Raw genomic sequence first — 72,089 nt, 5'->3', positions numbered from 1 at the left:
GTTTAATTAGGTTTTCACTATTTCTATATTTTTCCCTACTTTATCTACTTTGAGTGAATGTTTGAATGTTAGGCAGTATAAGGGAGTGAATGTCTTCTGTGAGATTTGTATGAAAGCTGTAAATAATTTATGTAAATACAATAGTATTAAATATAGGTTTATTTTATTCCTAAATAATATAATGAAATTAGAAAGGAGAAAATGAGTGCATTGAAGTTATAAAGTTTTGAAGTATATAAATTTCTAAAGTATTAATTTTAATAAATAATTCCTTACTTTGAACAACATATCATTTATTTTACATTTAGAACACCATGTATTACTCAGACATCTAGGCAGGTTATTTTCATACCAGACCTTTGCACCTCATGGGAGGTAAGGTTAATTGTGTGTTGGTAGAAAAATAAATTAGCCGTTACCTTTCAATATTGATGTCTTGCAAAATTATTTTTGAAGTATTTAAACTTAATTTTCTTATTTGTTCAATTCATGTAACTTGAAAGTTTTGCATGAGTGACCGGTTATTGTAAATTTATTTAGTTTGTGTTCATCAGAAACTATGAATGTCATAAGCTTATGTATAGTAAGTTTATGGGAAATATTGTTGTATGAAAGAATTATAGTTATTTTGGTAAATTTTGGTTTTATTTTATTTTCATGACTTCTTTGCTTGTTAAAAATTTGCATGCAAAGTTATTGTTCTTGTATTTATAACTTTTAAACGTATTGCAGGGTCATGAATGAATAAATGAATGTCATGGTAAATCACACCAACACTACAATAAAACCCACTTAACCAGGAATGGATTTTTGTTGTTTCATTTCCACCCCGGTTTCATACACACGCTGTATGTTTTTTTCTTTTGTGTTTCTGTTATATACCTGGCTCTATGTTAAAAAAGAACTATTTGTTTACATGCAACTTCAATTGTATTGGCAATGTTTATTGCACTCTTTTTATTGCGAGTGAGCCAGTGCTGGTGCTCTACAACAGAATCAAAATAGATTATGTCTTTTAATATATCTTGCTTATCTCTAAATGTAAGGGGGTTAGGTTTATCTAGTGAAAGAAGATGTTTGTTTACATGGTTTAAAGAGAAATTTCCCAATCATTTTATTTATTTACAAGAAACACATTCTACTGAACAAGATCAGCAGATGTGGAAAACTGAGTGGGAATCGGATATCATTTTTACTCATGGAGAATCTAATAGCAAAGGGGTAGCAATTTCCACATCATATAGACTATAAAATAATTGAACACACAGGTGATGATATTGGCAGATTTCTGAAAGTATCTATTTTACTGGATGATTCAAAATTTACATTGATAAATATATATGCACCAACAAAAGATAACTTGAACAAGTTAAATTTTTAGATTTTTTGTTGAATCATTTAGAAGAAGAGAGTGATAAGAATTTGATATTAGGTGGTGATTTTAATATTACTTTAAACCCTATTATAGACAAACAAGGCGGAGGCATTGAAGGGAAATTCAAATACAGAGATAATCTAATCGCTGCAATGAATGATCTAAATTTAATAGATATATGGAGAGAGAAAAATCCAGATAGAAAACTTTTCACTTTTTTGCGAAAGAATCCAATTATTTTATCAAGATTAGATTTTTTCCTGATTCCAGCTTTTATGGTACCTTTTGGAACAACAAGTATAAAACCATCAATAAAAACAGATCATAGTGTTATAACCATAATTTTAAAGGGAACAAGATGTGTTTGTGAAACACTGATGCCCCCGTATGACAGCTTATGGCGAAGGTTAAAGTTTCTCAAATGCAAGTCAAAATCCAGGCCAAAAGATAAAAAATGTTAAATTTGAAAGCTCTAGCTGCAACTGTTCAAAAGTTATGGCGAAGGTTAAAGTTTTTTAAAAGTAAGTAAAACATCAATGTCAATGTTGTTGGTATCCAAAGGAAGGTCTTGTTACAAGGATTACATACGTAAAGTATGAAGCCCTAGCACCAACCATTCAAAAGTTATGGTCAAGGTTAAATTTTTTCGAAAGTAGGTCAAACTCCTATGTCAAGGTCAAAGGGTCAAAGTGGTTGATATCCAAAGGAAGGTCTTGTCACAAGGATTACATATGTGAAATATGAAAGCCCTAGCACCAACCATTTAAAAATTATGCCCAAGGATAAAGTTTTTCATAGGTCGGTCAAAGTCCTATGTGAAGGTCAAAGGATCAAAGTGGTTGGTATCCAAAGGAAGGTGATGTCACAAGGATTACATATGTGAAGTATGAAAGCCCTAGCATCAACCATTCAAAAATTATGGCCAAGGTTAAAGTTTTTCAAAAGTAGGTCAAACTCCTTGGTCAAGGTCAAAGGGTCAAAGTGGTTGGTATCCAAAGGAAGGTCTTGTCACAAGGATTACATATGTGAAGTATTAAAGCCCTAGCTCTAACCGTTCAAAAGTTCTGGCCAAGGATAAAGTTTTTCAAAAGTAGGTCAAACTCCTAGGTCAAGGTCAAAGGGTCAAAGAGGTTGATATCCCGAGGAAGGTCTTGTCACAAGGAATACACATGTGAAGTTTGAAACCCCAAACACAAACTGTTCAAAAGTTATGGCCAAGGTTAAAGTTTTTCAAAAGTAGGTCAAACTCCAAGGTCAAGGTCAAAAGGTCAAAGTTGTTGGTATCCAAAGGAAGGCCTTGTCACAAAGAATTAACATGTGAAGTTTTAAACCCCAAGCACCAACTGTTCAGCAGTTATGACCAAGGTTAAAGTCTCATAAAATTTTGCAAAAGTGGGTCAAACTCTAAGGTCAAGGTCAAATATGATGGTACCCAAAGAAAGGTCTTGTCACAAGGAATATACATGTGAGATATGAAAGTCATAGCTCCAACCAATCAAAAGTTATGGGCAATGTTAAAGTTGACAACAGACAGACAGACAAACAGACAAACAGATAAACAGACAAACAGATAAACAGACAAACAGACAGACAGGACAAAAACAATATACCCCCTGGATCTTTCGATCCGGGGGCATAAAAATTTTTGTAGATAGAGGCCCTGGTTTTTGGAAATTTAATGTATCCCTATTACAAGATGAGGTATTTGTAGAGAGAATAAAAAATACAATTGCACAGTAAAAGAAAAATACTTTAAGTTAGAAAATAAACAGTTGAAATGGGATACAATTAAATTTGAACTAAGAGGATTTATTGTAAAGTATTCAAAACTTAAAGCTCGTAGAAATCGAAAGAGTGAAGAAAGTCTTATTAAGAAACTAGAGGAACAAAATGTAAAATTGGAAACAGATCCAACTGAAGAAAAAATTAACATATATAATGATTGATAAAACTTTAGAGATATTTGGATTTGGTGAAAGTTTCAGACATTGGGTTCAAATCCTGTATACAGATATCTCTAGTAGTGTTATAAACAATGGGTATACAACCTCTTTCTTCAAATTAACTAGAGGGGTGAGACAAGGATGCCCTTTATCACCCTACCTGTTCATTTTATGTGTTGAGCTACTTGCAATAGCCATAAGGGCAAATAGAAATATACGTGGAATAAAAATAGGGGAGACAGAATTTAAGATTAGCCAGCTAGCAGATGACACTAAATGTTTTCTAAGTGATGGAAAATCAGGAATTGAAATATTAAATGTTATTCAAAAATTTAAGTACTGTTCTGGTCTGAAAATTAATTTGAATAAAACTGAAGCAATTTGGATAGGAAAGAACAAAAACTTCAAACCGGGAATTTTGCCAGTGAAATGGTCTGAAGGTCAATTTTTTACTCCTGGTATTTGGTTTAGTTCAAGCGGTGAACAAAAAACCCTTGCTAAAAACTTAAATACAAAATAAGATGAACTAAAAGCAACTTTGAATTTATGGAAATGAGGAATTTAACACTTAATGGCAAAATTCTAATTGTAAAAACTTTGGTAATATCAAAAATAGTATACCAAGCACAAGTACTTCCAATTCCCCCACAAATGATAAAGGAGGTGTCTAAAGAACTGAATAAGTTTATATGGAATAATGAAAAGCCAAAAGTTAAAAGTTCAGTATCCTGTCAAAAAATCAATAAGGGTGGATTGAAAGTTCCTAATCTTGAAGCACAAATGAAATCATTAAAACTTGTTTGGATTAGAAGGATATTTATTAATAAAAAAGTAAGATGGAGAAATATAATTCAATCTTACCTGAATGATATAGAATTGAATAATTGTATAATTACTAGAGGTTGTCTAAATAGGCTACATGCATGTTCATCATTACCACAATTTTACAGAGACATTTTTGAAACATGGACACAACTTAGATGTAATGTTATTAATATTGAACCAATAATATTTAAAGAAGCTCTTTGGTCCCCCCTATGTCCCACTATGGTAAAGCAACATTTTCTATTAAGATTGGTGAGTCAGATAGATTTATTGATGCAGTTGTTGCAGATATTTCTGTAAACGGAATTATTGGACTTGATTTTCTGAAGAAATACAATGGGCTGATAGATCTTCAAGAGAGTTTGCTGCGATTAAATAATGAGAAATGCGCATTTTCCTGGGAAGGTACATTAGGTTGTTACAGAGTTACTGTAGCAAGTGACATTAGCATACCACCAAGAAGAAATAATTATTTCAGCCAATGTTACGGGAAATGATAACTATGGAGGAGCGGATTACTTAGTTTAACCAGAACGAAAATTTATTGAGACAGGGCGTGCACAGGTAGGACGCACTCTCGTTAAAGGTAACGATAAGATACCAGTTTGCCTAATGAACGTCACAAATTATGTGCAACAGATTTTTCGAGGAACACTAATTGGAAAAATGACAGCAGTTGAGGAGAGGCCAAAATCGACATACTATGCTCAGCAGTTAACTAAAGAACTGCGAGCTGATCTGATGTGGTGCGCCATAGGATAAATACGGATCAAGCTAAACAAACTTTTAAACATGGTGCTAGGCGAATTCCGAATCATTTGTCTCACGAGGTAGATGCACAGGTAATGGAAACGCTCAAAAAGGATGTGATAGAACCTTCAAACAGCCCCTGGGCATCGCCAGTAGTTCTTGTACGCCAGAAAGACGGCACAATGCGCTTTTGTGTAGACTACCGTCGATTAAATGATGTGACCACAAAGGACGCTTATCCGCTGCCAAAAATTGATGAGGCTTTTGACCATTTGTCAGAACACGAGATGTTTTCTACGCTTGATCTTAACACTGGTTACTGGCAGGTTAGTATGGGGGAGAGCGATAAGCCAAAAACTGCATTTGTAACGCGACAAGGGTTATTCCAATTCAAGGTAATGCCTTTTGGCTTATGCTGTGCGCCTGTGACGTTTGAGAGACTTATGGAAACCGTTCTTGCAGGACTCCAGTGGGATAAATGTTTAGTATACCTTGACGACATTATTGTTGTGTGCAAATCATTTGATGATATGCTTGAAAACCTACACGTTTTTCAGAGATTGCATCAGGCAGGCCTAAAGTTAAAGGCCAAGAAATGCAATTTATTTGCTACCAAGGTATCCTATCTGGGACACATCATTTCCAAAGATGGGATTGCGACCAACCCAGAGAAAGTGAAAGCGGTAGCTGAGTGGCCAGTTCCAAGTACTGTGACTGAATTAAGATCTTTCTAGGTCATTGCAGTTATTACAGGTGTTTTATTATGAATTTTGCCTCAGTTTTCAAACCACTATATCGAAGCGTTCGAAGTGCTGCGCAACAAATTGATTACTGCGCCAGTATTAGCCTTACCTGATATAACAGAGCAATTTTTTTTGGATACCGACGCTAGCAACGAAGCGATTGGTGCGTTATCATCTCAAAATATTGACGGTGAAGAACGTGTTATAACATATTCTAGCCGTACATTGTCAAAGTCAGAGAGAAGGTATTGTGTGACACGGAAAGAACTTTTGGCCGTTGTCCATTTTATAAAGCATTACCGCCACTATCTCTATGGTAAACAGTTTCTACTTAGAATGGACCATGGGTCATTGAGATGGCTTTTAAGGTTCAAAAACCCAGAGGGCCAGTTGGCTAGGTGGCTGGAAGTGATCAGTAGCTATGATATGAAAATAGAACACAGACCCGGTAAAAAGCATGGTAATGCGGACGCGCTAAGCAGAATACCATGCGCTCAGTGTGGTTTTGATACAATATCATTGGAAAATGATCCGAAAGTTGAATCAGCTGTAAGAATTTTGCAGCCATCGGAGATAAAAAGTGACGACATGGATTGTAGTCTTCAAGAGGCCCAAGAGCAGAGAAGACACTAAACTTGTAAAAACCTGGATTGAGAAAGAAGAGCGACCAAGTTTTAGCGATATTTCTATGCATGGCTACGTAGTGAAATCTTTGTGGAAACAGTTCCCCAGACTTACTATAGCGAACGGACTACTAATGCGCAGATGGTCTCTGCTTCTTCCGAACAAAGAAGTACATCAAGCTATCATACCTGACCAAGAGCGCAGACGCGTCTTAGAAATGTGTCATAAAAATCAGACGTCGGGACACTTGGGGGTGAACAAAACGATAGCTAAGATACGACAAAGATATTACTGGCCTGGATTTCAAAAAGATGTTTATCAGTATGTTACAGGTTGTGACAAATGTACGAGACGTAAAAATCCAAATCCTAAACATAAAGCCCCAATACAGATAACTGGATCAGGTATGCCCATGGAAAGGATTGCAACAGATATACTATGTGAGCTACGTGAAACTGATAGAGGAAATCGCCACATCTTGGTTGTGTCAGACTATTTCACCAAGTGGACAGAGACATTTGCTCTGCAAAATATGGAGGCTGAGACGATTGGACATACTATGGTGGAACAGATATTTGTCAGATTTGGTATCCCTTTCACCATTCATTCGGACCAATGTCGGCAATATGAGAGCAAGCTCTTCCAAGAGACGTGTCGGTTACTTGGAATTAAAAAGACCCGTACAACACCCTATCACCCGAAATCAGACGGGATGGTAGAGCGTTTTAACCACACATTGCTCTCTATGTTAAGCACTTACGTACAGGAAAACCAACGTGACTGGGATTTGCATCTTCCATATATACTAATGGCATATCGTTCTATAGAACATGACACCACCAATTTCTCGCCAAACATGCTAATGCTTGGACGCGAAGCGACTACACCATTAGAGTTGATATATGAAATGCCTCCAGATATTAAAGATATTCCAACAAGTCAATGGGTTTGAGTGTTACGCGAACGATTAGAGTCAGCACATAAATTGGTCAGAGAAAATATGCAAGGTGAAATGCAGCGCCAGAAGAGATACCATGATACCAAACTAGCATGGTCATCCTTTAGACCAGGAGAAAGAGTTTATGTATTTTTCCCTACAAGAAAGAGCGGTTGTTCTCCGAAGTTAACATCTTTTTGGAGAGGGTCTTTCTTAATAGAAGACAAGTTATCGGATGTTTTATATAGGGTTGCATGCGGAACAAAAAGCAAAAAGCACTATTATCCACTGTGATCGCTTGCGGAAGTGTAAACCACAGATACTTCAAAGAGAGAATGATATCAGTAATTACGAGAATCCAAACAATGCTGAAGATGATACTCAAGAGAGTTTTGTAGAAGACAATGAAGATCATCAGTATGATATTGGTGAAAACTCAAGCAATTGTGCTTTAGATAGGCCAAGGCGCATTAGAAATGCACCTGCGTGGCATGATGACTTTATTGATGAATACAAATTATAAGCTGTCAGCACCACCACAGATTAGCGTAGAGCATAATTTCATTATTTGTTTAGTTTATAAAATACTAGTAGTGATTATACTCAGAATTTTTTTAAAGTTTTTGCAGATCATGGCAAACACCAAGACCACTAAAGAAAAGAGGGTCACCTTTGTCCTATGTGTTCCCAGAGAATTAGTGAAAAATCAGAGTGGGAGAAACATATACTTGAGTGTGAGAGAAAGCGCAGGCAGAAACGGTTTGAATGCAGTCATTGTGACTATGCTACAAATAAGAAGAGCGACATGGACAGACATTGTAGAACGCGCCATGGTGGATTCGCTAAGGTTGACAGCGAGAGTGAGGACGATTGGGAGCAGTTGGATCCCGGAAATCTCTCGGATGTTGTTGGTGAAGTACTTGCGGCTGGGACATCCCTTCCTTCTTCCGAAGTGACCTAGAGGAAAGCAACAAGACCGGCTCCAGTACACACTCCAAAAGTCAAGAGCTTGTTGAGCAAGCGTTCTTTAATTCCTGTTGCACCTGCTATATTTCAGCATCCTATGACGACTCTGAAAGAACATACAGCTCCTACGGCAACAGTATCAGCGGCTGTCGACTGATGTCCAGGATTGCAGTGTTCAGGTTTCCATCCATTCAGTTGGAGTGGACAAATGTACTCAGACTCTTCCTTCCGAACAAGTAACAGAGGCAACTCAGACTGAAGTTACTAAGAGGAGGCGCCTGGATCGGATTCAGGAAACTTATCAAAAGGATGGAAAGACTGTTGTAGAGATTCATGAGGACGAACTTTGGTTTTAGTGATTAAACATGTAGTTATGGTGAAATATATGGAGATAACGAACAGTATTCAAGCTCAAAAGTCCATTATACAATACAAAATAGGAGCAGAGCAAACACGGACCTCCAAACATCAGAGGTGGGATCAGGTGCCATGGAGGAGTGAGCATCCCCTGCCGACCGGTCACACCCGCTGTGTGCTCGTTGTCATGATCGGGAAGTAACGGAAAAATCCGTCGACAATTCAGTGTGTAAATAATGGCCTAACAATTAGTATGAAAAACGTCAGTCAGCATTTGACTCAATGATAAATTGTATTTGCTGACAAGGTCATTGTATCGACCATAGAACTTACGAAATGATGACTTTAAACGAGACAGCTGATATTCTTGTTTCATCAACTTATTTGTCAATAATTTACCTCGTTTTAGAAATTGTACATACGTAGAGCATGCTCTTGCGTATCGAATCAACTGAGAGATACATACCCCGTATGCAGGTGATGAAGGTATATTGCTGCATAAGTAAGGGAAGTTGACGATTGAAAAGTTAAAATCATCACGTTTATCATAAAGCTTGGTTGTTAGATTACCATTAACGTCTTTTTCAAGTAAAATATCCAAATATGAAACAGATGTGTCAGACTCTGTGGTATCTTTTACCTCAAGTTCACCAGGATATATCGTATCGACATAAGAATGAAAATAGCCATTGTTAATTGACAATACGTCGTCGATATATCTAAATGTCGAGTTGAACGCCACAGCAAGTGTTTTCTTCTTTTCACGTACAAGACTTTGGACAAATTCTGCTTCATATGAATACAAAAAAAAAGGTCTGCTAACAACGGGGCGCAATTGGTATCCATAGGAATTCCAATAGATTGTTGGAAGACCTGGTCTCCAAAAACCACATAGATATTGTCAATCAGAAACTCAAGCATCTTTTAAATGTCAACCTCAGAGTACTTGTGTGTACAATCAGAATGTTTTTTAACAAAATAATTTTGCAAATGACCAATGACAAGGTAAGTATATTTACGAGTTCCATTTTTATTGAAAAAGCAGCTGTCAATGATATCAAAAAGCCTGGACTTTAATTTATCGTGAGGAATGGTTGTGTATAAAGTTGAAAAGTCATAAGTTTTTAAGCTGTTGATTTTGGTAAAATCTTGTGATTTCAAATTTTCCAAAAGTTCCTTGGAATTTTTAAGTATCCACATCTGATTTACACCACTTCTCGAATATATTGTTGCACAGTACTCTTGAAGTTTCTCCTTCACCACTGTTAATATCTTAGTAAGGAGTAAAGATAGAGGCTTGGTTGAACATTTACTGGAACCCGCTATGTATCTTTGTTTGTAAGGATTTTTATGAAGTTTCGGAATCCAATATAAATATGGTAATTCGAATTCATTTTGGTTGTTTGGAATATTAAAAATATTCAAAACTGACATATGATTTTGAAGAATTTCTTCCTTAGAAAGGGAACTATGAGTATAAGTTGGATTACCACTTGTAGAATTAAATCCAAGTTCCTCTAAAATACATTTAATATAATGAGCCTTACAAACAAAAACAATGCTGTTACCTGCTTTGTCAGCAGGGACCAGTACGTACTGATCACGTAATCTATCTAATTCTTTTTTCACTTCTGGATTATTGAATACAGAAGGATAGATGGTTTTCATATTGCCTCTCAATCTTTTAATGCGCGAATAGCATTGTAAATTTAAGCAGAGGGCTTAAATGCTTATGGGACACGCACAGAGTTAGTCAGGAAGACTATTGCATGATGTAAATAATAATGATCATGTGCAATTATTGTTTGCCTCTAGTTTTTCTTTATTGAGGAATGCGAGACGCATTTCCTGTAGGCGTGGGTAATGAAGCAAAACTGTAATCAAGATCAAATTATCCCTTCGTTTCTCGATATTTACATTGTGATGACTTCCAATTTCTTTGTTCCCTTCGGTTCTCAGCAGGTCACGTGACCTGAAGTGTGTATATATATACGGAGACAGTCGGGTTGTTTGTGGCAGTCTGTTGCTGAGGCTTTTGGGGCTTTGGTTGGTTCTATATATTTATATAAGGTACCTTTAAACATTTGTTTGGCTGAGCAAGAAGCGAATGGGCTTCAGTCCTTGGAAGGCACGTGCGCTCCCGAGAAACGAGAGGGATAGTGTACATATTTCTAATTTAAAATTTGTGATTGAGAAAATTGATTAATTCTTAAATTGTTCAGATAGAACAACCGAATCCCATAAAAGAACCCGGAAACGTTATAAAAGTATTTCCACTATTTTTGCTAGGCCTGCCAACGGAATACATTTTGCAATCATAATAAGATTTCTATGGCATATAGAATTTTATAAATATGCGTATTTATATATGTATCGAATTCAATCAAGCCTGAGAAAAATAAAATCTAAATAAAATCGAAACATGGCATATACAATAAAATTTATCAATTACTCAGGATCTACCGGGAATTGGTGCTTGGTGGATACAGATTTTTCAATATAATATGCTTTCGTGATTGTGCCGCTATCCCTATGATCATTGTACTTTAAACATACAATTTAAAGGTCAAACCCAAATAGCATGACCACTTTGGGCCAACGTTGGTTTTTGGTTGGATGGTTGGTAGAGTGTTGGTGTTGGGGAACAAATGTAGTCCCAACGTTGGTCCTACGTTGATTTACGCTGGCATGAAAGCTAAACCAACGGTGTTGGGTATGCGATTTTGGCCCAATGTTGGCCCATTGTAGTAACATGCTGACAAGAAACATGGCGACTATATGTTGGACATTAAAATGGTGGCCCAACGTAGGTCCAACCGAGTAGATCAAGACCATTGTTGTTGGGTACGAAATGTTGGCCCAACGTAGGTCTAACCGAGTACATGTTGACACGAAACGTGGCCACTTAGTGTTGGACATTCAATGTTGGTCCAACGTTGGTCCAGCTTAGTAAATGTTGACAATATTATGAGACACCGCTCTGTGTTGGGCTTGTAACACTGGGCTGGAGTTGGTCCAATAGAGGGATTATTGGGATTACATGTACCGATGCCCTGTAATGTTGGAGATGAAATGCTGGTTCCACGTTGGCCCAATATTGTGAAGTGTCATTCATCAATTTAGGTTTATATATTGTAAATCGATGCTAATGTAATAAGCAACTCATTATAAACATTGATCTATATTATATTAAATGGAAAATTATGAAACAAACTTTATACGTCTGTCAATTACATAGAGTAATGTTGTATCTTGGTAGATTCTATAATTAGCATCATTGAATTAAATTTATTCTATATTTAGCATCATTGAATTAAATATAAAGTGATGTGTTTTAGAGCTCCAAGTAAATAGGTCAGTGGTGAAATTCACTGGCTCGGCACGATCATGTGTATCACTTGTGACAAGAACTTCCCTTGGGCACCATTTGACCTTGACCTTGCTATTTTACTTACTTTAAAAAAATATTTAACCTTCGACATAACTTTTCAACGGTTTGTACTAGGTCTTTCATATTTCACAAGTATATTCCTTGAGACAAGACCTTTCTTTGGGTACCAACATTTCTGACTTCTTGACCTGGAGTTTGACTTGCATTTAAGAAACTTTAACCTTTGCCATTAACTGCCATACAGGGGCATCAGTGTTTCACAAACACATCTTGCTGTATTTGTTATTGATAATTATTAATGTGAAATTCAAACTAAAGAATTGCTTTAAAAATATATGTGTTTCAAAATTATAATGGCCTGTAAACATTTAAATTATCAGTACCTGGGTGCTGATTAAACATTTGAAAATATTATTTAAATCAATGACGTTCTTAACGTTTATAGAAATCGGCGGGCTTAAACTAAGCATATGTGTCCGGATCTGTTAGTGAACGCAAGAATTTTAACCTTTGAAATGTAAGTATAGTTTTTGTATTTGTTATTGATAATTAGTGATGTGAAATTCAAACTAAAGGACTGCTTTAAAAATATATACATGTATATATGTTTCAAAATTATAATGGCCTGTAAGCTTTTAAATTATCAGTACCTGGGTGCTGAGTAAACATTTGAAAATATTATTTAAATTGATGACGTTCTTAACGTTTATAGGAATTGGCGGAATGAAAAAGCCTTCTATATTATGAGACTATTGATGTGGCATTTTCTGCATATGAAAGGGACTGATTAATATGTGTGGGAGATATGGATTCAAGGAACAGATAAACAACAGAAAAAGGAATGAATGATTCAAATGTGACCTTCCAAAACTTTACAAATTAGAAGTTGAAAATTCTTATATCAAAGCGATATTTTATAGTGGGCATAGTGATGTGGAATATACTTGAGAAACATTGAACTTTCTACCTCTTCCTACTTTTAGTTACATTCCACGAGATACTTTAATGAAAGTGACAAAGAATATACTAATACATTTTTAGGTGGAACAAGATGTGTTTGTGAAACACTGATGCCCCCGAATGGCAGCTTATGGCAAAGGTTAAAGTTTCTTAAATACAAGTCACACTCCAGGTCAAGATGTCAGAAATGTTGGTACCCAAAGAAAGGTCTTGTCTCAAGGAATATACTTGTGAAATATGAAAGCCCTAGTACAAACCGTTGAAAAGTTATGGCGAAGGTTTAAGTTTTTTTTTAAGTAAGTAAAATGGTAAGGTCAAGGACAAATTCTGTCCAAGGGAAGTACTTGTCACAAGTGATACACATGATCGTGAATTGTGAAAGCCCTAGAACCAAACGTTCAAATGTTATGGCCAATGTTAATTATTTTTAAAAGTAGGTCAAACTCAAAGGTCAAGGTCAATGCCAAAATTGTTGGTATCCAAAGGAAGGTCTTATCAAAAGGAATATACATGTGAAGTATGAAAGCCCCAACACCAACTGTTTAAAAATTATGGCCAATGTTAAAGTTTTTTACAAGAAATACACTAGTGAAGTTTGAAAGCCCACGCTTTAAGTGTTCAAAAGTTATGGCCAAGGTTAAAGTCTCATAAACGTCTGTATAATATCCGAGGCAAATGCCTTACAGGCATGAAGTATCAGAGGAGGGGGGGGGGGGGCTACCCTGACTTTTTTCCTAGAATTAATTTCTTGCTTTTAATGCTTACTTTTTTCTAGAAGTAAAATCTTACTTTTAATTTAAGATATTTACATTTGCTGTGTTTTTCTACTAAGCCAACTGTGAAATTGATTTGAAAGTCATTTTTGTGTACACTCACGCATAGAAATATACACGGTGAAACTCGCGCTAAATTGACGTCACAATGAGGCTACGGAGACGTAAATAAAAATGTAACGATATAGGGCGCTTCATGAAATATGCCTACGTGACAAGTCTGTGTGATTTACACACCAATAATTAACTCACACAAAACTTAAAACATTCCTTAAATGGAAATTTTCGTGAAAGACTGGTAACAAACTCCCTCCTGGTTTTGTTACTGTACATTCAATCTCGCACACCTTAATATATCCATTTTTTTAGTCAGAAAGACTATTTCCACACACCCCCTTTTAGGTCTTTAGAGTTTGGATTTTTTGGGGGGGAGGGGGGCTTGTCAAAATTTTATAAAGCATTGTTTTGGCCTGTCAATTATCTCCCCCATATTCACCCCCCCCCCCGGATATTGATTCTTTCACCATGCTAAGCTTTTTTTTTTATTTAAAAAAAAACCCATTTATGTACAAAATGAAAAAAGCATGCAGATGGTATTTCCTTTCTCATTCTCTACAGACATCTCGCTTATCACAGTTTGTCGGATGGGTATCAACGCCTTGGAAAGAAGAACAGATTACTTATATTGACCAAAAAAATTTTAAAAAACCCCAAAACAAAACAAACAAACAAACAACTCCCCCCCCCCCAAAAAAAAAATACAAAAACGAAAACAGACAATCATCGGTATGTAGACTTTGTCTACATTATCTGTAATATTGTTCATGAGTGGACAGATTCTAAGTGAAGGGTCATCGAAAACATTAAAGCTACTGTAATTTCATATGTGCTCTTGGAAGTTGAGAAAGGGGGGGGGGGTATTCAAAAACTAATGTTTGATTGATTAAGATGTTTTATATCCGTATAACAAACTAACAAAGATGTAAAATTATACAATATCTATATAGTTTCTAAACTGTTTACAGAGCAAAACTTCCAATTAATGTACCATTTCAATCTAGTGGAAACTCCAACATTGACCAGTTCTAAGACCTGTCTGTATTTTGTATCCTTGTGCAATTATTTCGTCAAGCACTGTTTTGAAAATATCAAACAAGTATCTTTCAGCATGATCTTTTTTTCTATTCTATGTATGTAAGGTAGAAGAAAATCAAGGTCGTTGTCATATTTTAATTTACCTGGTGGGAGTAAATACAAAGTTTAGAACATAACTTTTGTCATGTTCTAAAATTTGTATTTACTCCCACCCGGTAAATTCAAAATTTTGAACATGACATTGTATATTTATCATAACCGGGTCAACCTCATTCTGGACTCCAGTCTTAAAAGCTTTTAAATCTCAAACACTGAATTTTGAGTATGACATAGTCCCGAATAACATTGGGCCGATTATGGATCTTGTTTGTATAACCCGGGATCTTTTGCTATGCAAGTGAGAGGACAAATCAAACATAACAACTCTTTAAATCCTTGAGCTTGGTCGGTGTGACCCAAGTCAAATTTCTATTTTGCTAAAGGACGCTTAGCTAGTCAAATTCCTCCTCCAATAAATGAGGACCCTTCCTGACCAGAGCGGCTCACAGGTGTTGGGGAGTGGAGATGTTACCCAACCTGTATAACATGCAACCAAGACAGCCACAATTCAGCTTTCCACTCTTTTTTAAAATAAACAATCCGTTTTTAATATTTATAATTACAATAAATAATTTCACACCCTATACTAAACATTCTAATAAATATCACTACTTATAATATGAAATATTTTAACCTGTAAATAAAAAGAGCCATCTGAAAATACAAGAGGCCCAAGGGCCTTGAATCGCTCTTCTGATAAATTGTACAACCAGTATCACTTCTATTTGAAGCCTCTAAGTATCCTGTATATTAAAATAGTCTTGAAATTCCAAAAGTAGGTCATAATGACCTACATTTTAGACAAAACACTCTGAGAACCCAAGATGATTCTAAGCCAATAATTACCTGAGAGTAGGTCATGATGACCTACTTAACACTTGTCATTCTCCGAGGACACAAGATGCATCAACAAACTTAATTTGATAATTTTCAGCCAAATAGTACCTGAAATATTTATATAAAGACATACAAATTCAAAAGTAGTTCATGTTGACCTAGCGCTACTTTTCAAGATGCAACAAAGTTTGATGATTCTAAGCCAATTAGTACCCAAAATATTTAATAATAACCATAAAAGTTAAAAAATAAGTCACAGTGACCTACTTTTCAATTGACATACTTTGAGGACCCAAGATGCATCAACTGACAAAGTTTGATGATTCTAAGCCAATAAGTACCTGAAAAATATTTGATCAGGTCACAGTGACCTACTTTTCATTCGACATACTCCAAGCACCCAAGATGCATCAACCAACAAAGTTTGATGACTCAAGCAAATAAGTACCCGAAAATATTTAAATATACCCATAAAATTCCAAAAGTAGGTCAGAGTGACCTACATGTAAGTCGACATACTCCAAGAACCATAAATGCATCAACTGACAAAGTTTGATGATTCTAAGACAATTAGTACCTGATATATATAAATAAAGCCATAAAATTTTAAAAGCAGGTCCCGATGACCCACTTTTCAGTCAACTTACTCCGAGGACCCAAGATGCATCAACTGTCAAAGTTTGATAATTCTAAGCCAATTAGTGCCTGAAATATTTGAATAAAGCCATAACATTTCAAAAGTAGGTCAAGGTGACCTACTTTTTAGCCAACTTACTCCGAGGACCCGAGATACATCAACTGACAAAGTTTGATGATTCTAAGCCAATTAGTACCCGAAAAATTTAATTAAAGCCATATAAATCGAAAAGTAGGTCACAGTGACCTACTTTATAGTCAACTTATTCCAAGGACCCAAGATGCATCAACTGACAAAGTTTGATGATTCTAAGCCAATTAGTACCCAAAAATACTTAAATATAGCCATAAATTTCAAAAGTAGGTCACAGTGACCATCATTTCAGTTCTTGTACTCCGAGGACCCAAGATACAGCAACTGACAAAGTTTGATGTTTCTAAGCCAATTAGTACCCTTAATATTTAACTATAGCCATATAAATTGAAAAGTAGCTCACAGTGGCCTACTTTTAAGTTGATCTACTTTGAGGACCCAAGATACATCAACTGACAAAGTTTGATGTCTCTAACCCAAATAGTACCCTAAATATTTAAATATAGCCATAGAATTTTAAAAGTAGGTTAAAATGACCTAATTTCAGTTGACGTTTTTCGAGGACTCAAGATGCAGCAACTTACAAAGTTTATGATCATAAGCCTTTAAATGCCCAAATTATGCTTCTAAAACACTTTGAAGTCGAATTCCTGCAAAGTTTAAAAAGTAGGTCACTGTGACCTACTTTTTTAATAAATATGTTTAATGGCCCCAAAATGCTTCATTTTACAAGATTTAATGATTCTAAATCTCTCAGTACTCGAATTAATGACTTTAAATGTTTTGAAAAAAGATTAGCCATAAAATTCAAAAGGGAGGTCAAAGTGACCTACTTTTTAGTCGACGTACTCCGGGAACCCAAGATGCATCAACTGACAAAGTTTGATGATCATAAGCCTTAAATTGTTCAAAATATGTCTCCTAATCATTTTGAAAAAGAATAACCGCAAAATTTAAGAAGTAGGTCACCATGACCTACTTTTGAGTCAAAAAGATATGAGGTCCTTAGATGCATCAATTGACAAGATTTGATAATCCTAGTCATAAGGATATTTTGCTAACTATAAGAGTTAGCAAAATATCAACATTTTAATGAAATATAATTTTTGGTCAACTTTGAAGTGACCATGAGACCACGTCCTTTGCCCCATGGTGATGCCTTGATCGATTTTTAATCTTCGAGATATCCTTATTCTTTTGTATAATTTTGGTGATAATCTGCCCAGTGGTTCTTGGGAAGATTTTTTAGCAACCAGTATTTTTGGTTTTATCTACCTTATTATGTTTAAGGGTCCCAACCCTAGTTTTAGTATAAACGGGAGTCCTGTGACAAATTTGAAAATAATTGGCCAAGGGGTTCTTGAGGTATGGCCCATATTCTAAAAAGTTTACGCAACCGCAAAAATATACATAGCATTAGCTCTTCGAGCCTTTGGCTAAGAAAGCTAATAATAGTTTTACAAAAAACGGGGCAAGTCTACAAAATAATGTCACCTGTATCACATGCAACCAAGACAATCACAATTCAGCTTTCCACTGAAATCGTGTCTGTCCCGGAAAGAGTTGATGAAATGTATGGAGATAACGCACAGTATTCAAGCTCAAAATTCCATTAAACAATACAAATTTTGGAGCAGAGCAAACACGGACCTAGATTAAACATCAGAGGTGGGATCAGGTGCCATGGAGGAATGAGCATCCCCTGCCGACCTGAGTGCACCTTTGTCATGATCGGGTAATAACGGAAAATTCCGTCGACAATTCAGTTTGTAAATAATGGCTTAACAATTAGTATGAAAACGTCAGTCAGCATTTGATAATGATAAATTGTATCTGCTGACAAGGTCATTGTATCGACCATAGAACTTATATTATGAAATGACGACTGATGTATTGCCAAAAACATCTGATATACAATGTAATGGCAGTGAAAACTGGAATGTGTTTAAGCAGAAGTTCATGTGTTACGCACAAGTCATGAATTGGAAATAAAGAAAGGAAAGTTTGTTGTTGGAAATAAGGAGAGCAAAAAACAAAGCAAAAAAAAAAACAAAACAAAACAAAACAAAACAAAACAAAAAAACAACAACAAGAAAAAACAACGTTTTCCAGATAACAGAAGCAGACAGACAAGTCCTGATCGAAGATTTAGAGGTCGCTTTCCTTCACCATCACGAGGAGACCTTGTTATCATTGTGGAGGTCAACGTCATTTCCGAATAGATTGTGTGTTAAGGTGTCCTTTAAGGCTTTTATTAGCCTGTATATAACATGACAATGGCGTCGCTTCCATTCTTTTTTATTGTCTTCTTCCACATTTATTGATGACATCATACACAGGAATATAAAGGGGTCGTTTCAAAACATATAAATGATACATCTTTCCTCTTTTAAAATTGAGTCAAATGAGCTACAATAGCTTTCATATGATAGTGAAACATGTGAAACCTTGCATTAACTATTCTTAGGTAAAGGCATTAAATTCTGTTGTAAATTATGATTTGGTATGTTACGATGTTATAATTATGGAACATGGTATATTAACAGTTTTGTTTTGTTTTTCCAACATAAACAAATTACAACACAGAAACTATAATGTAACAATGAAACTATAAACTACTTGTGCAATATAACTAAATAGTATTTCAAAATAATTAAAAAAAAAGTACAACTTATTCAAAATTTGCAACAAATGACATGGACGTTCATGTCCTTCCTCTCATACCCCATTTTCATGGTACTGATCTTACCCACAAACGGCAAATTAAATCTCTTCAATTAATCTCTGTGGTTTCTTAACTGACCTACCAGACCTTGTGATCCCTGACATATTTTGTGTTGGCATATGATTGGTGCTAATAGACATATCATGACTAAGTGATTGAGTATTTCCATCATCATATGGATTATGACCAGAATGATAAACATTATCATTGTGTTGACAATCATATTGCTCATATGGTGTAAACTGTTCATTTGATTGCAAAATATATCTGCGATTCCTGCGGTACATATGTCCATTTTCAGTTTGAACCAAGTATGACCTCGGAGCAACTTGGTCTAGCACCTTGCCACAGTTACCCTAATCACTGTCATTATGATTCTGAAGTCGGACGGTTCGTCCTGGACTCAACGGCGATAGTTCTTTCGTGTTTCTGTCATGATACTGTTTTCGTTTGAGTTTCTGTTGCATCTTTGCTCTTTCATAAGACTCGGTTAAATGGTTTCCACGGCAACTATCAGCCATTGGTAAGTTCGAACGCAGGTTACGTCCATTGTTCAGTATTTCTGCTGGTGATTTTCCATCGAGTATAGGAGTTGCACGGTAGATGAGTAGACTCATCTGATCCATCATCCGCAGATTTTTTCAAAAGGCCTACGGTTTTCTCGACTAACCCATTCGATTTTGGGTTTAATGGACTTGATGTATGATGCTGAAAATCATACGACTTTGCAAATTCACTGAATTCAGCTGATTTGAATTGTGACCCGTTATCACTGAACACTATTTTAGGTATGCCTTGGCCCGAAAACACATATTTCATTGCATTAATGAACTGATTGACTTGACACACTTCTGGATACCGGTAATTGGTGTAATAATCACATAACACAAGATAACTTTCTCCATTGAATACACACAAATCTGCTCCCACTTTTTCCCATGGATAATTGCATACACCATGTGATTTAAGCGGTGCGGACGGTTGTTTTGGACGGAATTTGTGCATACATTCCAGGCCAATACATCACTTGTTTGGCTCGATTTCGACATTTTTCGATACCAAGGTGACCTGTGTGGATTTTGATAAGCATCTCCTTTCGCAATATGACAGGAATGACAATGCGGTCTGTTTTCGCATGTGAGTTAAGGCTAGGTATAGGCGTTTCTATGCAAATGAGCTAATAAAAACGCATAAGAGGTATATTTATTACTCAGAGAAAGTGATAAGTTATTTTCTAATGCATACTTAGTACCCATGATACGTTATAGCCAGTACACATTATGACGTGATATTATGACGTCACTTATCCTACCTACTGGAGGTAATAAAACACATCAACAAAACAGCTTCGGCGCAAGGGATTACCCTATTTATTTTTACATAAAAATTGTTTAATACTAAGAAGAATATTCCATGGATTAATAAAACTGCTGCACAAATCCTAGGCATATTCTCATTTGATCGGAATTTGAGGAAACTTATACCGGACTGTACATTTTTACCCTTATTCAACTTAAAATTTTACAAATAGAAATTATAAAACTGAGCTGTTGGTATTTGTGCAGCAATACCAGCAAACTTTGGAATATTTTGCTTCTAAATATACTTTGTTTCAGTTAAATAAAACAAAGCATGCCCTTGCGTCGAAGCATTTTTGTCGGTATATATATTATAATCTTGTGTAGTAAAGAACAATGACGTCATAATATGACGTCAAAATGTGTGCTGGCTATCTCATGTCGTGGATAGCAAGTATGTATTAGACAATAAGTTTTAACTTTCTCGGTATATTAGATATAGTCCTTTGACATTTTAATTACATTATTTGCATAGAAATACCTATACCTGATATTTCCTTAGGGCATTCAGTGCGCGTTTCTGGAAATCCTATTACAATTACTTCTGCTAGTAACTGCAATTTCGGGTCATGCTGAGTTTCCTCACGAATCATCTGTAACTTACGATCTGATATGGGTAGGCTCTTAATGAGAGAGTCTACATACACTTTGAGATCCTCCTCCTGTGCTGATTTGGTCAGTTTCGTTGACATATAGACCGTTCACGGTAGCTCAGTCGGTAGAGCGCTCGCTCCGTGATCGGGAGGTCGTGAGTTCGAATCTCGGCCGCGACAGACCTACGTCGATAAAAAATAGGTAGCAACTGTTCCTTCGCCATGCGCTCGGCACTTTGAAGTGAAAGTTGCGGGTTTTTCGGATGAGACCTTTAAAACCGAGGCCCCGTGTCACGGCAGGCGTTGGCACGATAAAGATCCCTAACCGCTCAATGGCCCTGAGTGCCGAGTAAAGGTCAGAATTTGAAGCCCTTCACCGGTATATGGTGACGTCTCTCTATGAGTGAAAAAATCTCGAATGGGACGTAAAACAATATACAATCAATCAATCGTTGACATATCCTTTCCTCTGGACAACGCATCAGCGGTATGCATAAATTTTCCTGGTGTGTAGCCAATATGCAGATCGTATTTCTGTACCCTCAACAGGAGTCTTTGTAATCGTAGTGGACAGTAATTCAGAGACTTCTTAAAGATGCTCACAAGGGGTTTATGATCGGTTTCCACTTCTACAACCTGTCCAAATATGTATTGGTGGAAGTGTTCACATGCAACTGATATGGCTAGCATTACTTTCTCGATCTGAGCATATCTTGTTTCTGCATCCGACATAACTCGCGAAGCATAAGCCACCGGCATCCACTCGTTGTCATGCCTCTGTAAGAGCACTGCTCCAAGTCCAAAACTAGAGGCATCTGAAGAGATTTTAATCTCTTTGTTCGGGTCAAAGAATTTAAGTATTGATGTACTTGTTAATATGGCCTTTAGCTCATCAAATGATTTTTGCTCAACTGCAGTCCACTGAAATTGTTTTTTTTTCCTCTGTGAGATTTCGCAAAACTTGTGTTTTCGACGACAAGTCTGGAACATATCTTGCCTGGGACTTCAACATGACTAAAAAACGTTGTACATCTTTCTTAATTTTTGGAGTCTCAAGGTTTATTATGGCCTTCACCCTGGCTTCGTTCGGCTTGATTCCTTCTGCAGATATAGTGTCACCGACGAATGTAAGTTCCTTAACTCCAAATACGCATTTTTCGCGATTCAGTTTGAGATTTGATTTGCGCAATGCATCAAACACCTGTGTAGTCGTTGATTGTGTTCTTGTAGCGTTGAGCCCCATACTATGATGTCATCCATCATTGTCGTGCATCCTGGTATGTGCTCATGAATATATCATATTAATGGTCCAGTGATATATCTCGGGAGCTGATGAGATACAAACGGTAGACGTAGAAATCGATACCTTCCGAATTGTGTATTGAAACAGGTAAGTTTTGAGGAATTCTGATCCAGTTTCATTTGCCAGAATCCCGTACGATCATCAAGTTTACTGAAATAATGCGCATTCTTGAACTTCGCATGAATCTCATCTCGCGTTGGAAGCTTGTAATATTCTCTCTGTATCACTTTGTTCAGCTGAATTGGATCCAGACACACGCGAATCTTTCCGTCTTTTTTCGGAACGATTACAATCGGACTCACCCAATTTGTATGTTCGGTTTCTTTGCATATGACGCCCATATTCTCCATGCGTTTAAGTTCATCTTGGAGTTTTTCATGTAAAGCAAAAGGTATTTTACGACATGGATTCACTACTGGTGTAACGGCTGGATCTATGGATAATTCATGTTCACCCGGTAAACATTCTAATCCTTCGAACAGGTTATTATTTTGATCCACAATCTGTGCAGTGGTGTCTTTAATCTTTATGCAGTTTTCTATGGTATATGTGCGTTTTACTAGTCCTAACTTGTCGCAATCTTTTACGCCTAAGATTGCTGTCGATGCGTCCTGAACTAATACAAAGTAGACCTTAGCTGCTTTGACCTGATGGGAAACATCCAGAACACATGCACCTAGGACCGGAATGCTATGCTTGCTGTATGACATAAGCTGTATATTCGTCTTGTGGAGTTTTGGCTTCCATCGTAGGCTGTGATACTGTTTCTCCAGCAAGATGTTGACTTGGCTACCTGTATCCAATTTGTAATTGATTCCCTTGCCATTGGTGCATAGAGTACACGCCACTCCTCTGGTTTATCAGAACGAACTGACTCCAGAGCGTCCAAGAAGAAAGCTTGTTCATCCTGAATGTCATGAATATGTTTCTTTTTCTGCATTTTCTTTTTAGTGCTATTTTGTTTGCCTTTTGATCTGCAGACTTTTGCACAGTGATTTGCACCATTACACTTATTGCAGATTTGACCCATGGCAGGACAACTCTTACGTGAGTCATCATATCCACATCGTCCACACAAATGTACACAACTTTTACCTTGTTTAGGTACCCGTAATTTTTTGTATTTGGGTTTGGTACCGACCGCATGTACTTCTGATGGAGGGACAATACTTTTTATTTGTTCCTTTGTAGACTCTGCTGCTCTACATGTTGCAAGTGCTTTGTCTAACGTGAGGTCGACTGTGAGTAGAAGCCTCTCTTTAAGTGTGTTATCTGGTACCTCACAAATAATTCTGTCACGAATGAGCGAATCTACTAAATCCCCAAACTCACAGCTCTTTGCCATAGTTTGTAATTCCGTCACATATTGATCTATGGTCTCATCGGACCTCTGCACCCTCGTGAAGAATTTACGTCTCTCATACGTAGTGTTGCGATTTGGTTTTCAATAAACTTCAAATTTCTCAAGTATTTTTTTTATTTATACTCTTCACCCTCCTCAAATATAAACTTGAACTGTCTCTTCTCCTGCTACATGTAAGAAAATGTATGCTTTTTGCTTGTCATCTTTTTCGGCCGCATCTGTAGCAGTCATATAAACATCAAACCTTTGTTTGAACTTCTTCCAATTTTCTGCCACGTTCCCCGTAAGCGAAAGTACTCTTGGTGGTTCCAGTTTATCCATTGCAACCCTCTGACACTATGTGTTAAGGTGGTCCTATAAGGCTTTTATTAGCCTGTATACAACAAGACAATGGCGTCGCTTCCATGCTTTTTTTTATTGCCTTCTTCCACATTAATTGATGACATCATACACAGGAATATTAAGGGGTCGTTTCAAAACATATAAATTATACAGATTGTCCAAAATTGAATAAGGACAACAAAGCAGCAAAGAAAGAAGTGACATTTGCAGATTCTTTAAACAACCAAGGATCGGGTCAAAAGGCCTAACCTCGGTCCCTGATTCAGAAAGCCTCAATGAAGCAGAGCAACCAGAAATAATCATTCGACAATTGAAATCATGTTCAACCATTCAAGTTCCTGTGATTATACATGGTAAGAAAATTTAAGCTGTTACAGATACTGCTTCAGAAATTATTGGATTTCTGATCAGCTATATAACTCATTTGAAAACAAACCATGTGCTTTCAAAAATCTTACATTGTTCACTGCAGGTCGTGATTTGAAAAAGACTGGTTATCAAGTAGATTAAGTAGATTTGTAGATTGATAATTTAAAGTTCAAAGAAGCAGTGACTGTTAACCCTATCAAGAACAAAACCATTAAAAATTACGGTACTGAAATTGAATTTCAAACAGGTGAGAAATAGGATGATACCGTCCGGGTTGCTAGAAGTACTATTAAAAAAAGTAGTAGTTCCAGCATGGTCTGTATTGCAGTTGTCATGTATAACAGATAAAACAATACCTCAGTGTGTAGTTGAACCACAAGTTGACAATTTACTTTCACCTTGTGTATTGATAAATGGTCATACTAATCCTATCATGTCATTTATTAACTGTCATGATTATCACGTATTACTAAAACGCAACTAAGTGGTAGGCACAGCAACAGAGATTCAGCAAGTTGTTCCAGAAGTGACCATTAACAAAACTAAGGTATGTCAGTCTGTAGATACTCAAAACATTCCATGACTTCTACAAGATCTGTATCAAAGATCAAGTCAATATTTAACATCTGCAGAGCAAAAGATGCTTAAAACTGTGTTGATCAATTACTCAGATGTATTTTCATCTCATGAATATGACATAGGAAATTTTACTGCTATTGAACATTTTATCAATACAGGTGATTCTCAACCAATTAAACAACTCTTAAGGCGAACACCATGGTGTTTTGCAGGAGAAGAACATCTGGAAAAGATGATCAAGGCAGATGTAAGAATTATCAGTCTCTGAATGGGCTTCACCCCCTGTACTCATTCACAAAAGGGACGGAAGTGTACGGTGGTGTGTAGACTATCGAGCTTTGAACAAAATCACCAAAAAATATGTATTTACCTTACACTTGGTGGAAGAGTGTATTGATTCATTGTCAGGTAATGTTTGGTTCTCAAAGCTTGATGCAACTTGGGGATATTGACAGATCAAAATAAAAGATTCAGATAAGTGCAAAACTGCATTCATTAAAAGTATGGACTCTTTCAATTCAAAAGAATGGGATTTGGCCTATGTATTGCCCCTGCAACATTCCCAAGAGTGATGAACCTAGTTTTGAAAGGACTTCATTGGTCAGTTGTTTTAGCTTTCCTAGATGATGTCCTTGTTCTAGGTCACTATTTTGAGTCATATCTGTAATTTTGCCAAAGTATTTCAGCGCTTCTGAGATTATGGAATTAAACTCAAAGGGAAAAAAGTGAACTCTTTAAATCAGAAGTAGATTATTTGGGAAGAACAGTAGGAAGAAATGGTATAAAAATTAGCCAAAGTTTCTTCGATACCACGGCTAGATGGAAAGCTGCTCCTAAATGTATCAAAGAAGTGGGAAAATTTGTGGATTCGCAAATTATCATAGAAGCTTCATAGAAGATTTTGCGAAGATGACAGCTCCTTTATATGAACTTACAAGTAAAACTCCTTTTCATTGGGACGAAAGGCATGAAAATTCCTTTGAATCTGTGGAAAATGCATTAACGAAGTGCCCCAGTTCTTACCATTCCTAGAAGAGGGAAATTTAAAATGTTAGCCATAATTAGGTTTTCACGTCATTTTCGTCATTATTTGCTAGGTAGACCTTTTGACACTAGGACAGATCAAAGTAGTCTCCAATGGCTCATGAATTTTAGAAACCCAAATGGACAACTAGCAAGATGGTTATAGGAGTTGAGTCAGTTCTGCATGAACATCTATCACCGACCAGGGAACAAACATCAGAATGCCGACGCTCTCTCTCGGATTCCTGATACAGGGGCATGTCCGTATTACCAAGAAGATGTCCAACTAGAACAGTTGCCATGCAGTGTATACAATTATTGCAGAAGAGTACATCAAAACTGGAGTGAGTTTATCAGAGATGTGGACGATACCATTCCATTGATAAAATTCAATCAAACACCCAGAGATCAAAAAGTGCAGCGTAATTTATTGGTATCTGAAACTTCCCCACAAAGATGTCATTTTCAACTTTTGAAGGACACACAACAGTTGGTACGGTCTAGAAATTCATTAAATAGATGCAGGTAATGAAGGTATATTGCTGCTAAGTGAGGGAAGTTGACGATTGAAAAGTTAAAGTCATCACGTTGAACATAAAGCTTGGTTGTTTTATTACCATTAACGTCTTTTTCTAGTAAAAATATCCAAATATGAAACAGATGTGTCAGACTCTGTTGTATCTTTTATCTCAAGCTCACCGGGATATATATCGTATCGACATAAGAGTGGAAATAACCCTTGTTAATTGACAATACGTCGTCGATATATCTAAATGTCGAGTTGAAAGCCACAGCAAGTGTTTTCTTCTTTTCACGTATAAGATTTTGGACAAATTCTGCTTCAAATGAATATAAGAAAAGGTCTGCTAATAACGGGGCGCAATTGGTACCCATGGGAATTCCAATAGATTGTTGGAAGACCTGGTCTCCAAAAACCACAAGATATTATCAATCAGAAACTCAAGCATCTTTTTAATGTCAACTTCAGAGTACTTGTGTGTACAATCAGAATGTCTTTAACAAAATAATTTTGCAAATGACCAATGACAAGGTAAGTAAATCCTTTACGAGTTCCATTTTTATTGAAAAAGCAGCTGTCAATGATATCAGTAAGCCTGGATTTTATTTATCGTGGTGAATGGTTGTGTATAAAGTTAAAAAGTCGTAAGTTTTTATGTTGTTGATTTTGATAAAATCTTGTGATTTCAAATTTTCCAAAAGTTCCTTGGAATTTTTAAGTATCCACATCTGATTACACCACTCTCGAACATATTGTTGCACAGTACTCTTGAAGTTTCCCCTTCACCACTGTTAATATCTTAGTGAGGAGTAAAGAAAGAGGCTTGGTTGAACACTTACTGGAACCCGCTATGTATCTTTGTTTGTAAGGACTTTTATGAAGTTTCGGAATCCAATATAGATAAGGTAATTCAAATTCATGTTGGTTGTTTGGAATATTAAAAATATTCAAAACTGACATATGATTTTGAAGAAATTAAAGCAATGTGCCAGTATAAAGCGTGGAAGGAGTCAGATCATTTTAGTATACATCCTGTGAACTCCCCAGCCTTGCTACTACATTGGAGGTACTTGGTCGCTCTTCTACTTAGACTCACAACAGAACAACAAGTCAAATGGTGTCTTCAAGGGGGATTAGATCAACCATTACCCTCATGTACATCTTCGTCCACCACTGATAATGAAAATGATTCCTTAGATGTGATAGAGGAGGAATCCAGCGAGTTTGTTCTAATAGATGAATGTGTTGGTTCAGATTCAGATGAGAAGAACAAGGTACCAGACACTGTATTGGAAGCTTTTGATAGAACTAGTCAGAAATTATTTGGCCAGGTTAAGACTGTTGAAGACATAATACACTGTAAATCAACAGATCACCAAAACCTGCCTGTTCAACTCGTCAGCGGCGTGGTTGTCTATAGCGAGCCTCAGTCATACCCTGAAATACTTTATAAGGTTAAGTGTAAGCTAGCTTTAGGCATGCATCCCAAACATATCAGTGAGCTGATGGTTGATCGATTCCAATTTCTTTAGGGAGTGGCTCATTTGCCAGATGTATCTGCAATTGGGGAAATTGGGTTAGATCGGACTGTTTCACCAAAGTTCTTGCGTCGACAATATGAAACATTCCGGAAAGTACTTGGACTATGCAAACCTTCCAAGCTCATTATTCTTCATCTTTGAGGCCCTCTTGACGATCGCATTGGAGTTGATGCTCATGCAAGAGCCCTGCAGATAATGAAATCTGTTTGCAAGCCAAATCAGCTGATCCATATTCATTGTTTTACTGGGGATGCCGAGATTGTACAGAAGTAGTTCATCAACGTGTACTTTGGATACATTGCAGCCCTACAGAACTTAAGCAATGAACAGATACAAGGACTAAAATCCATTCCCACTGACTTTATTAGAGATGGATTCTCCTTACCTGTCACCACGAGGTAAAGGAATTAACACACCGGCGTTTATTGGTGATGTTAGGAGTTTAGTGGCAGCACACCTGAATTGATGATGTTGGGAGTTTAGTGGCATCACATCTGAATGTTTCAGGAGATTACTCTCTATTACAATGACGGTCTTTACTTATATGGTTGTTAAAAGTATAATCATGTTCCCCAAGAACATTTCATAAAACGAGGAGGAGTGTAGTAGTAACGTTAAATCTTAATATGAATGTACATCGGGATCGGTATGCTATAAATAGTAATAAATCTATTGCCAACAGTGACTGATATACATGTTGTTTTTCCTCATACATTTGCCATTGTGTTTATTGCCTAAGTATTGGTAATTTGTATATTTTATATTATTTCTTCATTATAGTACATTAAAGCTACTATAGTACTTAATTGGAAATATACAAAAAAGTTGAAGAAGGTCTTCCGTCTCTTCTCCGTCATCAGACGCCAAAGGAGAATTCATTCCTCACTCCTAACACATCTTTGTGCAATCCTTTTAACTCCTTCGTATAAAAAATACAATGAAATTTAAAAAGTGGGAAAATATCCAAAATTCGAACAGCAATAAATACCAGACAACACTTTAAAGATAAAATCGTAAATTGAAGCTAAAGGAAAGTGATAAAATTTTTTTTTAACATTCTTGAGATTGAACTCGACTCGCCTGCGTGAGAGGCACGTCGTTAATCACCATGCTATTGGGGACGCACGCTTTGAAAGGAAAAGTGACTAATTTCTAGAATAAGGATTTAATGATTTTGAAATAAAGTATATTTTTAGCATTCAGGTAAGATTTTCTATTATCACTACTTAAATCATTAAAAAATATTTAAAAGAAAAAAAGTTGAAAAAAAATCGATTCTTGAAATTCGCTTTAGATGGTGACCGGAGGCATCGACGACGCATGAAAAATTAACTGAACATTTAGAAGTCATCCTCTAAGATCTCTGACATGTCTTACATTCATATCTTTAGCCGTTCTGGAGGAGTTTGGAAAACGAAATCCATTTTAAAATCAGGAAATTGTCCATAACTTTGAACCGGAGTTAAATTTTACAAATTATCTTTGTGATGAACAAAGTTCATATCATTGTCCATTAACTCTGAAATTTTCACTGAAATCCACCTTTCTAGATATCCTGCACAAATGTATGGGAATAAAAAGAATTATAACAAGATAAATTAATTTTAAACCAAATTATTTACTTAATTTTCAAATGAAAGTCTCTATTATCCCTACTAGTATCATTTTAAAAAATGGAAAAACAAAAAGGTTGAAAAATTGACTTTTGAAATTTGCTTCCGGCGGCGACGGGAAGTAATGACGACGCCAAAAAAATTACTTTGAACATCTATCACTCATGCTCTATCATCTCTGACATGTCTCCAGTTCATATCTTTAGCCATTCTGAAGGAGTTGCGAAAACAAAAATCCATTTTAAAATCAGGAAATTGGCCATAACTTGGAACCGGAAGGGAATTTTCCAATTTTTCTTTGTGATGAACAAAGTTTACATCATGGTCTATTACTTCTGAAAGTTTCACTGAAATCCAGTGAATACTGTTTGAGAAATCGCGTGCACAAATTTTTTGGGGAAAAAAATATAATAACTAGATGCGATCTCGTTGCGAGCAACGAGTGGGTCTTCCGTCCGATTTTTGATAAGATGAGATACGAATTTGAGTGAGATTTTCCTTCATAAATATATAAATAGTCAAATCGTACAATTTGCTTCAGAATCAAAATTTATCAAAATTTTGATCACTAAAGAGTTATAAATAAAAGGTTTTGGGCCCCTCTTATGGAACCTAAAAACGTAATATTTGATAAAAATTTTAAAATATATATAGTAGCAGATCGCGAAGATGAACATCACTGTTAAAAGTTACAGATGAAAGACTTTGGCCCCTCTGAGCCCCTTATTCGAGGGGTCAGTCCCTTTTTCTTGATATCACATGAAAGGTCTTGTAATTCTGAAGATTTTTTGTTCAACAACTATTCAAAAGTTTCGTTTCGTTTTCGAGATATGTAGACTTGAAATATTTAGGGGCCGTTCCTTTAAGTCCTGATAGGGACTGTTCAGGAAAAAGTAAAAGAATGCACATTGTTGAGAACATTATTCTTAGCACCTTTTGTTCAATATTGCTTTTCAAAATGTTTTCCCCTTTTCGAGATATAAGGCGTCAAAGATTAAGTATTCCTGCCCCTTATGGCCCCCAATTACGTAATATTTGATGAAAATTTTAAAATATATGGTTGCAGATTGTGAAGATGAACATTTTTGCTTCAATAATTAATATCAAAATATTTAACGTTAAAGAGTTATAGGTGAAAGACCTTTGGCCCCCTCTGAGCCCCTAATTTGAGGGGTCAGCCCCTTTCTCTTGATATCACATGAAAGGTCTTGTAATTCTGAAGACTTTTTGTTCAACAACTATTCAAAAGTTTCGTTTCGTTTTCGAGATATGTAGACTTGAAATATTTAGGGGCTGTCCCTTTAAGTCCTGATAGGGACTGTTCAGGAAAAATTAAAAGGATGCACACTGTTGAGAACATTATTCTTAGCACCTTTTGTTCAATATTGCTTTTCAAAATGTTTTCCCCTTATCGAGATATAAGGCGTCAAAGATTAAGTATTCTTGCCCCTTATGGCCCCTAATTACGTAATATTTGATGAAAATTTTAAAATATATGGTTGCAGATTGTGAAGATGAACATTTTTGCTTCAATAATTAATATCAAAATATCTAACGTTAAAGAGTTATAGGTGAAAGATCTTTGGCCCCTCTGAGCCCCTAATTTGAGGGGTCAGCCCCTTTCTCTTGATATCAAATGAAAGGTCTTGTAATTCTGAAGACTTTTTGTGCAACAACTATTCAAAAGTTTCGTTTCGTTTTCGAGATATGTAGACTTGAAATATTTAGGGGCCGTCCCTTTAAGTCCTGATAGGGGCTGTTCAGGAAAAATTAAAAGGATGCACATTGTTGAGAACATTATTCTTAGCACCTTTTGTTCAATATTGCTTTTCAAAATGTTTTCCCCTTTTCGAAATATAAAGCGTCAAAGATTAAGCATTCTGGCCCTTTGTGGCCCCTATTTATGTGACATATGACGTAAAAATCATAATATATAGTTGTAGTTTGTTAAGATAAATATTTTTGCTTCAGTAATGTATACAAAAATATTGATTGTTTAAGGGTTATCGATTAAAGACTTTTGGCCCCTATCGGCCCCTTATGTGATGAGTCAGCGCTTTTTTCTTGATATCATGTTTCAGATATTTTCATTCTGCACAAATATTGTTCAATATGTTTTAACAAAATAATTATACTTTAAAAGATATGATACAAAATGTCTCAAAAATTCATTCATGATTCGTGTCCTAAATTTCGACCCCTACCGAGCTTCCATACTAGGCACTTCCGAAAAATATCTAAATCCAGGTGCATAATGGCAACATGTCCTCTATAATCACTGCTTAAGCCGTTTTTGAGTTCCATCGCAGACAACGGGGTCCTCTGAATCTTAATAAAAGGGCGATAACTTTCGACCGGAAGTAAATATCCCTTAACAGACATGCCGGAATTAACTTCAGATGTCAACGCATCTACCACGAAAATTTGAATAAAATCGAACAAGCCATCTCCGAGAAATCTTCTGCACAAATTTTGTAAAAAGAAAAAAGAATAATAATATAGGTAAAAAAGAAACCTAAGAATAATAGAAGGGTCTTCCGCTGAAGACGAAAGACTCTAATAATAATAAGAAACAATAGAATCACTATAAGGTCTTCCGTGAAGACGAAAGACCTTAATGAAAAAAATTGGATGACATTTTTTTTCAGCTCAAGGGACTTTTCCTCTCCTCTGTCAAATACTTTAGGAAAGAATTAAAAACAAAATTTATTTCCTAATCATTCATCATTAAACCATCAAAACTTTACGCGTTATCAGAGCAGAAAACGTCAAAAACGAAATGTGCGTTAATGTGCGTGATTGCGGGGAAAAGGTATATGCTTTCAAATGCGTGACTGCGAGATCACGGTATATGCGTTAAAATGCCTTACTGCGGGGGAAGGGGGTTAATTAATACAACACAAGTAAAGTTAAAAAAAAAAAGAAGAGTCTTTACTGTATATGTCATTTCCTGTTTATAGGGATTGTCAGATAATACGACCGTAAATAGACTGAAAGCCCTAAATGAAATATGAAGATAATGAACAGTATTCAATCTCGATAGTCCAATGAAACGATACAAATTTGAAACAAACATGGACCTCAGAATTTAGAGGTGGGATCAGGTGCCACCCGTCACGATTGGGCAATAACGAAGAAATCCGTAGAGAATTAGGTGTATAAACAACGGCCCAACAATTAGCACTTACACCTGCTTACACCTGTGTACTCCCTCACCTAAAATCTACCACCAAGTAAAAAGTCTCTGCCTTTCAAACGGGAATGTGTTAAAATGTGAAACCATTCACCAATTATATTTTTGTTTTTCAAATTTTTCTGACTTTAAAAAAAAAATTACTAAAATTTAATATTTACACAACGAACATGTACTTTAAAACAAGAGGCCCAGGGTCCATATCGCTCACCTGAGCACTAGGAAAAAAAAAACAAAAATCAGTTTAGTATTTCAACGCTTTTTCCTTTATACTCCTATATTAAACTTTGATCGTCCATTGTGGTTCCACCCTACCCCCGGGGGTCATGATTTGAACAAACTTGAATCTATGCCACCTGAGGATGCTTTCACATAAATATGACCAATCATGGCTTTGTTGTTCTCGAGAAGATTTTTAAAGATTTTTTCTATGTATTCCCATGTAAAACTTTGATCGTAAATTGTGGCCCCACCCTACCCCCGGGGGTCATGGCTTGAACAAACTTGATTCTACACCACCTGAGGATGCTTTCACATAAATATGACCAATCATGGCTTTGCTTTTCTGGGAAGAAAATTTTTTAAGATTTTTCCTATATACCCATATGTCGAACTTTGATCGTCCATTGTGGCCCCACCCTACCCCCGGGGGTCATGATTTGAACAAACTTGATTCTACACCACCTGAGGATGCTTTCACATAAATATGAACAATCATGGCTTTGTTGATCTCGAGAAGAAGATATTTAAAGATCTTTCCTATATATTCCTATGTTAAACTTTGATCGTCCATTGTGGCCCCGCCCTACCCCCCGGGGGTCATGATTTGAACAAACTTGATTCTACACCACCTGAGGATGCTTCCATATAAATATGACCAATTATAGCTTTGCTGTTCTTGAGAAGATCTTAAGATTTTTCCTATATATTGCAATGTTAAACTTTGATCGTTCACTGTGGCCTCACCCTACCCCCGGGGGTCATGATTTGAACAAACTTAAATCTACACTACCTGACAATGATTCCACATAAGTTTCATCTTTCCTGGCCCATTGGTTCTTGAAAAGATTTTTCAATGAAGCCGTTAATTTTTCGCTTTTTTCGTAATTATCTCCCCTTGAAAGAGGGCGTGGCCCTTCATTTGAACAAACTTGAATCCCCTTCACCCAAGGAAACTTTGTGCCAAGTTTGGTTGAAATTGGCCCAGTAGTTCTGGAGAAGAAGATGAAAATGTGAAAAGTTTACAACGACAACGGCAGACAACGGGCAAATTTTGATCAGAAAAGCTCACTTGAGCCTTCGCCTCAGGTGAGCTAAAAACGTGTATCATGTTCATAAAACAGTACAACTTTAGTATGTTTTGCTTTCTGTAGTTTGTGTACGAACTGTCTTCTTTAGTACGAATCTGTTTGTGTACGAGTTGATTGTATGTCGGTGTTCTCAAATAAATAAATATATTTACGGCAAGTAATCTATGCGCTCATAAAACAAGTCTGTGAGCCAGTGCTCACTAATAATACCCCCGCTCTGATGTGAATACCCAAGTTCAGTTAAGGACAGGCACAGTGATAATCAGGAAATTGACATCGGATTCGTACAAAAATGAATCCCGCCATATGGCATGCCTAAACAAAGAGTGTGTTAAAATTTCAAGCATCTGCGATGAGTAGGTTGCTGAGAAAACTATCACTCAAATTTGATATGTATGGTACGGACAGATGCACGGATAAACAGGAAGCTGACATCGGATCCACACAAAAATGTTCCCAAAATATGGCATGCCTAAACAAAGGTTGTGCCAAAATTTCAAGCATCTGCGATGAGTAGTTCCTGAGAAAACTGCGACCAAATTTGTTATGTATGCTACGGACAGACGCGCGGATAAACAGAAAGTTGACATCAGATTCGTACAAAAATGAATCCGACCATATGGAAAGCCTAAAGAAAGGATGTGCTAAAATTTCAAGCATCTGCGATGAGTAGTTCCTGAGAAAACTGCGACCAAAATTTATGTATGCTACGGACAGAGGCACGGATCAACAGGAAGTTGACATGGGATTCGCACAAAAATGAATCCAATCATGTGGCATGCCTTAACAAAGAGTGAGCTAAAATTTCAAGCACCAGCAATAAGTAGTTGCTGAAAAAACTGCAACCAAAATTTGTTACGTATGCTACGGACAGACGCACGGATAAACAGGAAGTTGACATCGGAATTGTAAAAAAATGAATCCCATCATATGGCATGCCTAAACAAAGAATGTGCTAAAACAAGCATCTGCAATGAGTAGTTGCTGAAAAAACTGCGACCAAAATTTGTGACGGACAGACACACAGACAGACAGACACACAAGGGTAAATCAGTATGCCCACCTCTCATTCGGAGCGGGGGTATAAAAAAATGGAAATAACTTGAGGATTTGTTAGCCATGTACATTTTATTTTCAAGCATCAAAACCAACTCATTTTAGTTTGTCTCTGCAAAAAATGCCGCCAAGGTTCCACTAAGGATACAATGTTGTTCATTCAAAACCAAGAACGGCAGCATAAGCCTGTGGCTATAAATAGCCACCGTCTAAAAATGATGCAAAAACAGAAAATTTTCGCCGTTTAATTCTTCACTTCTCGTAAGTTTCCATGGCAAAAGTAGCCATTTTAAAACTGAGTGTTCACTGTAATACAACAGCTGTTTTTCCCTCCTCTTTTGTGATGTTCCCACAAGATTGTCCCAGCCATTTGCGAGAACCAACATAGAAAATTTGTAAAATAAATAACAACACGTATATAGGTACTGATGTTCCAAATTTGGTAAAAATTGGCACAGTAGTTCAGAAGAGAAAGTTCAAAATTTGAAAATTTTCCGAACAACATCACGTATGAATAATGTAGACACACACCAGGCACTCTTTGATCTGAAAAATTCGCCTCAACTTTAGCTCAGGTGATCTTAAACAGGTTTCACCAATTCAGATTACTGTATATATTGAACATTACTATACATATTGAATAAATTTTAACTAGTTAAAGCTCCATTTGATTTCCAATTGTATTCTTTTATTCAAAATTTATGCTACAATTATCCTTCACAAGAATCTTTCAGACCTAAATCTACCGAGAAAATAAAAAAAAAAATTATTTAAAAAATGCCATCATTCAAACATACTGCTACTGTTATATTGCTATTACCCTTCTATCTCAATCTGCAGTACAAAATACTGTAGTTTCATTTCTGTCACTAGGATGTTTTGCTACGTCCATTACACTGCTTTGCATGTACTTTTGATGAATTTCCGTTTGAAAGTCCTGAGGTATCACAGCGGTTTTGAGCATTGGAATAGAAAACACCACCATTAAGTAATATACCATTATTGTAAACTGAGTCATTATTTCTTTTGAAATTATTCTGCTGAAATGTTTGAAACCTTTTTTTGTATTTCTTTCCTGCATAAACCATAATATTAATCCAAAACATCCAACTAATAGCATAAATCACCACTGCCCCAAAACGACCCAGAAAGTCTGTATCTTGTTGGAAATACCTCAACAGCAAGTATGATCCAATTCCAATACGAAAGAAACCAAACAAAAACATAAAGCTATGGTCAACAACTTCCCCGAGAACAGTTTCATAATTTCCTGTTTCTCGTAAAAACCAACGAATTTGTAAAAGAGGATTTGTTATTTCACTCCCAAATATTGTAGCTATCATTTCAGTTCCATATCTCCCAGTAACAGTTCCAATAGTCATTCCCATTATACTGCATACATGGTGAAAAAGCATGGGTAAACCTATTTATAAATGAAAAAAAAATCTTGAATGATAAATTGTAGCAGTAAGTTTTTATTATATATATATATATATGAACAATTAATACAAGAGGCCCAAGGGCCTTAACAGTCATCTGAGTATAATACTATTGAAACTGTAAAGAAGTCATGGAAGTCTAAAATAAAACAAAACAAACTGATAAACAAAAATATTATGCCGAATAGCATGAGGAATAGGATATTCAGGGATCAATTATATAGTCTAATACTCAGTAAAAAAAAATCATAAAGTAAATTTCTTTACTTGCTTGTATTAGCAAGTGCTAACCCCCTCCCATTTGTCACTATCAAGATATAAGTAGATCAATACATGCAGTGATCCCTATTGGCCTCTCTTGATCTGTGTAGAAAAATATTTACATCCACTGAATATAATCTCCCTATTTATTTTTAATGAAAACCATGGTCGTTTAACAATACAAAACGCTGCTAAGCAAGCCATCAGTGAAACACACGTTTGATGTACTTGATCCTACTTTTTGTCCCCCGCTTTCACTGAAAGTGGGGGATATTAATTTGGGTCTGTCTGTCCGTCCGTCTGTATTTCTGTCTGTCTGTAAGGCTTTCATTTCCGCGCGATATCTCGAGAACCCTTTGAGCTTTCGCAATGAAATTTTGCATAGCAACTCCCTATGGCCTAAAGAAAAACCCTATTAATTTTGAGCTCAAAAGTTCAAAGGTCAAGGTCAAAATTAATAAATTCTGCCTGTTTTAACACTTTCGTTCCCGCGCGATATCTGGAGAATCCTTTGAGCTTTTGCAATGAAATTTTACATAACATCTCCCTTTGGCCTAAGGAAGACCTCTATTGATTTTGAGGTCAAAAGGTCCGAGTTCAAGGTAGTAAATTTATACATTCCGTTAGTGTGTAACACTTTCTTTTCCGGGCGATATCTCAAGAAGCTTTAGAGCTTTTGCAATGAAATTTTATTTCATAACTCATTAGGGCCTCTCTTACACCTCTCAAAGTGTCCCGCTCCGTTTTTTTTAATTATTATTTACATGTATTGTATTAAAAGTCGCATGGCACTATTTTTAGCACAGAGGCATGTGGAGAGATATTACGTATAATACAGGTTGTCGGCGGACATTATATTCTTATTACATCTATTTAGTAAAGGCTAAATTAGACACCATGTATTGATTAAAATTTTGACAATATCGAACGTGAATATAAACATTATATGTGACCTACTGTTTGCATTTAATCTGCTATACAATCAAGTGCCTCGGTGGTTTAGGGGTATGATGCTGGCTTAGCAAGCGAGAGACCGGGTTCAATTCTCCGACGAAGCTTTTTCTTTTTTTATTATTATTATAAACTAAATGATTGTATTCAACATGTGAAATAAAAATGTGTGATTAATATTCTATATAAAAAGAATCTTCTACACACATTTTAAAGAATAAGCAATCAAATCTTTATATCCATATTGGCATTTTTTATTTGCTTCAATATACATGTATATTTTTAATAATTCTACAAATCCGGGGGAGGGGGGGTCCGACACCCCCCCCCCCTGAACTGCGCATGCTCTTCTTTTTTCCCTAAGCGGGGGACAAAAATTCTCTGAATTAGCTTGTTTATGATTATTTGTAAAAGAAATGAATGAAAAGAATGAAGTGTCTTTCTTTCTCGATTACCTGAGTTATTTTTTCTGAAACAATTCAACATAAATTCCCGCAGAAACAACCAAAGATATCATTTTTGTCCCACGCTTTCACTGAATGTTGGGGATAAAAATTTGGGTCTGTCTGTCCGTCCGTCCATCTGTATTTCTGTCTGTAACACTTCCGTTTCCGCGCGATATCTCGAGAAACCTTTGAGCTTTCGCTATGAAATTTTGCATAACAACTCCCTATGGCCTAAGGAAGAACCCTCTTTATTTTAAGGTCAAAAGGTCAAAGGTCAAGGTAATAAATTCTGTCTGTTTTAACACTTTCGTTTCCGCGCGATATTTCGAGAAGCCTTTGAGCTTTTGTGATGAAATTTTACATAACAACTCCTTGTGGCCTATGGAAGACCCCTATTGATTTTGAGGTCAAAAGGTCAAAGCTCAAGATCGTAAATTCATACATTCCGTCTGTGTGTAACACTTTCTTTTCCGGGCGATATCTCAAGAAGCTTTTGAGCTTTTGCAATGAAATTTTACACCATAACACCCTTTGACCTCTCTCATCCCTCGCCAAGTGTCCCGCCCCGTTTTTTTTAATTTATATACTATTACTATTAAGAAGTCGTTTAGCACTATTTTTAGCACGGGACATCTGGAGAGTTATTACGTATAATACAGGTTGTCGGCGGACTTTATATTCTAATTACATGTTCATCTATTAGAACTGTTTAGTAAACGCTTAATTAGACACCATGTATTTTGTAAAATTTTGACAACATCGAATGTGAATATAAACATTATATAGTGACCTTATGTTTGCATTTTATTCGCTGTATAATCAAGGGCCTCTGTGGTCTAGGGGTATGACTCTCGCTTAGCATGTGAGAGGTGCCGTGTTCAAATCCCGGTCGACTTTTTTTTTTTTTTTTTTTTTTTTTTTTACTTTTTTTTTCTTTGGATTTATTACAGACCCTGAAACGTGCTACTACCCCAAAAAAGCGTGTAACTTTCGTGCGCTTTTCGTTTCGTGCAAACCGTGTAGCGTTTCGTGTAAACCGTGCAGCGTTTCGTGCAAACCGTGTAGCGTTTCGTGTAAACCGTGCAGCGTTTCGTGTAAGCTCCAAAGCGTTTCGTGCAAACCGTGTAGCGAGCGTGCGAGAAGCGTGTGAGAAACGTGCGACTTTCGTGTAAGAACTGTGTGAGAAACGTGCGACTTTCGTGCAAGAATCGTGTGAGAAACGTGTAGGATTCATTCGGAAGTCATTTTATTTTAGATATGGCTATTGATGGATTAACATGTCATTTTGTGTTGTTTGTTACTAATATTATTCGGATATATCATACCGGTGGTATTTTAAGAAAAAAAAAATACGAAAACAACAAAATAAAATTACTCGGTAATGTATTTCACATTTGTTTGATTTTCTTTCTTTTTTTATTTAAATAAAGATGGAAAGAAAATGTGTTAAAAGTAATTAATTATATGCACACCAATGTTAAGGTATTTGATTTAATACATTTTTTAAAGGGAGCAATGCTGAACATTTTTTTTAAAGAAAATTCATCAGGAATCCGGTCTTGTCCTTTTCATTCATTTATTAGAATCTCTTCATCATTTTACAATTATGGTATATAGAGATTACAAGAACATATGGGTAATTAATATAAAATAATAGACAGATAAGGCAGGCGTGAAAAATAAAACACAAAATTTAGTGCGTTGCTATACATGTGAAGTATAGGAATTCTAGGTCGGGGAACACAATTAATTTTTTTTCTTTATAAACGAACAAAATTTTCTTATATTACAAGATTGTGATACAAATAATTTTGAAATGATGAGTCATTTATAGTCTTTTTATGCAAAAAAATTGTCATATAAAGGAATCATAATTCACATATGCATGCATCGGCAAATATAGGGTTAAATATTTCCGGGGGGGGGGGGTCAAATGAAAACACAAACTTTGAGTTTTTGTTAACACGTTTTTATAAATAATTTTCTTTTTAAAGATGCCCGATGCACCCCTTAAAAATACATTGAAATCTTCTTTACACTTCCAACACTCTTCTTACGACTGTGATCAAGGTCATTTACAACAGCGGTCACGGACTCCGCGTGCCGGGAACTGAAAACGTGTTCTGCTACATATATTACCTCTTGTCAATCATGGCTAAGATGACAACCGACAATAATTCATGAATTAAATTGTTTTATTAGTATTTAATGGGTAGAAATAAATACCCATGGATTTTATTTCTTAAATTTAACCGATTGTCTGTAAACAGTGAATTAATTTGCCAGTGTATTCGTGAACAAAAAATTATAAAGAAATAAATCCTGAATAATTATGTATTAGTTGATTTATTAATCACGCAGTTCTAGAGCATATTTTTTTTTTTTTAGTTTTTGGTCATTGGACATGTATACATGTATATTGAATGTATTGTTAAGAGCCGCGACTATTGATTACATTTTTTTATTTTGGCTAGACGGGGTTTGAAATCAAGAATTTTACAAGGTGATGGATATATTGTTTTTATTTGATAAACACAATGCCTCAAAAGAGAACTAAAGAATTACAATACCTATCCCCCGGCTTCTCTACCATATAAAATTTTATGATAAATTAAAGTTCAACTCTGTTATGAAACGATATATTTACCATTCTGAATAAAATGCATTTAACGAGTTAAATGTACATGTATCGGGTCCCGCTGGAGATATGGATATCTTTTTTTTCTTAGAACGAGCATTTGTTTCTATAATAATTTTTTTTCCAATGGTATGCTTACTGAAACAAGTGCCCGTTATATTTATCCAGGTATAGAAGTAAGATCTCGGTAATCTAACCCCCCCCCCCTTTTCACGCAAAATATTCTTGTTTGATGCAGTGTACATGTACTTATTACCTTTGCAAATTATAAGCAGAACCTAATTTAATCAAAGGAAATTATTTATTTACTAAATTAAAAAATGAATTAATCAATAATTAAAAAGAAAGGAAAAGAAAATCAATCCGTTTACAGAAATCATACGCAATTTATTCATTTGTTTTTCAAATCAATAACTGAGTTTATTTGTCAGTAATAAAAACGACTTTTTACTATCAAAACATTGAATGCTATAAAAGATTATGAATTACAAATATTTTTCTTTTTTCAGTGCGTAATTTAGAGTCTAATGAAAAAGGTTTGTACATAGACGATGATAGGCATTTCACCGGGCGGGTCACATACTCAATGACAACTATTAATTAATTACAACTGAACATTGAGTATTTTATCTGTTAATATAGTACTGGTGAAGCGAGGTTTAATCTTAATTTAATCAGAATGATTGCAATTCTTAACTTATCTTTGATTAATCCGTAATAATTTAAATAAAGTCCGAGAGATTCCGAATAGAAAATCCAGATCGAGGCCAAAGCGTGCGAGAATCTTGTACAAAGCGTGTGAGAAACGTGTACAAAGCGTTTCGTGCAGGCTTTCGTGTAAACCGTGCAGCCTTTCGTGTAAAGCGTTTCGTGTAAACCGTGTAGCGTTTCGTGCAAACCGTGTAGCGTTTCGTGTAAACCGTGCAGCGTTTCGTGCAAACCGTGTAGCGAGCGTGTACCGTTCGTGCAGCGAGCGTGTGGGGTAATAGCACGTTTCAGGGTCTGTATATAAATGATAGTATTCAGCATGTGAAATGAAAAAGTTATGACGTCTGGCTTGTAAAACTCATAAAATCATTATTACAGTGTGATAATTATTCTTTACAAAAAGAATCTTCTATACACATATTAAAGAATAAGCATTCAAATCTTTATATCCATATTGGCATTTTTTATTTGCTTCAATATCCATGTATACATTCAATTATTCTACAAATCAAGGGGGGAGTCCGACACCCCCCCCCCCCCCCCCCCGAACTGCGCATGCTCTTCTTTTTCCCCTAAGCGGGGGACACAAATTCTCTGAATTAGCTTGTTTTAATGGGGTTTTTTGTTTTTTTTATTTACTAAATGATACTATTCAACATGTGAAATGAAACAGTTATGATGTCTGGCATGTACAATCTCATAAAATCATTATTACAGTGTGATAAATATTCTGTATATTAAAAAGAATCTTCTATACACATATTAAAGAATAAGCATCCATACTGGCATTTTTTAAATTTGCTTCAATATACATGTATACAATTAATAATTCTACAAATACAGGGGGCAGTGTGACCCCCCCCCCCCAACTGCGCATGCTCTTCTTTTTTCCCCGAGCGGGGGACACAAATTCTCTGAAATTAGCTTGTATTGTTTAATTTAATGTGTAAAGAAAAGGTATTCTGTCTATTATAAATATATTCATATACTAAAAAACGAATCTACTTGACCATCAAAAAAAAGCATTTTTTACACAAGACATTAAAAATTCTTGTATATTCTTATATTCAATGTAAGTCTATCCTTGCTCTTTATAACTTTGTACTCTCTTTGCCTAACAAATATAGTGACAGTTTCTTTGCCAAGCACCCGGCACTAGAAATGAAAGTCGCGGTTCTTTCGGATTTTAAGCCCCTCACTGGTTTATGGCGACGTTTCTATATGTGAAAATTCTCAAATGGGACGTAAAACAACATACAATCAAACAATTATAATTCCCAGCGACAGAGACAATATAAACACATGTAATAACATATTTAATAGGGATGGCAATTTGTAACCGGTTACTTGGTCGGAACGATGGTAATCGGTTAGAAAATATGTAATTGGTTAATCGGTTAAAAATTTTAAAATATGTGAAAAAGTCTGTGTAAATTTCCTAAAAATTCAATTTCAGATTGTTAATAAACAAGAAGCCCAAGGGCCTTGAATCGCTCATCTGATAAACTGTACAACCTATCACTTCTATTTGAAGCCTCTAAGTATCCTGTATATTTAGATAAAGCCTTGAAATTCCAAAAGTAGGTCATCATGACCTACATTTTAGATGAAACACTCTGAGAACCCAAGATGATTCTAAGCCAATTAGTACCTGAGAGTAGGTCATGGTGACCTACTTATTACTTGCCATTCTCTGAGGACCGAAGATGCATCAACTAAGTTTGATGATTCTAAGCCAATTAATACCTAAAAGATTTTTAAAATTATAACCATAAAATTTCAAATGTAGGTCAGAGTGACCTAGCTACTTTTCAGATGACATACATTGAGAATCCAAGATGCATCAACTGACAAAGTTTGATGATTCTAAGCCAATAAGTACCTGATATATTTCAATAAAGCCATACAATTTTCTGATAAGGTCACAGTGACCTCCTTTTCAGTCGACTAACTCTGCTGACCAAAGATACATCAACTGACAAAGTTTGGTGATTCTAAGCCAATTAGTACCTAAAAATGTTTAAATAAAGCAATAAAATTTCAAAAGTAGGACACAGTGACCTACATTTCAGTCAACTTACCCCGAGGACCCAAAATGAATCAACTGACAAATTTTGATGATTCTAAGCTAATTAGTACCCAAAATATTTCATTATAGCCAAATAAATTTTCAAAAGTAGGTCACAGTGACCTACTTTTCAGTTGTTGTACTCCGAGGACTCAAGATGCATCAACTGACAAAGTTTGAAGATTCTAAGCCAAATAGCACCTGAAATATTTACTTAAAGCCATAAATTTTCAAAAGAAGGTCACGGTATTGTACTCCCAAGACCCAAGATGCATCAACCGATAAAGTTTGATAATTCTTAGCCAATAAGTTCCTGAAATATTTAACTAAAGCCATAAATTTTCAAAAGTAGGTCATGGTGACCTACTTTTCAGTCGACCTACTCCGAAGACCCAAGATGCATCAACTGACAAAGTTTGATGATTCTAAGCCAATTAGTATCCGAAATATTTAATTATAGTCATATAAATTGTAGGTCACGGTGACTTACTTTTCAGTTGACCTACGCTGAGGACCCAAGATAAATCAACAGAGAAATTTTGATGAGTCGAAGTAGTCCCCGAAAATATTAAATACAGCCATAAAATTTTAAAAGTAGGTCACAGTGACCTACTTTTCAGTTGTCGTTCTCCAAGGACCCAAGATGCATCAACTGACAAAGTTTGATGATTCTAAGCCAATTAGTACCTGAAAAATTTAATTAAAGCAATAAATTTTCAAAAGTAGGTCACGGTGACCTACTTTTCAGTCGACTAACTCCGAAGACCCAAGATGCAACAACTGACAAATTTGATGATTCTAAGCCAATTAGTACCCTAAATATTTAATAATAGACATATAAATTGAAAAGTAGGTCACGGTGACTTACTTTTCAGTCGACCTACTCTGAGGACCCAAGATACATCAACTGACAAAGTTTGATGATTCTACACCAAATAGTACCCTAATATTTATATATAGCTATAAAATTTCAAAGTAGGTCATGGTGACATACTATTCAGTAGATGTTTTTCGAGGACCCAAGATGCATCAACTTACGAAGTTTTATGATCATAGGCCTTAAAATGTCCAAATTATGCCTATAAAACGCTTTGAAATCGAATGCCTGCAGTTCTAAAAGTAGGTCACTGTGACCTACTTTTTAATAAATATGTTTTATGGCCCCAAGATGCATCATCTTACAAGAATTAATGATTCTAAACCTCTCAGTATTCGCATTAATGACCTTAATTGTTTTGAAAGAGATTTGCAATAAAACTCAAAAAGTAGGTCATGGTGACCTACTTTTTAGTTGACATACCCCCAAGGACCCAAGATACATCAACTGACGAAGTTTGATGATCATAGGCCTCAAGTTGTTCAAAATATGCATCTAAATCATTTTTAAAAAGAATGGTCGCAAAATTAAATAGGTCACCGTGACCTACTTATGAGTCAACATTATATGAAGTCCTTAGATGCATCAACTGACAAGATTTGATGATCCTAGTCCTTATAGTAAGCAAAATATCAACATTTTAATAAAATGTAATTTTTGGTCAACTTTGAAGTGACCTTGAGAACACGCCCTTTGCCCAAGGGCAATTCCCCGTGCAAATTTTAATCTACAACTTATTCTCATCATTTTGTGTAATATTGATGATAATCTGCCCAGTGGTTCTTGAGAAGATTTTTTTTAAGCAACCAGTACTTTTGTTTCTATTTTCCTAATTATCTCCCCTTGTTTATGGGTCACAACCCTAGTTTTAGTATATACAGAAGCCCTTGGGCCAAGGATACCCTGTATCAAATTTGACAATAATTGGCCAAGGGGTTCTTGAGCGCTGGGTTTTTCAGAGAAGGTACCAAATCACTGTTTTCTAGATGTGAGAGGTGTTCACAATTTGCTTAAACGTTTACAGTGAAAATTTAATTACTCATTATATTTTTTAATGAATGAAACTAAGGTGCAGCCTAATAAAACATCAATACTAATAATTACAGTGTTTTTTTTTATTACATTAAAAAAAATAGTTTGCAACTATCTGTCATCTTTGTAAGACATGACACTCTGCAAATTGATTGTTGAAAAAAAAATCATAATTAATTATATAAAATCAAATTGATTTTAATACCTTTATATCAAACTCATTTTAAAAATAAAAGGCTGGTTCCAGTCACTATGTATTTTGAAAGACATAAATTACAATTAAGAGATTTAAACAACAGAGATCTTTATTTCTTTCTGCCCAGTACCCAGGAGATATAGATAAGTCCTGCTTGATCAGAGATGCCCTAACAGCTCCCCACACTGAACTCATTAATTAACCTTTAACTGGATACCCCCAAGGGACAAATGGATTAATACTATCTGCTGTGTAATGTAAAAACTGTTTTTAATACTTTGTGATTTTTTTTAGTTCTAATGAGTAGTTTAAGCTGTAGTTCACATTTCTGTACAGATGTTCTAGATTCTATGTCCCAAACCTTAGACATGAACCCGAAATGACTAAGTCAATAAAAATGAAAAAAAAAACACCTGTAAAATGCAGAAATATTATAAAATAATGTTGAAAATACCAGGTGCACATCTTCATATGGTAAACAATAAGTGTACAAATTTTCATACAAATCTATGCATTAATCTCTGGGAAGAGATCCGGACAGAAGCACATAATAAAAATGAAAAAAAAAACACCTGTAAAATGCAAAAAAAATTATCCAATCATGATTAAAATACCAGGTGCACACCTTCATATGGCGAATAATAAGTGTACAAATTTTCAGACAAATCCTTCAGCAGTTTCCAAGAAATGATCCGGACAAAATCTTGTCTACAGACAGACGGACATGCTGATTCCAATATACCCCCCCCCAAACTTCGTTTGCGGGGGATATAAAAAATTTATGCACACCGCACAAATGGCCAAAGCATTAGCTCTTTGAGCCTTTGGCTCAGAAGAGCTAAAAATTGAATGTTGAAGTCGTAACGTTTTCATCTATTTCGACTGATTTGGAAATAAATAATCAAAGCTCTCCAGATTGAGATTCTTAGGGCAATTGTTCAGATTGTGAAGTATTAATTGTTGTATAAACTCTATGTCGTTACCAAGCATGTCCTGTATTTCTTTTATGATATTAATTCAGTTATCTGTCAAATTATACTTTTAAACAAACATTGCAAAATTAAGGGACAGTTTCTGTTTATGGTGACAATGCAAAAAGACATTTAACATCTGGTCTGAAAAATTCTAACAGTATCATTGTTATCTTAGAGATGTTCCATGGTTTTCTTAATTTTCTTTTGCCTTTTGAAATTGATATGAAATATATAGAGTTTACGGATCAAGCATAATTTACTAACGGCCCTTTTTATTTTTCTTTTGTGTATGAATATATATAGATTTTAATTGAAAAAAAGCATTCAAACTGAATAACTTGATTGTAATGCGCTAGATTTTGGGATTAAGACTAATTCAAAGAAAATATATAATAATTTTTGAAGATTGGTATAATTAAAAATGAACTAATCGTTGGATTTACAAAACGAATTTAAAATGCAAACTTGTGTGTGTATTGTTGATTACGGCAGGTCCCTGGTTTTCTACTGATCTCCTCGGCCACATGCAATGGTTCGGTCACATTACATGTATAATTATACAAAACAATTCCTGCATGCTTCCTTGGTCCTGGAGTAAAGATAAAAATTTACAAGATACACTAAGGTTAATGTTGATTTCGTATTTTTCCTCGTCAGCGTGACGGTGTTTTAATCCTTTCCACGATACATCAACGCTGTTTTATCATTGATATGATCGCAGGGCTATATCATCGTATAATGATGGCGTGGTATCTACTGTAGTTTTTTCTTAAAATGAAGTACATAAACACAATCCTTACAGTTAAGGTATGGAGATATCATTGTAAATAAAATACCGACGCGCTTTCTTTTCTAAAAAAATTTTAATTGGAATAAAAATTAAAATCTAGAAATATTTTCTAATGGTTCCATATATGGAAAGCTTTTGACACTTAGTAAATTATTAAGAACATAAGAGTACCCATTTTGATTCAAAGAATACAGAGAGGCCACAGGGTGCCAAAGTAGGAATTTTTAACAGAATATCCTTTATTCCCATTTAATTTCGTCAGAGTTAAGATACTTTACACTTCAAGAAAACATAGAACACAAGCTCTACAATGCAAGATTTTTGTCCCCCGCTTTCACTGAAAGTGAGGTGTTGGATATTAATTTCGGTCTGTCTGTCCGTCCGTCTGTATTTTTGTCTATCTGTCTGTAACACTTTCGTTTCCGCGCTATATCTCGAGAAGCCTTTGAGTTTTCGCAATGAAGTTTTACATAACAACTTCCTGTGGTCTAAAGAAGACCCTATTGATTTTGAGGTCAAAAGGTCAAAGGTCAAGGTCGTAAATTCATACATTCTGTCTGTGTATAACACTTTCGTTTCCGGACAATATCTCAAGAAGCTTTTGAACTTTTGCAATGAAATTTTATTTCATAACTCCCTATTGCCCTCCTCGCCCCTCTCAAAGTGTCTTGCCCCATTTGTTTGTTTGTTTTTTATTTTTGTCAATTTTCTTTTTCAAAAATCAATTGGAAATTTGTTGGCATTGTTTTTTAAACAAGAGGCCCAACGGCCAAACGGTCACCTGAGTCCAACAATTCAGAGGATCTATATACTGATAAATGAAGCTTTGTTATCCAAAGTATGACTAGGATCAACAAAACAAGAGGCCCAAGGGGCCTTAACGGTCACCTGAATATAAAACAACAATTTATTGAGGATCCATGAAATATAAATTGAAAGCTTATAAAAAAAACAACAGGTTATACAATATAAAATAACTTTTTATCCAATCAAATGACGTGTTACGATCATAATTAAATTATATTTATATGACTTATCATGGTTTTGTTGTTTTGGAGAAGATTTTTAAATGATCTTTCCTATAAATTTCTAACTAAAAATCTTTGATCATCTGTTGTGCCCCCTCCCTACCCCAGATGGTCAAGATATAAACATTTGAATTATCATTACCCAAAGATGCTTGCATATAAATAAGAAAAATCATGGTTTTGTTATTCTTGAGAAGACTATTGTTCAAAATTTTTCATATGTATTCATGTGTTAATCTTTGATCATTCATTGTGGCCCCACTCTATCCACAGAGTCATGATTTGAACAAACTTGAATCTATACTATCTGAGAATGCTTCAATGTAAATGTAAAATATCATGATTTTGCTGTTTTTGAGAAAAGAATTCTTTCAAGATTTTCCTACGTTTTCCAATGTAAAACTTTCATTGTCCATTCTGGCCCTACCCTTCCCCAGGGGATCATGATTTTAAAAAATTAACTTGAATCTACACTACCTGAAGATGTTTTCACATAAGTTTCATCTTTCTTGGCCCATTGGTTCTGGAGAAGAAGATTTTTAAAGATTTTTCCTATGTATTCCTATGTAAAACTTAGATCGTCCATAGTGACCCCACCCTACCCCCGAATTCATGATTTGAACAAATCTGAATCTACACTATCTGAGGATTTTTTCATATAAGTTTCATCTTTCTTGGCGCAGTCGTTCTTGAGAAGAAGATTTTTAAAAGACGCCATTAATTCTTCACTAATTCTTAATTATCTCCCCTTGGAAAAAGGCTTGGTCCTTCATTTGAACAAACTTGAATCACCGTTACCTAAGGATACTTTGTAGCAAGTTTGGTTGGAATTCGCCTGGTGGTTCTTGAGAAGAAGTTCAAAATGTGAAAAGTTTACACACGACGCACATTGGCACACCTGCACAACTACAGATGAAAACAGATAGCAATAGGTCTTCTGGGTGACTCAGGTGACCTAATAACTGGTCTAGTATCTGTCCCCCAGATTTATTACTTGATAATTAATTTTCAAAGGTGAATGGCAAAGGGGAATGACTTCGCTTAGTAGAATACAAATTAATAGAGCCCTGCCCCGGGCCAGAACACTTGACTAAATGGTCAAGACGTTCAAAATTCTTACTTATCAAAACTTTTACTCTGTTTGCCTCCAATATGCCCAGGAGCAGAGAAAATTTTCAAAAAAATAATGCATTTTCACAAAAGATTTAAACAACCCTACCCTGACACTAGAACCCATGACCAAGGGTCATGAAATTTACAAATTTGGAAGAGGTACCCTCATTATCATAACTATGCAATAGTTCCCTCAAAGAAACACCAGAAACCCTGGGACCAAAAGTTTTTTTTAAAAAATTGTAAAAGCACCACCCTTACTCATCAAAACTATATGATTGATTCTTTGCTTTTTTACCAGGAGTAGAAAAAATATTTTGAAAAAAAATATGCACCAGAACCCCTGATGCTGGGGCCATAATTTCACAATTTTGGAAGAGGCATTCCTGCTTATCCTAACCATGCACTTGACTTCCTTTGTTTAAATAATACCCGGGAGCAGAGATGAAGATTTTCAAAGAATTAATGCATTTTCACTATTTAATCAATACAGTCCTGCCCTAAAACCAGAACCCCTGATCCAGGGGCCTTGAAATTCACTATTTCTGAAGAGGCACTCTTGCTCATCATAACTATGTACTTAATAGTTAATTTAATATTTATGAGCAGAGAAGATTTTCAAAGAAAATTTATAATAATGCATTTTCACTATATAATCAATAGAAGCCCACCCTAACACCAGAACCCCTGACCTTTGGGCCATGAAATTCACAATTTTGGAAGAAACACTCTAGCTCATTATAACTATGTACTTAGTTTATTTAATACCCAGGGGCAGAGAAGAAGATTTTCAAAGAATTAATGTATTTCCACTATATAATCAAAAAAGCCACACCCTAGCACCAGAACCCCTGACCCAGGGGCCATGAAATTCACAATTTTGGAAGAGGCACTCTTCCTCATCATAACTACATACTTTGTTTTTAAAATAATGCACTTTCACTGTATGATCTACATAGCCCCACCCTAGCACCAGACCCCTGACCCTGGGGTCAAGAATTTCACAATTTTGGTAGAGGGCTCAATGCTTATTACAATTATGTCAACGGTTTGACTGCTTGATGTCCCGAAGTAAAGAAGATTTTTAAAGACTGCATTAATTCTGGTGGTTGTAGCCCCACTTCCAGGTCTCAAGGGGGCAGGGACCATGAAATTCATAATTTTTGTTCCCTTTCAACCATAAATACTACATGTATATACCAAAACTGGTTGAAATTGGTTAAGCAGTTTCAGAGAAAAAGCTGAAAATGTTCAAATGTTAACACATGACGAATGACAGACAAAAATGGATAGCAATACATGTAGGTCACCTGAGTGACTCAGTGACCTAAATATGCATGAAATAATGAAATACATCATTATGTTTGAACCTTAGCATCTTGAGCACTGATATCCTGAAATTGAAATGTCAAAGTAATTTTGATAGTCCCAAGCACTTATTTTATTTGTCTTGATATCTCAATCCATGAATACCTCAAAACATTTTTCTTGTCGAATCAAGTTAACAAGGTTTGACTTTTTTAAAAAAGGATCCAAAGAACTGTTTAGACGGGTTATATTATCAAAATATCCGTAAATTCCATTCTATTCTATTGTTCTGTCTTTTTTTAAATCAGGGGAGGTAACTCACATTTGTGATGAGAATTATTTTTACTGGGTGAGATTGGTTGCACCACAAGAACTTGTGGGAGAAATGGTAACCAAATTTGTTGTTGTGCATTGTAAGTTTGTCCTATGACAAACTTAGTCCAAATTGGGCATCAGCACTGATATTATGGGATATCACATATTTGGTTTCCTTGTTTGTTTAATGTCACTTCCTGAATTCTTCAATTCACTCATACTTAGATACCACAACTGGCTGGTGGGGGGCTGCAAATTTAGACCTTGTCTTGGCACTTATGCCTTTGGGCAGTGATCTGTTTTATGCCAGCACTTACTGTGACACAGGACCTTGGTTTACATGAACTCATTCAAAGGACCAGTCTCCATATCCTGCAGTGGGATTCGAATCTGTGATCTAAAGATCAACTCCTTACATTGCAACTCTAGAGCAAAAGCTCTATGATTATGCCATGTGGGTGACCACACATTAGGTTAAAAAAATGCTTCACTGTTAATATTATCAAAATAAGCATAATTCTTTTTCACATTTTCAACAGTTTGACAGCTTGATGTCTTAAAGTAGAGAAGTCTTTTGAAAATTTATAAAAATAAGAATCTATTGTTTTTTCCAGGCCCTCAGCCCAAAGTGAATTAATAAAAAATCAGGATATTTCATATCTGTTCCCCTTTTCAGACTAAATGAAATTCACAATATGTGTTCCCCTTTTCCATTAAAACTAAAATTGGTTCAACCTCTTCAAAGAAGCTGAAAATGTTCATTGTGACAAGTGTTTTTAGTTTGATACAATTGAAGCTGTCACACAACGATTGAGAAAAACGGATAGCAATAGGTTACCTCACCCAGGTGACCTTAAACATATTGTCAATTAAAACTAAGAAAAATAAATTACATAAAGGTCTTAACTTTCATCCCTAATAGGTTTAATCTGAATGCAGATGCATATAATTGCACTCTGTCTTACCTTCTGTTTGAAAAAAAAGACACCATGAAAGATCAAACAAAAAATATCCAAGACAGATCATTATGGTCATCGACTGAAGTGGAGTGCTAGGGCCACCTGTAAATGAAAAAAAAAATATATAAAACAATTTAATTCAGAGAATTTGTGTCCCCCTGCTTAAGGAAAAAAGAAGAGCTTGCGCAGATTTGGGGGGGGGGGGTTTAGGTCCCCTGGATTTGCACAATTATTACATGTATCCTGAAGCAAATAAAACATGCCAATATGGATATATAGATTTGATTGCTATTTCTTTAATATGTGTACAGAAGAATCTTTTGATATAAAATAGTTTGTACACACCAGACTCCACAACTTTTTTATTTCATATGTTATATACTTTCATTTAGTAAATTGAAAAAAACATTTTAAAAACAAAAACAAAAAAAAAAACAAGAGGCCCAAGGGCCTTAACTGTCACCTGAGTATAACACAACACTGTAAAAGGTCCATAGAAGTATAAAACAAAATTAACTGATAGAGGAAGCAATGTTGCCCAAGAATTTCAAAAATCTGGTAAAAATACCCTTGCTAATTGTAACATGCTAGACATGTCATCTTGGGATCATACTTGGTTTTCAGGGATGATAATGAATGTAAAATATACAAATACCATGGACACTTGCCTATTGTGTAAGGTATTCAATATTTACAGATATGTTTTTGTCACTAGCCTAGTGCTACAATTCAGTACACACAGACTCAGGTATACAACATGTCAATTTGCCACTTGTCACTTATTACAGTAAGTCACCTGGCTCTCTGTGATTCTTTATTCACTTTGATAATGTATAAAACAACTTTATCCAGTCTCTTTTCAAACATGACTCCACCAGTGACAACAACATATCTACTGTCTACCAGATCACAACAATGTAAACATACTGTGTAAAGAACTTAAGCTAAATATATAAACAATTTTTATGTTAATTTTTTATACTGCTTTCCAGACAAGAATCTGACTTTGAGCACGCTTTAATTGGCAGTCTGCTCATTTAAACCAAACATTCATTTTTATTTTGTTTCTATAAATATAACATTTCATTCTTTCATTAAAAACAACAAACTTTGAATGCCGATGGACAAAAATGGATAGTAATAGGTCACCTGATGACTCAGGTGACCTAAAAAAATTACGGGATTGTCCGGGATTTGAACCAAGGACCTCTCACCCGCTAAGCAAGATTCATACCCCTAGACCTATGAGGCGCTTGCTTATAAACCAAATTAAGGTCAAGATCTAGTAAATGACTTTAGACTAACATTTTGGTGCTAGATCCATTATGACGTCATAATCCATTTCATCTTTCTTTTTCCCGTACTTTACAGCTCTAACAGAATTATGAGGAAAATAAAGTATTTCATGGAATTCAATTTGAAATCATATGAAAAGTAATCCCGATACCTATATTAAATTTTATATTATTTCAAAGAAGAGGCCAAGAACATACAAATTACCATTTTCTGAGAGACTGTAGGCAATATGGATACATTTCCTTTGTCTGATAATCAAAAAACTCCCATATTCATGACTGGTTTTCTTAATTTCTTATTGAAAATGACCGTTTAAAATATGATTTTTCATCTTGTTTACCTACAAATTATGTCCCGAAACACCCTATTTGACAAAGCTTAAGTTATAAAACATCATTAAAGGAATTTATTGCTCAAATTTGAGAAATCTGTAGGCATCTTTCATTTACTAGATCTTGACCTTAAATGCAAACATTATGTCACATAATTATACATGTGTATATTCACCGATGACATTGTCAAAATTTTATACATGGTGTCTAATTTAGTATTTACTAAATAGTTCTAATAGATGTAATTAGAACATAAAGTCTGCAGACAAACTGTATTATATGTATAACTCTCCACATGCTGCTGTGCTAAAAATAGTGCCACAAGACATTATATATACAGTGCAGGGAACTAATTTTGTTACATAAACCAGCATCAGCATAAGCATTAGTAGCATCAGGATCGAGCTAGCATCAGCATCAGCATTTAAAAAACAGCATTACCAGGATCAGCATTAGCAAGCAAAGGATAAAACCAGCACTGACCTACATAAAATCAGCATTATCCTACTAGCAACAGAAAATCAATGAGTTTTAATTCAGTAAAAAATTAAAAAAGAAAGAAAGAATATTGGTTAAAGTATTCACATTACTGATACATAGTGAGATATTATGATCAAATAATTGTAAAAGGCACTTTTATTGCTTTAAACGGCAATGCTGAAATTCATTATCTACTTCCGGTAGCATGATGTTACTTCCGGTAGCATTGACCTAATTATAAAACAGCATCAGGATAAGGATTACTAGCATTAAATCAGCAAGCAAAGGAAGCATTCAAATCAGCAAGCAAAGGAAGCATTCAAATCAGCATCGATTCTGTAACAAAATTAGTTTCCTGCACTGTACAATAGAAAAAAACGGGCAGGACACTTTGAGAGGGGTGAGGAGGCAATAGGGAGTTATGGTATAAAATTTCATCCCATAAGCTCAAAAGCTTTTTAAGATATTGCCCAGAAACGAAAGTGTTACATACAGACAGAATGTATGAAGTAACAACCTTGACCTTTGACCTTTTGACCTTAAAATCAATAGGAATCTTCCTTAGGCCACAGGGAGTTGTTATGTAAAATTTCATTGCAAAAGCTCAAAGGATTCTCGAGATTTTGCGTGGAAACGAAAGTGTTAAAACAGACAGAAATTATAAATTTATGACCTTGACCTTTGACCTTTTGATCTCAAAATCAATAAGGTTCTTCTTAAGGCCATGCTATGTATAATTTCATTGCAAAAGCTCAGTGGCCTTTGAGATATCGTTCAGAAAAAAGTGTTACAGACAGACAGAAATACAGCTAGACAGACAGACAGACAGACAGACCAAAATTAATATGCCTAGCAGGGGACAAAAACATATCTGATTTATCTGTTTTATCTGTTATTATTTGTAATGCAAGTGAAGGAATTATAAATAGTAATAGTGACAACTTTGAACTTGCTGAAATGATCTTCAGTTATTGGGCTGGGTTTTGCCTACAGATTTCATATTGCATATTGCAATAAACTGCAATATTCGTAACTGTTTTGCAATATTTACTGCAATACTCTCTGTGAAAATTAAAATGGTATTTTCTTATTAATTTCCATTGAAATTTAATCTACATTACCTGTAGAATTAAATCCTACTTCCTCTTAAATACAACTCAAATAATGAGCCTTACAAACAAAGACTACGTTGTTACCAGCTTACATACATACCTACAAAAGTAAGAGAGCAGAAACTGAAAATTTCTTATTTTTTTCTACATTCAAGAGGGATAACTGTCAAAAACCATTATACCACAACCAAATTCAAATTTGACCTCTATTTTCTGGTAAAATAAATACACATGCAATTTCAACCTTATATATATACATCACTACAAAAGTTAGAGAGCAGAAACTTAAAATTTCTTATTTTTTTCTAAGTTCAAAAGGGATAACTCTGTCAAAAATCATCGAACCATGACCAAATTCGAACTTGACCTGTATTTTTTGTAAAATACTTGATATGCGATTTCAACCTTGACGGCTTGGCCAGATCACGTACCCATTTCCAATTATATGATGTTATATAGATGTAAATCTTTATAGTTACATCTAATCTAAATGTATTTTGTTGCAATTGCAAAGATCAGAATGAGAGCTTTCCATTGGTATATAATATCATATATATAGTATCTGCATTTTTGAAGAAAACAACAGAATAAAATCAAAAAATGTTGAACTTGATTTTTTACATTTTAAAAAATGATAAATGTTTGATTGAGTATCATATATCCCCCCTTTGTGACTTGTTTCTTAAAGATTTTAACCATAGGTTTCAAAAAATAGTATCAATGTGTTTTATTTTCATAAATAATTTTTAATTAAAAAAATTAAATTGCCTACCTGAGACTTCTTGACATGTTTCATTAGATACTTATATTGTGCATTTATTGACAGCAAATTTTAAACTCTAAAGCATCTTATTTGCAAATAAAAGGATTTCTACTTTTCTTTGAAAAAAAATACAAAAAATACATACAAAATCAGGGGGGTGCAATTAACATTGCCTGACGCCTAGGGCTACCATTTTTGGGGGTCGGACTAGAAGTTTTCTGCATGCAAGTAGCCCCATGGGCTACCAAAAATTAAAAATACTTATGAAAATCACTACCAGTATTTTCACTCATTTTTTGGTATTAAATTCCCAACCAATGAAAAATTAACAGGCAGCATGCTCCTATTGTTTGTGAATCTCCATAACCTTATCCATTTTGCAGCACTTCCTGACTTATTTACTTCAAAAAACGATCGTTTTTTTTCTAATCCAAATTTCTTCCATTCATGTGTTTATGGTAAATAAAGGCAAATATTTCATTTAATTATTTACAATCACTCATTCAACTGAAAAATAAGTATTATGTGCTTTACATAATATATAATTCCAGTGTATTTAATAATTTAAGATGAAAAAAAAAAGATTATACTTCATTTTAGATGAGCTAGTGCAATGCAAAGAAAAAGGAAAAATAATTTATTTAAATTCATTTTTATTTTCTATCATAATTATTAATTTATACATGATTCAATTTTACTAGTGAAAATTAAACATTGAATTTAAAAAGAATGACCTCAAAACCCTGACTTTTTCAACAATAAACTATTTTTTTTTAATATTAGTTGTTACTTTTTCCCCCTACATTTGGGCTAGTAACTTTTTACTTGGGGTAAGTAACTTTATTGCTGCCACTAGCCCGTGGGCTAGTACTTGATTATTTTAATTGCACACCCCTGAAAATAATTAAGACCTAACATCAATCTTTCCATGCTGAAACCCATTTCAAATGAGATGTCTTAGAGATCCATTAAATAAAACTTTGGTGTAGCATTCCTCCTTAAGGTCAAGATCTAGTAAATGAAAAGAGCCTACAGATTTCTCAAACTTGAGAAATAAATTCCTTTTATGATGCTTTATAACTATAGCTCGGTCAAATAAGGTGTATCGGGGCATAATTTGTAGGAAAACAAGACAAAAAATCATTTTGTAAACCGTCATTTTCAATGAAAAATTAAGAAAGCCAGTCATGAATATGGGAGTTTTTTCCATATCAGACAAAGGAAATGTATCCAGATTGCCTACAGTCTCTCAGAAAAAGGTAATTTGTATGTTCTTAGCCTCTTCTTAAAAATAATGTAAAATTGAATATAGGTATCGGGATTACTTTTCACATGATTTCAAATTGAATGCAATGAAAATACTTTGTTTTCTTCATATTTCTATTTGAGCTGTAAAGTATGGGAAAAGGAAGGTTTAAATTGTTTATGACGTCATAATGGATCTAGCACCAAAAACACAGTCTAAAGTCATTTACTAGATCTTGAACTTAATTAATGTACAGTCAAACCTTGTTATCTCGAACTCCATGTGACCGTGAAAAAAACTATCCAAGGATATATCGGAGATATCCTGGGTACATGTACAATACTGAAAGAATAGTGGTCAGGATTTCTAAATCACTTTGACATACATGTATCCATGGTATTTGAGATATCAGTGTTTGAGATACCAAAGTTCAACTGTAGTTTAATTCTCTTGTATGGTTTAAAATTGTAAATCATTTCATCTTGTGGTATTTAAAAGAATTTGTAAATCTGTGTAATGTCATAGTTAACATTCCCATATAAATTAGGCCCTGCCTTCTTTTTGTAGCCTTTACTGTGCTGCATAAATAGTGGCAGTTTATGTTGGAAAAAATGACTTTCCTGATAATCAACACGTTGAGTTTTAAATGTAGGCTGTAGCAACTTTTGTTTGACCAAGTTACCGTCAAGGCTGATGCTGAAAAAAATATCATACCATGTCAGGATCGCAACATCGACAGAAGTCTCTGATGAGACTGTAGTTCTACTGGTTTGAACTTATAACGAAGGAAGAGAAAAGTAGCACTTGCAACAGCAATAAATAGAATAATGATCCTTGGTTTAGTCTCTTTCTGTGGCAAAATTTATTGCAATCACAATAAAATTGTAGGAGGAAGAGCCTTTTAAAAGAATTTTTTAGAAATTTCAATATTTTTGTTCTCTATCAGCAGATTTCCTCACCAATATATTCCTATGTAAAATTAAGATAATATATTATAGCCTCATAATACCTTAGCCCCATTCTACCCTCAGGTGTCATGATTTGAACAAACTTAAATCTGAGGATGCTTCCCATTTTCAAATATATTTTTATGTTATACTTTGTTGCCCATTTGTTGACCTTGTATTCTACACAACCTGAGGATGCTTCCATATGAATATGATTATTCATATTCATGGGTTTCCTATTCTTGAGAAGAAGGTTTTTGAAGATTTTTTCTTATTTATTCCTATGTAAAACTTTGATCACCCAGAGTACCTCAACCTACTCCCAGGTGTCATTATTTGAATAAACTTGAATCTACACCACATATGGATGCTTCCATTTAAATATGACTGATCATGGCTTTGCTGTTATATATATACAGGTGACTCTCGATCTCTCGAAGTTCAAGGGACCGCAAGAAAAGTTCGAGAGATCGAGGGGTTCAAGAGATAGAAAGTGAATAAAATCCGGAATTTTCAGTTCCGATCATCATTGTTCTACTATTATAAAAACCGGAAGTATATGTTGATTATATCATTGCACGTTTTCATTCGTATTTTACAGGTATGCACTTGATTTCAACAACAACGATCGTATTTTCAATAAATAAAACGATGTCTTTAAGTTTCAATATTTATTTGTTTTCATTTCATGATTACATAAAACCTGAATAGCAATGGTCGGTGTGGCTACCCCCCGGGCTTGATCGGGTACTTTACCAGATTTCTCGTATTAAATCGGTATTTAATTCTTGAGATAGGATTTCTTGTGCAATGTTTGTCATACTGGGATTATGTACATTCTAATAAAACTTCATAATCCATGGGAAATTATTGACATGCCTCTTAAATTATTTTCTAAAAATTTTCGTCGCGCTGTAAAGTCAAAAATAAGTTGAGAAGCAATTTGTTTGTAATTTACCAATTATAACTAATTAATTATTTATATCAACACTCGGATGCTCACAGGTATAGTGTCGTCTATGTAAACACCCAATTAACACCTCCATGCCAGCCCCAGTCGTTCACTGTTATCCAGGTAAGTCCAAGCTGCATTAATTTACGCCTGATTGGCGTGTACACACGCACAATCAAAACTTCGAGAGATAGAGAGTAAAAAACAATGAAATGTGTGTAACGGGACCCAGGTCTTGGTTCAAGAGATAGAGAACTTCGAGAGATTGGAAGTTCGAGAGATCGGAAGTAAATTTGCTTAGTTATATAGAGGAAGAAAACGGGACCGGAGGTTCACTTCGAGAGATCAAGAACTTCGAGAGTCATCTGTATATGTAAAACTTTGATCACTCATAGTAGCACCACCCTACCTCCAGGGGTCATGATTTTACAAAATTTGAATCTACACTATGTCAGGAAGCTTTCACATGATATTTTATCTTTTCTGGCTCTGTGGTTCTTGAGAAGATTTTTTAATGATGCCACCCTAGTTTTACTTTTTCTTAATTATCTCCCCTTTGAAGAGGGTGTGGCCCTTCATTTGAACAAAATTGAACCCCCTTTACCCATGGATACTCTGTGACAAGTTTGGTTGAAATTGGCCATATGGTTCTGGAGAAGAAGATGAAATTGACAACAACAAGGATGACAAGGACAGAAAACGGACAAATTTTGATCAGAAAAGCTCACTTGAGCCTTCTGCTCAGGTAGACTAAAAAATACAATTTCTTTTGATTATGTATTTTAGAGAGTCTTTCAGGATGTAATAATATTATCTTTTTTTTTATGATCGATTATAATTTTTCATAATCGATCATCAGAAACATACATCTAATACAATACATTCAGGAATATTATCCATTTCTGGTTTAAAATTTATTTCTTCTCAGTAAAAGAAAATGGTGTCTGCATCTGAAACTAACCAACTAGCACAAAGCATAGGTGATTAAGAACCGAAAGATGCATATATAGGGCCTAAAAAATTATATTTGTTTTCTATAACCCAACCAACCCATTCAACTTACCCCCGGATGGATTTTTTTCCTGCCAAATCTGTGTTTGCTCTTTGGTTTGATCAATCAGCTGATTCTTTTTATTCAAAAAATATTAATTGTATCTTTTATATGAGATATAAACTATGCAACTTAGTCAACATTTACCTTAAATATAAAGATTAATCAATTCCCCCCACAACTATTTGAAGTTTGTTTTCTGCCGCTAGGCAGCCATGTTGGGTGTCCACTGTAAATATAACACCTGGACAATTCAATCCCGGTAAGTTTGACCCCATTATTCATAAGCAAAAAAAAAAAAATTCCCACCTACAGACCCTTGATTTTTTGGGAATGTTACGGGAAACAAACAAACATAATTTTTTTTTAGGCCTAGAAAGCGTAAAAGAAGCAAAACAACAAAGAAAATACAACAAAGAAAATAATATATTATATATTTTATATATTCATGGCCCATGGGCCACATCGCTCACCTGAGCACATTTGCTAGGCAAAAGCACAAATCAGTTCAGTATTGAAAAGATTACCGAGGGGGGGGGGGGGGGGCTTGAATTTTAAACTGCCTGATGATGCTTCCATGTCAATATAACAAATGGCTTTGTTGTACTTGAGAAGATTTCAAAAAAAAAATCTCATTATCACAGGGTTTTAAACTAACCTATAATCCTTGATAGCCATGTGGGCTACTGAACCTTGCAATTCTGGGGCCCACATCAAAATTTATTCGCCCACAGATTATCACACCTTCTACTGAATAAAAAAACAACCCCATTTTTCTTTCCTATTTTTTTTATCATGTGCTTCATGTTTCTTTTCTATCATTCTATCATTTTCTATCATTGTAACATTACGCACGACTTATCTAAATTTGAAGTGGAACTCTTCTGTTTATGAAGATTGATATGATCATTCAATATCATAAATAGAGCACATTGCATGTTTTCATTCACAAAAAACAACAGTACTTTTTGGTTTCTTGGGCTCAATAACCCGTCGATGCCACATTGTGCCCGACACAATCACTTAGACGCTTTATGTATAAGAACCTCTTACGGGTAATTATAAAGCACTTTACTGATTACGAAATTTTTCAAGAGAAAAATACAAAACATTCAGACAAAATTGAAAAACAAATATTTATTATCGTAAATTTTCTTATGCTATGTGGGCAACTTGAACGTAATTTTAAGTCGCCCACATGGAACATTAGTCACAAATTGCGAGTGGGCGACTGTTAATTTCAAACCCTGACATATATTCCTTTGTAAAAATTTGATCCCCATTGTGGCTCCTCCCTATCCCAGGGGTCGTGATTTGAGCAAACTTGAATCTACACTACCTGAGGATGCTTCTATATATATATGATCAATCAGGGCTTTGCTGTTCCTGAGAAGAAGATTTTTAAAATTTTCCTATATATTTGTATGTAAAACTTTGATCCTCCATTGTGGCCCCGCCCTACCCCCTGGGGTCATGATTTGAACAAACTTGAATCTACACTACCTGAGGATGCTTCCAAATAAATATGACTAGACATAGCTTTTCTGTTCTTGAGAAGAAGATTTTTAAAGACTTTTCCTTTATATTTCAATGTAAAACTTTGATCCTCCATTGTAGCCCCGCCCTACCCCCTGGGGTCATGATTTGAACAAACTTTAATCTTCACTACCTGAGGATGCTTCCATATAAATATGACTCATCATGGCTTTGCTGTTCTTGAGAAGAAGTTTTTAAATGTTTCCTGTATATTTCTATGTAAAACTTTGATCCTCCATTGTGGCCCCGCCCTACCCCCAAGGGTCATGATTTGAACAAACTTGAATCTACACTACCTGAGGATGCTTCCACATGAGTTTCATCTTTCCTGGCCCTGTGGTTCTTGAGCAGAAGATTTTTAAAAGATGCTATTAATTTTTCACTAATTCTTTATTATCTCCCCTTGAAAGAGGGCATGACCCTTCATTTGAACAAACTTGAATCCCCTTCACCCAAGGATACTTTGTGGCAAGTTTGGTTGAAATTGGCCCAGTAGTTCTGGAAAAGAAGATGAAATTGTGAAAAGTTAACAATGAAACTGCCGACACCGGCGACAACGACAGACAACGGACAAATTTTGATCAGAAAAGCTCACTTGAGCCTTCGGCTCAGGTGAGTTAAAAATTGTAATAGTCTGTTTTTTGTATACAAAACTATGAAATCTGATTATAATTGGTAAAATCGCATTGGAAGCAGTAACCGATTCCAACCAATGATCGATTATGAAAATTAACCGTTGTCCCATCACTAGTGTCATGTCATGTGATTAGCTTCTAACCAATCAGTTATCTACAAATTTGCCTGAAGCAGGATAAAGAAGGATATATACTATACCTGCTTCTGTAAATGGCCAAGGTCCTTGTACAAATGCACACCATATGCACAGAAAACACACAACAACGGCATGTACAGCTGTAACTGTACGACAATGCCATTCATTGCTTTTATGTGGTTTCCAGTGGCACAATCCAAAATACAGGGTACACCAAAGTAGAGAAAATCCACTGACAATGGACATAGAGTTCTCCATCTCTGAAATTTAGATGCTTGTTTTATCAGTTCATTATCAAATGTGTGGACTGTATATATAAAAGTGGGAGTTTAGACCCACTGTTTACATATAGTTGATACCTGAAGATATAATTCAAAACAAATCTTATGTTATCATTTATCACAATCAAGATTCACTCTGAATGCAAATAAATAATATATATATACAGTCATGAACATGTGCAATGTTGAATATCAATCAGGGTTTGACATTAACTTTTACAAGTACTAGACCAGTCGGGCTACTTCCCATAATTTTTACTAGCCCTGATCATAAACTCACTAGCCCTGAACAAACTTGCAAATTTACTTCTTTTAATCCAGAATTTTAATGAGGTAACTTTTGAAACCTTATTAATGAAAGAAAAAGTGAGCACGCTCACATACCCCATGCTCCCCATAAACTCGACAATGCAACACGTAATGAATGGCACAGTGCATTTTAAATACACAGTATAATTCAAAAAGGGGCATTACTTGCAAAAAATCATCACATCAAAACTTCTTGCATATAAGGACATTCAAATCTTTGTATGTTACAAATTTAATTGGGCTGAAGTTTCTAGATAAATAATGGATTAAAAATTTCTTGGTAATATACAAATCTATACATTATGTCTGAAATACCTTCAAAGTTTCAGGAAATTGTTATTTAAATTCCTCAGTGATTTCGATTTGTTAATGAGTGTAAGTCCATGTCCAACACATGACAATTTACACATTTAAATAATTGATGGAAACAAAATTATGATGTATAGTCATATGAATTTGTTTATATACTGTACTTATGAAATTATTTAAGGCAAAGCACCAATTTGAGGGGGGGGGGGGGGGGGGGGAGAGAACTATCCAAGATTTTGTGTGTGTGTGTCAAATCATTAATATTTTGATCTAAAAATCAATAGGGGTCTTTTAAGGTCATAAGATATTTCACATAAAATTTCATTACAAAAGCTGATTCCAGTGGATTTCCTTATTACCTAGCTGGAAAGTTTCTTCAATAATAGACAAAACTATTAAGGCAAAAATAATGGAATCAGAATTTCCTGGTAATATTCACATCTATACACTGTGTACTAAATATCTGCAAAGTTTAACCAAATTCTGTGCAGTGGTTTAAGAGGAGTTGCACTAAAAAAACTGTTCATTTCTATATTCAAGATATGGCAAAAAATCTAAGTTGAAAAGTGCAGAAATTCCCACAAAAAATAAAGGAATTGGAACTTCCTGGTAATATGCACATCTACACATTGTGTGCTAAATATCTGCAAAGTTTAACCAAATTCTGTGCAGCGGTTTAAGAGGAGTTGCACTAAAAAAAACTGTTCATCTCTATATTCAAGATATGGCAAAAAATCTAAGTTGAAAAGTGCCGAAATTCCCACAAAAAATAAAGGAATCAGAATTTCTTGGCAATATGCACATCTACACATTGTGTGCTAAATATCTGCAAAGTTTGACGAAATTCTGTGCAGCAGTTTATGAGAAGTTGCGATGACAAACTGTTCATCTCTATATTCAAGATATGGCAAAAAATCTAAGTTGAAAAGTGCCGAAATTCCCAGAAAAAATAAAGGAATCAGAATTTCTTGGCAATATGCACATCTATACATTGTGTGCTAAATATCTGCAAAGTTTGATGAAATTCTGTGCAGCCGTTTATGAGGAGTTGTGCTGACAAAAAACATGACTGACGGACTGACTGATTGACACACTGACTGACTGACTGACGGATGGGTCAAAAACTACCTCACGCAACTTGTTGCGTGGGGTATAATAAAGACATCATATTTTGCTTGTCAATATTTTTGACAGACTATTCGATAGGTCAATTGAGTTGGGTTCATCGGGACATTCGAGTATTACAAGCCTTAAGAAACATTCAACAAACTTTTATAAAATAATTATTGTAAATAGTAATAGATTAATTCAAAACTATACCATACGTAACTATTTATACCATATTGATACTTAACAAAAGCAGTTTCGACCTCGACTTCTCTATTACAACCTTGCCTAAAAATAGTGATTGTGTCATGTGAGGATTTTTTTTTTCTTCACCACAGCGATGACTTCGGTTAAATGAGAAAATTTCTTTAAAAGTTTTTAGATTATTTATTTGAAAGACTGAAATGGGAATTTATCCGTTATTTTATCAACACGACCAATCGGTCTAGTTCACGTACATTTTACACAACTGGACCTCTCATTTACTAGACTAGGCCAGTCGGGTTTGACACTAAGGATGTGCCTTAGTGTCAAACCCTGTCAATTCACATAGGAAAAAAAGAAATGCAAATTAATTGAATTTCATTTAATTGTTTTATATTACATGTATGATAGTTTTCAAAATTTATTTTATGCCCCTGTAATCGAAGATTTGGGGGCATATAGTTCTTGCCTTGTCGGTCAATCTTTGGTCTTTAACCTTGCTCATAACTTTTATGTTTTTTCAGCTAAACAAACACAGTCTTTGATCGGCGAATATGCCATGAAGCATGGCAGTTGAGAGGCAATCAGCTGATGATCAATTTTCATGTACTCATGTAATTTTGGGAATTCCCTAAATATTATTATAGGTAGGTAGGTCGGTATTTTCATTCATATGTCGACTCTCAACTCGACATATCCCAGTGATTTTGAAATAAAAATACAAGATACCACAGAGTCTGCCACATCTGTTTCATACTTGGATGTTTTACTGACTATAGATGATAAAAGCCAATTAGAATGACCCTAATAGTTTTAAAGGTTTGCGAAAACTTTGAAGTGGATTTCCAACGATATTTTTTTTTCAAACAAATTGTAAAATATGAATCATTTTAATCAAATTTTATGAAAAAGATTATAATAACAAATAAACACCTGATAATTCCAAGCTAAGAAAGTATCTTTAAAGTCATTTAGTTAAAATGTTGTCTGAAAGTAGAAACCAGTCATCCCAAATTCAGACTTTATGTCAGGATTCAAGTGACCCAATTTTGTATGACTAAATAGTTATTTCTTTCTATGTTGTATTGTATCATGCAGAGCCTTTTTGCTTATTACCATAGGTTTTAGTAATACATGTAAGTGTAACGCTAAAGCCATTTCCACACAACTTACGCAGAAGTATCAATACATAAACAGAGATATTCTGAATCACATGGCCAAAGTGTACGAAATTACCTGTACCGTTCTTTACCCTATATACGGGTACTACTAAAATAGAGCAGGGTTTGACACTAATTAAGGCACGTCCGACTGACCCAGTCTAGTAGATAAGTGGTCCTGTCATGTAAAATGTACATGAACTAGACCAATTGGTCATGTTAATAAAACTACTGTTAAAACCCATTTCAGTCTTTCAAATAAATATTCTAAAAACTTTTAAAGAATTTTTCTTAGTTTTTCCGATTGTAAACACAGCTATTGCTCTGTAAAGAAAAAAAATCCCTGTATGACACAATCGCTATTTTTAGCCACGGCTGTAATAGACAAACCGCGATAGAAACTAGCGTCGTTCAGTATCAATATGGTATAAATAGTTCCTGAAAAAATACGAGGGGCATTTCAAAAGTTCTGGCAACTGGTATATAAAATTTTAACTATGTTACGGATTAAAATGACTCTGATACCACTGTAAAGCTTAGGCAAATATGCATTAGTAGTGACGTCATTTTACATTCAAAATGACGTATAGGTCTGCTAAAATGACGTCATAATTAGGTATACTCTGTATACTGGGCGTAAAAATGACTGATAAGGAGAACAACTTTTTTGTTGAGGAAAGAGCGTATTGCAAAATTTGCTCATTGCTTGGCTTTACGGCAACAGAAAAAAAAGCCGATGTAGATGTAGTATATAGAGAGCATGCTCTTTCATATGGAGCAATAGCAAGATGGGTAGTTCAATTTAAAGAGGGTAGAAAATCAATTGAAGATGACCCCTGTTCGGGGCGTCCAGTTTGTGCATATGGCGAAAAAGAAATTGTCGCTGTTCAAAATACGATAGCTGATGATGCTAGATATACAGCTGAGGAAATAGCAGACTTAACTAACATTAATTCGTCAGCAGTTTTTCATATTTTAAAGGAAAACTTAAAGCTTAGGAAAGTCTGTGCTAGATGGGTGCCACATCTTCTCTCGGAAGAGCAAAAGCGCATTCGGGTAGAAATGGCTTCACAGTTACTAACAATTTATGAAGATTGTGACCAAAGGCGAATAAATGAGATTGTAACTGTTGATGAAACATGGATATATTTTTTTGAAACGGAAACTAAGCTCAATAATAAAGTTTGGATCGGTGAAAATGATACAAGGCATCAAATTGCACACAGAAACCGGTCTGTCCAGAGAGTAATGTACACCTTATTTTTTTATTCTAAAGGTCCTGTTGCTCAAGTTCCGGTTCCAGAACACAGCAGTGTTACTGGTCAATTTTATGCAGAGAATGTCTTGTCTCAGGTTGTAGAGCACTATAAAACGACCCGACCAACAACCAGAACTAGAGGAATAAAGCTCCTCCATGACAACGCACCTGCCCATAGATCAGAGGTAGTAACCAAATATTTAAAGGAAAATGGTATTGCCGTTTTACCACATCCACCTTACAGTCCTGACCTAGCTCCATGCGATTTTTGGTTGAATGCCGTTATCTAAGAAGCCCTCCGAGGATGGCGATTTGAAAGTCGTCATGCAGTCGGAAGTGCCGTATTCCAGTTTATGAAGTGTATACCGAAAGAGGACTATAGGGCAGCATTTTCTACGTGGATTTCAAGACTGAAAAAGTGTGTCCAGGTCAACGGAGACTATTTTGAGGGATTGATATAATTTAATTTATGATAATGACGCTAATTAATTTACCGCACACCAGTTGTCAGAACTTTTGAAATGCCCCTCATATATTCTGCAATTAATTTATTAATATTTTGGACACAAAAAATTATTAAAGTTCGTTGAATGATCTTTAAAGCTTACAATACTCGCATGTCTTGATGAACCCGACTCAACTGGCTAGTTTAAAACAATTTCAAAATTACCTCGTTAAAATTAGCGATTTAAAAAAAAATTGCAGGTTTGGTCAGGGCTAGTGATTTTACAGTCAGGGCTAGTAAAAATTATTGGAAGTAGCCTGACTGGTCTAGTACTCGTAAAAGTTAATGTCAAACCCTTTAGAGTACTTTAGAGTATGCTGATAAAATAATAGAATTTAATGCAATAATTTGGGTTCTTTATTCATATTTAACTTTAATAAATATTTTTATAAAATAATATTATGGTAATTTTTTTTCAAATATTTGGCATTTAGCTAATTTTGTCCAGTAAACAAATGTATTGAAAAACAAATATGGTATCCCGATCCCGATTTTCATTTAGCTTGCAGTACTGAGCGACACATCAAGGACTATGTTTCCTTTAAATTCAGTGTTTTTTTTTTAAAAAGAAAATATACTTTTTTCCTATATTTCTGTGTTTAATTGTATTTTTTGTTCTGTTTTTTTTCTTTCGGGTTCAAGTTCAAACGATAAACTGTAACCTGGAACAATAACTTGAAATAATAGATAGTTTTCATATGACACATTTTCTCTCCGAGTTATTTCCCTTGGCCGCCATCTTGGTGGTCATCCTGGTAATTTTTCCTCTTTGTCTTACCAAATTTAAGAGGGTGTAGAAGAGATATTTGGGGGGAAATCTTTATAGAATTGAATTGAATTGAATTACAGAATAAAAATTATGAGATAAAGGGGGCTTTAACAAATGTATATTTTTCAGAAAAATAATGCTTCCCACCCCGCAATGGCCAGTATAAAAAGTTAAAGTTGGTTGAATAATGAAGGAATATGAGCATGTTGACCCCCAATATGGTGGCCAACGGGAAATAACTCTTGCTAATTTAGGCCTACTGAAAACTATCTATTCAATAAATAATGGTAACAGAGAGAAATGCTTTAAGATATATATATTCATTTTATTAAACTAAAGTAAAAAAAAACATACAGAAAGCTGTTTAAGTGCATTAAATTCTATTATTTTACCATTTTACTCTAAAGTACTCTAGCGTACTCTGTTTAGTAGGACCGCCCTTTATACACTAATACAGTCTGTTATTTGTTGGTTACCTAGCTCGAGAAGCATTTAACAAAATAAATACATTACCGGGGTTAAATTCAGTGAAAAAACATTGTACATTAAAAAATGTGTATATTTGTTTGCAAAAATGAGTGCACAAAGCGTACTGAGGGGTTTGGGGTGCCCTTCCTTGTTGACCGAATCTTTTACAAAATGTAATTTCGTCTCGACTATCTCCACAGGGAGAAAGTTCTATTCTCCCTATTCCTTCATATTAACTTTTATGTAGATTTTTCCTTTTGTTATTACTTTTCTTTATAGAATTCTTTCTATGTGCAAGTTTTATCTGTTAATTATAAAGATAAACACTTCCACAAAACCATTAACCATGCAATATTCTGAATGTTTACCTTGCCGCTGCCATCAACAAAGTTCCGGAAGTTTTGTAATTACTGGACTCGATACCATGAATAATGAAAATTCCGGATTTTTTCGTATTACTGCTTTTAGTATTTTTACGCTTTACTATTGAAATATATAGAAAAATGACCTTTTTAAGCCAATTTTGTGGAAAGAGTTTCTTTAAGAAAGGTTGGATAACTTTTTAAAGACGAATTAGTCAGGGATTTCAAAATATCAAGATGAGGTAAAATTAAAACTACTGAGATAAAAACAAAAATCAATTTGTCTTCTCGCTAGTTTTTTTTTTTTTTTTTGCTAAATAATTTCAAAGTTTGCTTTTATATTGCCAAACTGTTGCGTTTATGGCGTTATTTATGATTACACCGTCACGTGTTGAACGTAATAATTATCACATTTACATACGAGTATAAATACTCGTATCTTTACATTTGGAATATGCAAGATTTAAAAGGTGACATAGTTGCAAAATGTAATTTTATTCATCATTTCACTTATTGCGGAAACATGTTAGGATGACCAGCAGCTTATTTACACTAATATTGTGAAATTCATATTCTGCCCACAAAGTCAGAATGAACGGTATATTTCAAAAACATTTCTCGTGTATTAGAAATTAACATGCAGCGAAAAAACGGAGAGTGATAAAATATTAATTAATGTATTTTTAGGATGTTCATGTTCAGTAAGATTTCAGGCATAACACATGGAATTGATCACTTCATTAGAAAACAGTGAAGAAAAAACATCCCAATACTGAGAAAAATGGGTGGGGTGGGGGGTTTACCGGCAATGTTCTTCCTATATCATGTACAGTATATTATAGTCGCAAGCTGGTATATAGCCCTAACTCTCAAACATTTCTTAGTTTCGAATTTTCTCAATCAAATTTCCATACGCAAAATGTAAAACACTTGCATTTAGCTTATACACCGAGAACCTTTCCTATATAGAAAGAAATGTACTTGATACTTGTAAATTGCTTACAGTGTCATGTAGGTCTGATAGTCCGGGTGTTTGTTTAAATTTATTTTTTAAATGCATTTCACAATTTGTTAGCCTGCATCTACCGGTACATAGCGACTACAAAGACTCAAATACAAAATAAACAAATAATAACTATGATGATTGAAATAATAATAATAAATAACAGGAAAATACATGTACTGTAATTAAATTTCATCCGTTTTTAGTGTTGAGGATTGATTTCATCCTGAAAAAGTTTCGCCCCGGCAAATATGGTAACGGTGTAATACGCACTTCGATCCTTTGAGGTGCAAATTACGTGCGCACATACAACCCTTCAAGTTTTTGGCTAAGAAATTTACGCTAATTTTCTTTTTGCATACCATAACTGACTCATTTTGATTGACTTTTAGCAGTTTAGTAACACTTACAATATAAATTATTCCTTTCATTTGGTATTGTATTTAGTTTGTTCTAAGGTATTACGAGGGGTGATCAAAAAGTTCGCGAACTAATTAAATTACTTCCTTAAAAGAAAAAAAAATGAGGTTTTAGTGTTCATCTATACTACTATATTAAAATAATAGACTCGAATTTTTGGCCTTTAATACCGATAAATCGGAAGAGTACTGTCTTTTGTTTTATATATTTTAAACATCATTGGTACTTGAAGATTACCAATTTGTTTTTATTTTTTCTCAATTAAGTTTCGCTAATTAATAATCAACGAAAATTCCTCAAAAAAATCCGGAAATCATATGGATTTTTTGGATTTTACAATCTTGCGCGTGCGCATTACATTCACGCTAAATCACGGTGTTCAGGTATCACACCGGTAATTGTTTTCACTATGTAATTCTATATAGAATAAAAAATCATTAAAAATCAGGTATTCGAATTCATGAAAAAATATTTAGCAGAAAGTGTTAAACGTTACCAGTCACATCAGCTGACACCAAAAAATAGGGTACCTACACGGCATTTTCTGATTTTTTCCATCCGCAAACAGGAATACCCTCAAAACCACGTGTATTCAATGTGTTTATAAACATCCTGTGTGCACCCCAGGAAGTGGCCTCCTATGCCCCGAAAGAAATAGTTCCTGTCAAAAACCTTTAATATTTTACAAAGTACATAAAATATCCTAAGCACAGATACCAAAAATGTAAAAATAGAATAAGGGAAATTAAAAAAAATTCTCACAATAAAAAAAATATTTCTTTATTGTGTATGGAACTACAATTGACTAAGTTCATTTTGATTGGTCAATTACCGGTGTGATACCTTGAAGGACCTTTGAAGTTGTCAGATTTTTTTCATTTTTGCACCTGAGATTTCTTAAATAACTGTCACTAACATCCTGAAGTCTGGGGATCTAATTCCCATTATTGCTGGAGATATGATGCATTTATCTCCCTTACTCCAGAGCTGTCAAGAATACACACTGAGCACTCTGACAGAAGTTTTTTGTGCATATTTTGAAGCAGAATTT

General features: G+C 35.0%; 1 protein-coding gene across 2 annotated transcripts; it reads right to left on the bottom strand.

Annotated features, from left to right (window-relative positions):
• Positions 1-35,978: 35,978 nt before the first annotated feature.
• Positions 35,979-69,704, bottom strand: LOC133192650 (TLC domain-containing protein 5-like). 2 transcript variants are annotated; one of them, XM_061328649.1, is made up of 4 exons: positions 69,622-69,704; positions 62,946-63,143; positions 52,403-52,498; positions 35,984-36,716 (listed from the first exon to the last, which is right to left on the bottom strand). In XM_061328649.1, the coding sequence occupies exons 2-4, from the start codon at positions 63,139-63,141 to the stop codon at positions 36,163-36,165; spliced, it is 846 nt and encodes a 281-aa protein (XP_061184633.1). In that variant the 5' UTR covers positions 63,142-63,143; positions 69,622-69,704; the 3' UTR covers positions 35,984-36,162. The 2 variants fall into 2 exon arrangements, with proteins under 2 accessions (XP_061184634.1, XP_061184633.1); XM_061328650.1 differs by lacking the exon at positions 52,403-52,498 and having other exon boundaries at positions 35,979-36,716.
• Between the last annotated feature and the right edge of the window lie 2,385 nt (positions 69,705-72,089).

Source organism: Saccostrea echinata, unplaced genomic scaffold, assembly GCF_033153115.1.
Source record: "Saccostrea echinata isolate AGI-Se365-2 ecotype Australia unplaced genomic scaffold, CSIRO_AGI_Sech_v1 ptg000025l, whole genome shotgun sequence".
In the NCBI taxonomy this organism is placed as follows: domain Eukaryota; kingdom Metazoa; phylum Mollusca; class Bivalvia; order Ostreida; family Ostreidae; genus Saccostrea; species Saccostrea echinata.
Note: the sequence above shows the minus strand (reverse complement) of the source record. Positions and strands in the feature narration are given on the sequence as shown.

Bases quoted from the DNA above. Each gene is read 5' to 3' on its own strand.
- LOC133192650 (XM_061328649.1), bottom strand. From the start codon at position 63,141: ATGGAGAACTCTATGTCCATTGTCAGTGGATTTTCTCTACTTTGGTGT. The intron at 52,499-62,945 runs GTATAGTATATA...TTTCATTTACAG, and splicing joins TTGGCCATTTACAGAAGCAG to GTGGCCCTAGCACTCCACTT. The intron at 36,717-52,402 runs GTAAGACAGAGT...ATTTATAAATAG, and splicing joins TCTTTTTTTTCAAACAGAAG to GTTTACCCATGCTTTTTCAC.